The 68,299-nt window shown below is 48.0% G+C and overlaps 1 protein-coding gene across 1 annotated transcript; it reads left to right on the top strand.

Annotated features, from left to right (window-relative positions):
* Nucleotides 1–1,055: 1,055 nt before the first annotated feature.
* On the top strand, nucleotides 1,056–47,455 carry TMEM208 (transmembrane protein 208). The gene is made up of 6 exons (XM_069739673.1): nucleotides 1,056–1,302; nucleotides 8,038–8,133; nucleotides 8,320–8,379; nucleotides 9,667–9,803; nucleotides 11,398–11,482; nucleotides 47,147–47,455. Exons 1-6 carry the CDS (start codon nucleotides 1,297–1,299, stop codon nucleotides 47,285–47,287), a joined length of 525 nt encoding a protein of 174 aa, XP_069595774.1. The 5' UTR covers nucleotides 1,056–1,296; the 3' UTR covers nucleotides 47,288–47,455.
* Nucleotides 47,456–68,299: the final 20,844 nt, after the last annotated feature.

Here is a 68,299-nt window from a genome sequence, read left to right on the forward strand (position 1 = left end):
TATACCTACCCCCAAACCACACCCCTCGTCATACCTACCCCCAAACCACACCCCTCGTCATACCTACCCCCAAACCACACCCCTCGTCAGACCTACCCCCAAACCACACCCCTCGTTAGACATCCCCCCCAAACACACCCCTCGTTATACCTACCCCCAAACCACACCCCTCGTCATACCTACCCCCAAACCACACCCCTCGTCATACCTACCCCCAAACCACACCCCTCGTCAGACCTACCCCCAAACCACACCCCTCGTTATACCTACCCCCAAACCACACCCCTCGTTATACCTACCCCCAAACCACAACCCTCGTTATACCTACTCCCAAACCACACCCCTCGTTATACCAACCCCCAAACCACACCCCTCGTTATACCTACCCCCAAACCACACCCCTCGTTAGACCTACCCCCAAACCACACCCCTCGTTAGACCTACCCCCAAACCACACCCCTCGTTAGACCTACCCCCAAACCACACCCCTCGTTAGACCTACCCCCAAACCACACCCCTCGTTAGACCTACCCCCAAACCACACCCCTCGTTATACCTACCCCCAAACCACACCCCTCGTCATACCTACCCCCAAACCACACCCCTCGTCATACCTACCCCCAAACCACACCCCTCGTCAGACCTACCCCCAAACCACACCCCTCGTTAGACCTACCCCCAAACCACACCCCTCGTTAGACCTACCCCCAAACCACACCCCTCGTTAGACCTACCCCCAAACCACACCCCTCGTTAGACCTACCCCCAAACCACACCCCTCGTTATACCTACCCCCAAACCACACCCCTCGTCATACCTACCCCCAAACCACACCCCTCGTTATACCTACCCCCAAACCACACCCCTCGTCATACCTACCCCCAAACCACACCCCTCGTTATACCTTCCCCCAAACCACACCCCTCGTTATACCTTCCCCCAAACCACACCCCTCGTTATACCTTCCCCCAAACCACACCCCTCGTTATACCTTCCCCCAAACCACACCCCTCGTTATACAGCCCCAAACCACACCCCTCGTCATACCTACCCCCAAACCACACCCCTCGTTATACAGCCCTTGCCCGTCACTAATTTGTGCGGTGTCACCGGCAGTTCCTCATCACTGACTGCTCCGGGCGGAATCGCTACTAACACCGGCAGGAAAACGACGTCCGCTGCCAGGATCCCGTGATTCCCGTCCCCTCCAGTCCGGCGTCCTCTCCTCGGTCGCTGCTGACGTCATTCTCCGGCGACGGATGTGCGGCTGTGCTGAGCTGGAGATGTTCTGCAGTCATGGCGGTGAGAACCGGGGATTTATTACTAATGTACGGGGGGCATGGCCGAGGGTTCCTCCATAGCTGGGGCTCTGTGACCCGACCAGTACCCTGCCCACATCTGCCCCCACTGCTCCCAGTACCCTGCCCACATCTGCCCCCACTGCTCCCAGTACCCTGCCCACATCTGCCCCCACTGCTCCCAGTACCCTGCCCACATCTGCCCCCAGTATCCTGCCCACATCTGCCCCCCACTGCTCCCAGTACCCTTCCCACATCTGCCCCCCACTGCTCCCAGTACCCTTCCCACATCTGCCCCCCACTGCTCCCAGTACCCTGCCCACATCTGCCCCCACTGCTCCCAGTACCCTGCCCACATCTGCCCCCACTGCTCCCAGTACCCTTCCCACATCTGCCCCCCACTGCTCCCAGTACCCTGCCCACATCTGCCCCCACTGCTCCCAGTACCCTGCCCACATCTGCCCCCACTGCTCCCAGTACCCTGCCCACATCTGCCCCCACTGCTCCCAGTACCCTGCCCACATCTGCCCCCAGTATCCTGCCCACATCTGCCCCCCACTGCTCCCAGTACCCTTCCCACATCTGCCCCCCACTGCTCCCAGTACCCTTCCCACATCTGCCCCCCACTGCTCCCAGTACCCTGCCCACATCTGCCCCCACTGCTCCCAGTACCCTGCCCACATCTGCCCCCAGTATCCTGCCCACATCTGCCCCCCACTGCTCCCAGTACCCTGCCCACATCTGCTCCCACTGCTCCCAGTATCCTGCCCACATCTGCCCCCAGTATCCTGCCCACATCTGCCCCCCACTGCTCCCAGTACCCTGCCCACATCTGCCCCCAGTATCCTGCCCACATCTGCCCCCCACTGCTCCCAGTACCCTGCCCACATCTGCTCCCACTGCTCCCAGTATCCTGCCCACATCTGCCCCCAGTATCCTGCCCACATCTGCCCCCCACTGCTCTCAGTATCCTGCCCACATCTGCCCCCCACTGCTCCCAGTATCCTGCCCACATCTGCCCCCACTGCTCCCAGTACCCTGCCCACATCTGCCCCCACTGCTCCCAGTACCCTGCCCACATCTGCCCCCAGTATCCTGCCCACATCTGCCCCCCACTGCCCCCAGTGCCCTGCCCACATCTGCCCCCCACTGCTCCCAGTACCCTTCCCACATCTGCCCCCCACTGCTCCCAGTACCCTTCCCACATCTGCCCCCCACTGCTCCCAGTACCCTGCCCACATCTGCCCCCAGTATCCTGCCCACATCTGCCCCCCACTGCCCCCAGTGCCCTGCCCACATCTGCCCCCCACTGCTCCCAGTACCCTGCCCACATCTGCCCCCCACTGCTCCCAGTATCCTGCCCACATCTGCCCCCACTGCTCCCAGTACCCTGCCCACATCTGCCCCCACTGCTCCCAGTACCCTGCCCACATCTGCCCCCAGTATCCTGCCCACATCTGCCCCCCACTGCTCCCAGTACCCTGCCCACATCTGCCCCCACTGCTCTCAGTATCCTGCCCACATCTGCCCCCCACTGCCCCCAGTATTCTGCCCACATCTGCCCCCCACTGCCCCTAGTATCCTGCCCACATCTGCCCCCACTGCTCCCAGTACCCTGCCCACATCTGCCCCCAGTATCCTGCCCACATCTGCCCCCCACTGCTCCCAGTACCCTGCCCACATCTGCCCCCACTGCTCTCAGTATCCTGCCCACATCTGCCCCCCACTGCTCCCAGTATCCTGCCCACATCTGCCCCCCACTGCTCCCAGTATCCTGCCCACATCTGCCCCCCACTGCTCCCAGTATTCTGCCCACATCTGCCCCCCACTGCCCCCAGTGCCCTGCCCACATCTGCCCCCACTGCTCCCAGTACCCTGCCCACATCTGCCCCCCACTGCTCTCAGTATCCTGCCCACATCTGCCCCCCACTGCTCCCAGTATCCTGCCCACATCTGCCCCCACTGCTCCCAGTACCCTTCCCACATCTGCCCCCACTGCTCCCAGTACCCTGCCCACATCTGCCCCCACTGCTCCCAGTACCATTCCCACATCTGCCCCCACTGCTCCCAGTACCCTGCCCACATCTGCCCCCACTGCCCCCAGTATCCTGCCCACATCTGCCCCCACTGCTCCCAGTATTCTGCCCACATCTGCCCCCCACTGCTCCCAGTACCCTTCCCACATCTGCCCCCCACTGCTCCCAGTATCCTGCCCACATCTGCCCCCACTGCCCCAGTACCCTTCCCACATCTGCCCCCACTGCCCCCAGTACCCTTCCCACATCTGCCCCCACTGCCCCCAGTACCCTTCCCACATCTGCCCCCACTGCCCCCAGTATCCTGCCCACATCTGCTCCCACTGCCCCCAGTATCCTGCCCACATCTGCCCCCAGTACCCTGCCCACATCTGCCCCCACTGCCCCCAGTACCCTGCCCACATCTGCCCCCCACTGCCCCCAGTATCCTGCCCACATCTGCCCCCCACTGCTCCCAGTATCCTGCCCACATCTGCCCCCACTGCTCCCAGTATTCTGCCCACATCTGCCCCCCACTGCCCCCAGTATCCTGCCCACATCTGCCCCCCACTGCTCCCAGTATCCTGCCCACATCTGCCCCCACTGCTCCCAGTATTCTGCCCACATCTGCCCCCCACTGCCCCCAGTACCCTGCCCACATCTGCTCCCACTGCTCCCAGTATCCTGCCCACATCTGCCCCCACTGCTCCCAGTATCCTGCCCACATCTGCCCCCACTGCCCCCAGTATCCTGCCCACATCTGCCCCCACTGCTCCCAGTATCCTGCCCACATCTGCCCCCACTGCTCCCAGTATCCTGCCCACATCTGCCCCCACTGCTCCCAGTATCCTGCCCACATCTGCCCCCCACTGCCCCCAGTACCCTGCCCACATCTGCTCCCACTGCTCCCAGTACCCTGCCCACATCTGCCCCCACTGCTCCCAGTATCCTGCCCACATCTGCCCCCACTGCTCCCAGTATCCTGCCCACATCTGCCCCCACTGCTCCCAGTATCCTCCCCACATCTGCCCCCACTGCTCCCAGTACCCTGCCCACATCTGCCCCCACTGCCCCCAGTATCCTGCCCACATCTGCTCCCAGTATCCTGCCCACATCTGCCCCCACTGCTCCCAGTATCCTGCCCACATCTGCCCCCACTGCTCCCAGTATCCTCCCCACATCTGCCCCCACTGCTCCCAGTACCCTTCCCACATCTGCCCCCACTGCTCCCAGTATCCTGCCCACATCTGCCCCCACTGCTCCCAGTATCCTTCCCACATCTGCCCCCCACTGCTCCCAGTACCCTTCCCACATCTGCCCCCACTGCTCCCAGTATCCTACCCACATCTGCCCCCCACTGCTCCCAGTACCCTGCCCACATCTGCCCCCCACTGCTCCCAGTACCCTGCCCACATCTGCCCCCACTGCTCCCAGTACCCTGCCCACATCTGCCCCCACTGCTCCCAGTACCCTGCCCACATCTGCCCCCACTACTCTCCCAGAACCCTGCCCCACTACTCCCAGTACCCTGCCCACATCTGCCCCCCCACTGCTCCCAGTACCCTGCCCACATCTGCCCCCCACTGCTCCCAGTACCCTGCCCACATCTGCCCCCACTGCTCCCAGTACCCTGCCCACATCTGCCCCCACTGCTCCCAGTACCCTTCCCACATCTGCCCCCCCACTGCTCCCAGTACCCTGCCCACATCTGCCCCCACTGCTCCCAGTACCCTTCCCACATCTGCCCCCCACTGCTCCCAGTACCCTGCCCACATCTGCCCCCACTGCTCCCAGAACCCTGCCCCACTACTCCCAGTACCCTGCCCACATCTGCCCCCCACTACTCCCAGTACCCTGCCCACATCTGCCCCCACTGCTCCCAGTACCCTGCCCACATCTGCCCCCACTGCTCCCAGTACCCTTCCCACATCTGCCCCCACTGCTCCCAGTACCCTGCCCACATCTGCCCCCACTGCTCCCAGAACCCTGCCCCACTACTCCCAGTACCCTGCCCACATCTGCCCCCACTGCTCCCAGTACCCTGCCCACATCTGCCCCCACTGCTCCCAGTACCCTGCCCACATCTGCCCCCACTGCTCCCAGTACCCTGCCCACATCTGCCCCCACTGCTCCCAGTACCCTGCCCACATCTGCCCCCACTGCTCCCAGTACCCTGCCCACATCTGCCCCCACTGCTCCCAGTATCCTACCAACATCTGCCCCCACTGCTCCCAGTATCCTCCCAACATCTGCCCCCACTGCTCCCAGTATCCTCCCCACATCTGCCCCCACTGCTCCCAGTATCTTGCCCACATCTGCCACCACTGCTCCCAGTATCCTGCCCCCACTGCTCCCAGTATCCTCCCCACATCTGCCCCACTGCTCTCAGTATCCTGCCCCCACTGCTCCCAGTATCCTACCCACATCTGCCCCCACTGCTCCCAGTATCCTGCCCCCACTGCTCCCAGTATCCTACCAACATCTGCCCCCACTGCTCCCAGTATCCTCCCCACATCTGCCCCCACTGCTCTCAGTATCCTCCCAACATCTGCCCCCACTGCTCCCAGTATCCTCCCCACATCTGCCCCCACTGCTCCCAGTATCCTCCCCACATCTGCCCCCACTGCTCCCAGTATCTTGCCCACATCTGCCCCCACTGCTCCCAGTATCCTGCCCCCACTGCTCCCAGTATCCTACCCACATCTGCCCCCACTGCTCCCAGTATCCTGCCCCCACTGCTCCCAGTATCCTGCCCACATCTGCCCCCACTGCTCCCAGTATCCTCCCCACATCTGCCCCCCACTGCTCCCAGTACCCTTCCCACATCTGCCCCCACTGCTCCCAGTATCCTACCCACATCTGCCCCCCACTGCTCCCAGTACCCTGCCCACATCTGCCCCCCACTGCTCCCAGTACCCTGCCCACATCTGCCCCCACTGCTCCCAGTACCCTGCCCACATCTGCCCCCACTGCTCCCAGTACCCTGCCCACATCTGCCCCCACTGCTCCCAGAACCCTGCCCCACTACTCCCAGTACCCTGCCCACATCTGCCCCCCACTGCTCCCAGTACCCTGCCCACATCTGCCCCCCACTGCTCCCAGTACCCTGCCCACATCTGCCCCCACTGCTCCCAGTACCCTGCCCACATCTGCCCCCACTGCTCCCAGTACCCTTCCCACATCTGCCCCCCCACTGCTCCCAGTACCCTGCCCACATCTGCCCCCACTGCTCCCAGTACCCTGCCCACATCTGCCCCCACTGCTCCCAGTACCCTGCCCACATCTGCCCCCACTGCTCCCAGAACCCTGCCCCACTACTCCCAGTACCCTGCCCACATCTGCCCCCCACTACTCCCAGTACCCTGCCCACATCTGCCCCCCACTACTCCCAGTACCCTGCCCACATCTGCCCCCACTGCTCCCAGTACCCTGCCCACATCTGCCCCCACTGCTCCCAGTACCCTTCCCACATCTGCCCCCCACTACTCCCAGTACCCTGCCCACATCTGCCCCCACTGCTCCCAGTACCCTGCCCACATCTGCCCCCACTGCTCCCAGTACCCTGCCCACATCTGCCCCCACTGCTCCCAGTACCCTGCCCACATCTGCCCCCACTGCTCCCAGTACCCTGCCCACATCTGCCCCCACTGCTCCCAGTACCCTGCCCACATCTGCCCCCACTGCTCCCAGTACCCTGCCCACATCTGCCCCCACTGCTCCCAGTATCCTGCCCACATCTGCCCCCACTGCTCCCAGTATCCTACCAACATCTGCCCCCACTGCTCCCAGTATCCTCCCCACATCTGCCCCCACTGCTCTCAGTATCCTCCCAACATCTGCCCCCACTGCTCCCAGTATCCTCCCAACATCTGCCCCCACTGCTCCCAGTATCCTCCCCACATCTGCCCCCACTGCTCCCAGTATCTTGCCCACATCTGCCACCACTGCTCCCAGTATCCTTCCCACATCTGCCCCCACTGCTCCCAGTATCCTGCCCCCACTGCTCCCAGTATCCTCCCCACATCTGCCCCACTGCTCTCAGTATCCTGCCCCCACTGCTCCCAGTATCCTCCCCACATCTGCCCCCACTGCTCCCAGTATCCTCCCCACATCTGCCCCACTGCTCCCAGTATCCTGCTCCCAGTATCCTACCAACATCTGCCCCCACTGCTCCCAGTATCCTCCCCACATCTGCCCCACTGCTCCCAGTATCCTGCTCCCAGTATCCTACCAACATCTGCCCCCACTGCTCTCAGTATCCTCCCAACATCTGCCCCCACTGCTCCCAGTATCCTCCCCACATCTGCCCCCACTGCTCCCAGTATCTTGCCCACATCTGCCACCACTGCTCCCAGTATCCTGCCCCCACTGCTCCCAGTATCCTCCCCACATCTGCCCCACTGCTCTCAGTATCCTGCCCCCACTGCTCCCAGTATCTTGCCCACATCTGCCCCCACTGCTCCCAGTATCCTGCCCCCACTGCTCCCAGTATCCTACCCACATCTGCCCCCACTGCTCCCAGTATCCTGCCCCCACTGCTCCCAGTATCCTCCCCACATCTGCCCCCACTGCTCTCAGTATCCTGCCCACATCTGCCCCTCCACTGCTCCCACTTACCTGCCTCCACTGTTCCCAGTGACTTGAGGTCGCCCCGTGGGTCCTCTTCTCACGAGGCTGCACGGCGAGTCCCCTGGGCCTCCTAATGAATTATTATTTCTGTTCAGCCTAAAGGAAAGGTGGCCACTAAGGGAAAGAAGCAGATTCATGAAGAGAACAAGGAGACGCTAAGCTTCTATCTGCGCATCATTCTTGGGGCTTCGGTGAGTGCATCACATGACATGTTCCTGAGCTTCTGGTTGGATCTCTTGGTCACTCGTACAGTACTGCACCTCTTTGTATGGTGTTTTATTCGCTAGTCTCTGGGGCTCTCTGGTCCCTAGGTCCTCCGCAATGGTGCAATGTAAAATTTAGCACTATGATGTGATCTGTCCTCCCTGTGTCGTCAGGTGCTGTATGGAGCCATCACTCTGGGGATCTTCTACCATTCGTGTACGTTCTGGAGCTGGGTAAGTGTGCAGAAATTGGGGTCCACACCATATACCTGATATGTCTCTTACATATCCCGACACAGCCCACGTTATGGCTATATATACAAAGTTGTGAAGCAATTACTGATGGAAAGTCATGGATAACCCCATGGGTCCGGTGCTATCCCATCATGTGTATCTGCGACTAGGCTCTTGTAAAGGAACGTGCCTTATATTTTCTCATCATTTGGTCTTTTATCCAGTTGTTGGCCTATGTGATTTGTCCAGGTCTCTGAGGGCCGTGTTCGGCATCCCCGGGTCTCTGAAGGCCCGTTTCACATCCCCAGGCTCAAAGGGCTCCCCAGGTGTCTTCCTCGGCCGGCTCCCCAGGTGTCTTCCTTGGCCGGCTCCCCAGGTGTCTTCCTTGGCCGGCTCCCCAGGTGTCTTCCTTGGCCGGCTCCCCAGGTGTCTTCACCGGCCGGCTCCCCAGGTGTCTTCCCCGGCCCTAGGCCGGCTCCCCAGGTGTCTTCCTTGGCCCTAGGCCGGCTCCCCAGGTGTCTTCCCCGGCCGGCTCCCCAGGTGTCTTCCTTGGCCGGCTCCCCAGGTGTCTTCCCCGGCCGGCTCCCCATGTGTCTTCCCCGGCCCTTGGCCGGCTCCCCAGGTGTCTTCCTTGGCCGGCTCCCCAGGTGTCTTCTACGGCCCTCGGCCGGCTCCCCAGGTGTCTTCCCCGGCCCTTGGCCGGCTCCCCAGGTATCTTCCTTGGCCGGCTCTCCAGGTGTCTTCCTTGGCCGGCTCCCCAGGTGTCTTCCTTGGCCGGCTCCCCAGGTGTCTTCCTTGGCCGGCTCCCCAGGTGTCTTCCTTGGCCGGCTCCCCAGGTGTCTTCCTTGGCCGGCTCCCCAGGTGTCTTCCTTGGCCGGCTCCCCAGGTGTCTTCCTTGGCCGGCTCCCCAGGTGTCTTCCTTGGCCGGCTCCCCAGGTGTCTTCCTTGGCCGGCTCCCCAGGTGTCTTCCTTGGCCGGCTCCCCAGGTGTCTTCCTTGGCCGGCTCCCCAGGTGTCTTCCTTGGCCGGCTCCCCAGGTGTCTTCCTTGGCCGGCTCCCCAGGTGTCTTCCTTGGCCGGCTCCCCAGGTGTCTTCCTTGGCCGGCTCCCCAGGTGTCTTCCTTGGCCGGCTCCCCAGGTGTCTTCCTTGGCCGGCTCCCCAGGTGTCTTCCTTGGCCGGCTCCCCAGGTGTCTTCCCCGGCCCTCGGCCGGCTCCCCAGACGTCAGACTATAGATATGAGAAAATAAAGTGAATTCTAAGGCATTCTTGCCATTTTCTGTTTCCACAGGCTTCCCTGGTTTTCAGCGCTGTCATCTATGCGCTGGCATACCGCTCCATGCGTGGAATGGCTAAAGCAACCTTTTCTGAAGATGGAAGTCTTTTAGATGGTGGAATTGACCTGAACATGGAGCAAGGAATGGCAGAGTGAGCATGGGAGCCCTGTCAATGTCTTTTTGTGTTTCTGCTCCTGCCGGTGACCCTTGCTCTCTTCCTCAGAAGAATTGTGTGGATGGCTGCCATGGAAATGTCTCATTGTCCTGAGTTGCTGGTGCTTGGTGGGGAAGCTGTGCGGGTCCGCTGGTCCTTGGCAGGAAATTGTGCGGGGCGGCCGGTCCTGGGCAGGAAGCGGTGTGGGGCGGCCTGTCCTTGGCAGGAAGCGGTGTGGGGCGGCCCGTCTTGGGCAGGAAGCGGTGCGGGGTGGCCGGTGCTTGGCAGGAAGCGGTGCGGGGCGGCCGGTGCTTGGCAGGAAGCGGTGGGGGGTGGCCGGTGCTTGGCAGGAAGCGGTGCGGGGCGGCCGGTGCTTGGCAGGAAGCGGTGCGGGGCGGCCGGTGCTTGGCAGGAAGCGGTGTGGGGCGGCCGGTGCTTGGCAGGAAGCGGTGCGGGGTGGCCAGTCCTTGGCAGGAAGCGGTGTGGGGGGCCGGTCCTTGGCAGGAAGCGGTGCGGGGCGGCCGGTGCTTGGCAGGAAGCGGTGCGGGGTGGCCGGTCCTTGGCAGGAAGCGGTGCGGGGCGGCCGGTGCTTGACAGGAAGCGGTGTGGGGTGGCCGGTGCTTGGCAGGAAGCGGTGCGGGACGGCCGGTGCTTGGCAGGAAGCGGTGCGGGACGGCCGGTGCTTGGCAGGAAGCGGTGCGGGACGGCCGGTGCTTGGCAGGAAGCGGTGCGGGACGGCCGGTGCTTGGCAGGAAGCGGTGCGGGACGGCCGGTGCTTGGCAGGAAGCGGTGCGGGACGGCCGGTGCTTGGCAGGAAGCGGTGCGGGACGGCCGGTGCTTGGCAGGAAGCGGTGCGGGACGGCCGGTGCTTGGCAGGAAGCGGTGCGGGACGGCCGGTGCTTGGCAGGAAGCGGTGCGGGACGGCCGGTGCTTGGCAGGAAGCGGTGCGGGACGGCCGGTGCTTGGCAGGAAGCGGTGCGGGACGGCCGGTGCTTGGCAGGAAGCGGTGCGGGGTGGCCGGTGCTTGGCATGAAGCGGTGCGGGGTGGCCGGTGCTTGGCAGGAAGCGGTGCGGGGCGGCCGGTGCTTGGCAGGAAGCGGTGCGGGGTGGCCAGTGCTTGGCAGGAAGCGGTGCGGGGCGGCCGGTCCTGGGCAGGAAGCGGTGCGGGGAGGCCGGTCCTGGGCAGGAAGCGGTGCGGGGAGGCCGGTGCTTGGCAGGAAGCGGTGCGGGGTGGCCGGTGCTTGGCAGGAAGTGGTGCGGGGCGGCCGGTCCTTGGCAGGAAGCGGTGCGGGGCGGCCGGTGCTTGGCAGGAAGCGGTGCGGGGTGGCCAGTGCTTGGCAGGAAGCGGTGCGGGGCGGCCGGTCCTGGGCAGGAAGCGGTGCGGGGAGGCCGGTCCTGGGCAGGAAGCGGTGCGGGGAGGCCGGTGCTTGGCAGGAAGCGGTGTGGGGTGGCCGGTGCTTGGCAGGAAGCGGTGCGGGGCGGCCGGTCCTTGGCAGGAAGCGGTGCGGGGCGGCCGGTCCTGGGCAGGAAGCGGTGCAGAGTAGCCGGTGCTGGGATCTCTGATCTGGTTTTATTCCTCTTTTATTATTAGGCACCTAAAGGATGTGGTGTTGCTGACGGCCATCGTCCAGGTACTCAGCTGCTTTTCGCTCTACATCTGGTCCTTCTGGCTCCTGGTGAGTTCTCACATTTCAATTTTTGCCACTATTTTTATACATGGGCAGCGGTTTATGAAAGTAATTCCGCCATAAATTGCTTTAAAGAGTCTCAAAATTTTTGTGCAACTCAGAGATGAGCAAAAAAATTTAAAGTTGTGTAATTTTTATTCCAGTTCCTTCAGCTCTGCCAAAATGGATAAAGATGGGGCAGGACGGGCTGCGTGCATTCTTTTTTTTGTTTTTTTAAATCAGATCATTTTTATTGATGATTTGATTTTATGAACAATTACATTACAACAATGCATTATACAGTCTAGTACAAACACAATAAACTTAATAAACAAGTTTAACCCTTAAAGTTTATATAGTCCTATACCTGCCAAGGTATTCCATGCTAAAGTTATCAATTTTGTCCAAATGAAGATTTTCCCAAAGACTGGTGACACGTTATTAGATACAGGGATTATGCCAAAGCTAGTATTGGTGGTATGGTCACTAACAACATGTGTACGAGCAGAAAATAATTGGTCTCTATATGTCCTCAACATACAGTAAGCGAAATAGCCAGCCGGTCCAGTACGGCTATTCTGAGCAGGGTGACAGCCACCGGTCCATAGATTTATGCACTTTCTTGTTGAGTTCCTCTTAATGTAAGTACCTCTCTCCAGGCATAGGGTATTATTAAATTTCGCTTCCAATTCCTCCAATGTTGGGGGATTACGGTCTAGGCAGTGCAGTGTTAACAATTTCCTGGCCAGAAACCATATTCTCAGAATGGTGGTAGTCACAGGGGATCTTAAATCTCCCTCCACCCCCAGAAGGCCCATTATGTACCCCCTGGGATCACGTTGTATGTGTATAGCGAATACTTGGTTAATCAGGGAGGTCTCTCCCACCCAGTAGTGGTCGATATCCGCACATGCCCATATGATCAGATGGGCCCCATTCATACCACATCTGTGACAGGAGTCTTCAGTCCGAGCCCAATTGTAAACAATGTATTCGGTGTCTTATGTACCATGTGGACATTGTTTGGGACTCCGAGATAGTCTAGGTGTTGTTTCTAGCATTTCTTTCCATTGTTCTTCAGATATGGGGCCAACTTCTTGCATGGATGGTTTGTATGTGATGGAGCTGAGTGATCCCAGAGTGAATACTGACCTGTAAAGTCCACATGGCATCACTTAGACTCCTGTCGTGGAACATTAGAGGGTTGTGGAGTGCTGGGAAGCGGAATATGTATTCTCTCAGATACGCCAAGCGCAGATAATGACACTGTGTCCAGGAAGAATAAGCCTTGGATACAATGGCGGAAGCATGCTACACATGCGTCCTATTCCAGGGGAGTGGTTGTTATGGTGCACGGGTCGTTGAGATGGTCAGTGATAGATCTGGTGCCTTACATACTGCTCAATGTCTATACCTCCCGCGAAGACGGCGTACTCCACCAGGCCACCATTTTTGTATCACAATATCCTGATGCTAGGGGCGCGGCTCAGGCGCAGGTGATGTAGGTCGCAAAACATGTGAGCTCCTGAGGTAACCCTCTAACGCAACATATAACGCAATCTTTTTTGAAAATTTTTACTTTTACTTTTATTCAGAAATTTATTGTTCACATTTTGAGACATTTTTTGCCGTAATCGGATAATCCTAGGATTGTTTATCCTGTTTTGAAGATGAGACTTTAAAATGGCGTCATCAAACGGCTTGTCCCTGTGAGTGACTAAGTTTCTGAGGTAAAATAAACTACAGGACTACAATTTTTCTTTTTAAACATAGTTTTTTTTATTTTTGATATACATTTGTGTGGATTTATGATTTTTTATTTTTTTGGTTTTACCTTTTTTACCTGGTGTCTGTGAGGTTGCTATGGTTACCTCAGTAGCCTCTATTGCTCTGCTGAAGACATGATGTTAATGTCTATTAATAACACCCCTGGAGGTGTTTTTGGGGGCTGCCCCTGGCCATCTGGGGGGTTTTTACTCTTTTTTTCTATTGAATTTGTACCAGGTTCGTCATCTGTGAGGGCGCTGTCACGGCCTGTCATAAGTGCTGGTGGTCCGGCATTTTTTCTTTCAGTGATGTCACCGCTACTTGAGCGGTGTGACAGACTACCTAGAAAAGCCCCTACCCAACGGGTTTTTTTTTGCCTTTTGACTATGTTTGGACCTGGCACACTGGGGGTGAAGATTCTGTCAGGGACCGCTCCAGGCGCCATCTTCCTCCATCTCAGTGACGTCACCGTTAATCGGGCGGTGTCACAAACTACAACAGATCATCTTCCTTGGGTGTGCCCCTACCCTACCGGGGGGTCTCACCCCCTTTTAACTGTATTTGCACCTGGCACACCGGGGGTGAAGCTTCTACCACGGACCGCTCCAGGCGCCATCTTCCTCCTCTTCAGTGACGTCATCGCTGCCTGAGATATTCTTGTAAGTGCTCAAATTGCTTCGGATCCTCTTCAGAAAGCTTCCTTCGGGTTTCCCCTTGTGAACCGGGGGGTCTGGGATCTATTTTGCTTCTGTTTTCATTGGGCACATCGCCCGGGAAGATCCTGTCATGGACCGCTGTTTCCATCTGTTCCCTGGCTTCTCCTCCTCTGGTGGTGACGTCACTGCTGACTGCGGCCATTTTCTGGAGTTAAATTCCCAAATTCACACAATTGTAAATATTTATGCTCCTAATAAGGGTCAAATTAAATTTTAGATAAGTTGCTGAAAAAAATGGAACCATTTACAAAAGGCATTCTTTTACTTTTAGGAGACTTTAATTTGGTCCCTGATAATATACTTGATGCCTCATCTCAAATAGGCTTAACTTCCCCTCCTTAAATAATTGGCTTTTTACTCACGAACTTCAACATCTTTAGATGTTTAAACTCCACTTCAAGGGAATACATGTATTTTTCTGACTCCCATTTGTCAGCTTCTCGCATTGATCTGATATTATCAGATGTCTTCTCCCTCCCTAGATTTTCCTCTATATCCATTGGTAATAAATCCATTTCGGATCATGCCCCTGTCATTGCCAAATTGATTGATGGTCACTCTTTCAATAATCAACCATTGTGGAAGTGTAATGCTTCTATTTTTCAAAACCCTACATACCATGAGGACATTTCTAGATCTCTTAACCTTTATTTTTCTGAGAATGTGTATGGCCCTTCCAAGCCATTCCTCCAGTGGAACGCGCACAAGGCGGTTCTATGTGGCGCTCTCATTCATGTTTCCTCCCTTATTAAAAATTTTAACCGCCAAAAGATTAAACGTTTACAAGCCTTGATTAAAGAGAAGGAGTTGGAGCTGGCAGTGGCCAATAGCCCAACCCCTTGTTCCAAAACTTTGCCTGATTTATCCCATCTTAGGAATGAATAAGAGCCACAATTTTTTCATTTTATGACTGTGCGGTTAATTAAAAATCAATCACTATATGTCCCTTAACAAGCCCACTCGTTTTATGTTTAATAGAATTAAAAAGGTTAGAATACGTAACCGAATCGACAAGATCATTTCTCCTGAGGGCATTTCTCTCACAGGACATTGCAAGTGAATTTGCACAATATTTCAATCAATTATATAATTTGCGGTCTGATCCCTCTCTTCCCATTCCAGGTGCGAGATGTATTGATGACTTTTTGTCTTCTGTCAATCTTCCACAACTTGATCCCATGGATGCAGCCTTTATCGTCTGCTTCTTATACTGCAGAAGAGATTAGTGACACAATAAAACAACTGAAATCTTATAAGGCCCCTGGTCCTGATGGTTACAGCAATAATTATTAGAAATCATTCCGTGAAAATTTTCAATGCCGCTGCGTCCATTGGTTCTTTCCCTAGGGGAAATTTGGATGCCACATACTAGTCCTGATCAAATACTTAATTACCGTCCCATTTCATTAATACTGATCTCAAAATTTATTCCAAAGTCTTAGCTAACCACATTAACCTTATTTTGCCCAAATTAATTCCCGAAAAATTAACTCCACTTTAATTCCACTTGATGCAGAGAAAGCGTTTGATCGCTTAAATTGGACTTTTCTCAAATGTTCCCTACAAAAATTTGGCTTTGATTTGGACTTTATAAATAAAATGATGGCTTTATAATCCGATCCTCAGGCAAAAATGTATATTAATAATCACTTCTTTCCCCCATTTCCAATCTCTAATGGTTCTCGGCAGGGTTGCCCCCTTTCTCCACTGCTTTTTGCCCTTGCCATAGAGCCATTAGCCCAGCTCATTAGAGATAATCCCTCCATAGAGGGCGTTCACACGGATTGTAAGGAATTTAAAATCAGTTTCTATGCTGATGGTATTCTCCTGTCCCTTACCAATCCTTGTCGCTCTATTCCACATTTGCAAACCCTTCTTAAGAATTTTCATTTTTATTGTATTTTAAAATAAACGAGTCCAAGTCGAAAATTTTTCAATTTAACCTCACTGATTCTCAAATCCAGAGTATAAGGCTTTGTGCACACGTTGCGGATCTGCAGCTGCGGGTCCGCAGCAGCTTTCCATGTGTTTACAGTGCAAAGTAAACCTATGGAAAATGCTATCCGCAGTGCCCATGCTGCGGAAACACTGCGGGTTACATTCCGCAGCATGTCAATTCTGTGCGGATTCTGCAGCGGTTTACACATGCTCCATAATAGGAATCCGCATAAAATCCACAGGTAAAACGCAGTGCCTTTTACCTGCGGATTTCTCAAATCTGCTGCGGAAAAATCCACAGAGCTCCAAACTACGTGTGCACATACCCGAAAGGATATTTCGCCCTGGGGTTGGGCGGAGACGGATATTATTTGGGTGTGAGGTTTTCTAGAAACCTTACCTCCTTGATTCCCAGCAATTTGGATTCTCTTATTGCTTCCATTTCTAAAGAGCTTAGATTTTATGATGATAAAGTATCGTAGTGGGGAAAGTGCCTTATTGTAAAATCAATAATTCTTCCCAAGATCCTCTGTATCTTGAGGTCCCTTCCTTTACTTGTTTCTACTTCCTATTTGACCAGTTTGCAGGCACACCTCAATCTGTTTGGGGCAACCAGAGAGCTCGTATAGCCTCTAGTCTACTGTATAAAGATAAATTGCGTGGAGGTATGGGTCTTCCTAATGTTTCGGCCTATTATTGCTCTAATTTAATTAAGCAGAGTCTATATTGGTGGTCTGCAGATCATACACCTTCATAGGTGGAATTGGAATTATATTTTAATAGAAATTCTCCACCTTGTAATATTATTGTCAATTTATTCACTGCTAAGTCTTTGCTTCAGTCTGATCATCCGATATTTGTAGCTGTTCTTGTGGCATGGCGGAAATTTCTCAAAACTAAAAGTGGTTTCACTAGGATGGAACTTATGCTGAGACTTCCCCTTTTTTGGGAACTTTTTAGGGGAGACTTCCCCTAACCCTATTGTTTTCTCGCTTGATCTGCATTCAAGTTGGGCTGACTGGGGAATCTCTAAACTACATGACATCTTTGATGCTAACAAGATTGTGTCTTTTTGTCGCTTGCGGTTTGGCGCGGAAATGTAAAATGTAGTAATTTCTAGAGGCGTTTTTTTGCCGCAAAAAAGCGCATGCGTTCGATTGCGTCAAAAAAACCTATTGCTGTCTATGTAAACGCATGCGTTTTTGAACGCATGCGTTTTCATAGAGAAAAACAAGTCTAGACACTGATAAGCCACCCCCCACCATCAAGGGGATAAAGGGATCCTAACCCTAAGCCAAAATGGATCCAAACCCTAACACTAGCCCTAACTCTAACCCTAGCCCTAACCCTAACCCCACAGGGATCCTAACCCTAACCCCAAAGGGATCCAAACCCTAACCCTAATCCCAAAGGGATCCAAACCCTAACCCTAAGCCAAAAGGGATCCAAACCCTAACCCTAGCCCTAACTCTAACCCTAGCCCTAACCCTAAGCCAAAAGGGATCCAAACCCTAACCCTAACCCCAAAGGGATCCAAACCCTAACCCTAAGCCAAAAGGGATCCTAACCCTAGCCCTAAGCCAAAAGGGATCCTAACCCTAGCCCTAACCCTAACCCCAAAGGGATCCTAACCCTAACCCCAAAGGGATCCTAACCCTAGCCCTAACCCCAAAGGGATCCTAACCCTAGCCCTAACCCTAATGGGAAAATGGAAATAAATACATTTTTTTTTAATTTTTCCCTAACTAAGGAGTTGATGAAGGGGGTTTGATTTCTATTTAAAGGAGTTTTCTAGTGGATTTTTATGATTGGCAGTCGTCACACACTGAAAGACTCTTTTTATTCCCAAAAATATTTTTTGCGTTACCACATTTTGAGAGCTATAACTTTTCCATATTTTGGTCCACAGTCATGTGAGGTCTTGTTTTTTGCGGGACGAGTTGACATTTTTATTGGTAACATTTTAGGGGACAGGACATTTTTGATTGCTTTTTATTCCGATTTTTGTGAAGCGGAATGAACAAAAACCAGCTTGTGAAATTTCTCATCATGCGTACCAAAAGCGCAAACGCAGGAAAAAACGCATGCAAACCCAGCGTTTTTTTAACCGCATGCGAAAACGCATGCGTCTAAAAAACGCAGCGTTAGTACGCGTTTACATGCGCTTTTTTCACCACTTGCGGATGCGTTTAAAACGCTGCAGATTTAAACGCAAATGTGAAACCAGCCTTAAAGATAGGTTTGGTGTTCCCTCATCGGCTCTTATGCAGTTCACTATTTTAAAGGATTTTTTGAGGCCACTGGTGACTGGTCGCCCTCCTTTATCGGAGCCAACGATTAATATTTTATACAACTCCGGTCATAGCATATTTTGGTCTACTCAATATATCTACCAGTGGTTTAATAATGATTTCAAAATTATAATATCCCCATATATGAGCAAATGGGAATCTACTTTGGATCTTTCTGTAGCTGTAGATGATTGGGAACTGGCCATGTCCTTGACTTAATCTGCCACCATGTCCATGGCTCTTCACGAGTCTTATTTTAAGCTTATCTCTAGGTGGTATAGTTCACCTTCTCGCTTAGCATTTATTAATCCTTCCAATTCCCCTCTCTGCTGGAGGGATTGTGGACATTATGGTAGCCTTTCCCATTTGTTCTGGTTTTGTCCACGTATTAGACCTTTTTGGGATGAAATCTCTTCTCTTATTTCTATTATATTAAAACGTTTGGATTTTTCTGTCTCCTCCGTTGGCCCTGCTCTCGTTGAATGCAGATCAATTGACTCCACCTTTTAGGAAACTTGTTATACATCTGCTTTTAGTTTCTAAGAATGCTATTATTTTTTTTTGTTTTTTTTAAATCTTCTAAAATACCCTGTTCACAAGAAATTATTGACAAACTGGCTTTGCATAAAACCTATGAACAAAAATTGGCATTACTGAATGGCTGCTTTCCTTCCTTTCTGAAAAAATGTTCTCGCTGGCTGGAAATATTTCCATAAGAATTTACTGTATTTATTATTTTATTTTACTCTCTTTTTACTTTTATGCTTCATGAATGTTTCATGCCATTGCATTTGTTAACCTTGATCTCTCTATGTCTTGTTTGGTTGAAAATGTTAATAAAATTGTTTGGAAAAACAATATCCTGATGCTAAGATATTATGCCTGGGAGATTTTAATATGATTCTTAATCTTTATTTGGATAGAATGATCCTAGGCTCGGCAGCCAAGACACTACCGTGTTGGGTGCTGTGATAGCGGAGATGGGCTGGATTGATTTATGGAGACAGCAGCATCCTTTTTTTTTTTTTTTTTGATTCAAATAAATTTTTATTAAGAATAACGAGATAAATGACATGTTACATTCTCATTTTCAATACAAAGCTTTTTCCCCCCTTCAAACATTCCCCTTCAATCCCACCACCCCCCTTTCCCACCCAACAAAGCAGCTCACCTTGGTTAGCACTTCCATCATTAGACCAATATACTATCTAATCCCTCGGCCAATAATATAAGCCACATTTAACATTACCATTAATTAGGAACCTTAATTAACTCTCCCTCTATAATACCCTATCCCATAGCAATCCATGGAGACCACATTTTATTGAACATTTCGATTTTCCCTCTTTTTTTATAAAACCCCTTTTCCAGTGTCAGGCCCTGCTTCACATACTGGAGGAACTCTCCTCTTGACGGCGGTTCTTCCCTAATCCAGTTTCTAGCTATTACCTTCCTAGCCATGTATAGCAATCTGGCAATAGCTATCTTTAGGTTGTTATCCACTCCAATCTCATCCACACATCCCAACAAGCAGACAACTGGATCCCTTGGCACCGTGCATCCATACACACCTTCCATACGACTCAAAACTACCACCCAAAAAGCAGCCAACCTCGGACACGTCCACATCATATGGAGTATATCAGCATCTGCAGTTTTACACCTCGGGCATTCAGAATCATCACGCAGACCTGCCTTATATAGCACCATCGGTGACTTATAAACCCTGTGTATCACATAGAGCTGTGACAATCTATACGGTTCACTCAGTGACAATCGTGGGACCCATTCTAGCACCGACTCCCAAGTCTCATTCTCCATTGGACCCAGATCCCTCTCCCACTTAGCTCTCGCCATTATTGGAGACCCCAATAGGAAAGTGTGCAACAGATCTTTATACAAAGTAGATATGACTCCTCCAGTCGTCCCTTCATTACACACATACTCCAGTACTATATCCCTCTGAATTCCAATACCTCCGTTTCTACTCTGAGCTCCAAAAGCATGCCTCATCCGCAAATACTGAAATTCCCCCACAGTCCCAAGACCAAATTCCGCCTGTAATTGGGAAAATGATTTCAATTCACCTCGCTCAATTATTTGATACACGTACTGAATCCCTTTGCCCAGCCATTCTGTCAGTACCCCCAGTGCCTCAAACTCCTGTAAGTTGCTGTTATGCCATAGCGGTGAGAATCTAGTCAAATCCGTGACCCCCCGTATATGTCTCAGCCTACCCCACAGCCTGCGTATCAACAACACAGTCGGGTATAATTTCCCCAGAGCCCCCAGGGATCCATCCTCCAAACATTGTACCACTGGCCTTCTTTTTGTCACCACTTCCATTAGCCGCTGTACCGCCCCAGATGACCCTTCATGCGCCCAGCCTTTTAGATGCTGACTGTGGGCTGCAAGAAAATATATTTCAGGGTTAGGCAATGCCAGACCCCCATCTTCCTTGGGTCGCTGAAGTGTCTCCAGTCTGATACGCGGATGCTGTCTCCCCCATATCAAATTCCTGAACAGAGAGTTAATCTGTCTAAATCTCCCGCGTGGTATCCAAACTGGCGCATTATGAAGAATATACAGTATTTTTGGCATCAAAATCATTTTAATAAGATTCACCCTACCTACCACAGATAAATGCAGTTTAAGCCAAGCATCCGCTTTCGCTTTAAGAACACCTAAGATTGGAGTCAGATTCTCATGTATATACTCAGTGACCGGCATAGATACCCATATTCCAAGGTACTTAAATTGGCTAGTCACCTCCAGTCGCCCATCCTCCAGTGGCTCCCCACCATCATAGTAACATAGTAACATAGTTAGTAAGGCCGAAAAAAGACATTTGTCCATCCAGTTCAGCCTATATTCCATCATAATAAATACCCAGATCTACGTCATAGTAACATAGTAACATAGTAACATAGTTAGTAAGGCCGAAAAAAGACATTTGTCCATCCAGTTCAGCCTATATTCCATCATAATAAATACCCAGATCTACGTCCTTCTACAGAACCTAATAATTGTATGATACAATATTGTTCTGCTCCAGGAAGACATCCAGGCCTCTCTTGAACCCCTCGACTGAGTTCGCCATCACCACCTCCTCAGGCAAGCAATTCCAGATTCTCACTGCCCTAACAGTAAAGAATCCTCTTCTATGTTGGTGGAAAAACCTTCTCTCCTCCAGACGCAAAGAATGCCCCCTTGTGCCCGTCACCTTCCTTGGTATAAACAGATCCTCAGCGAGATATTTGTATTGTCCCCTTATATACTTATACATGGTTATTAGATCGCCCCTCAGTCGTCTTTTTTCTAGACTAAATAATCCTAATTTCGCTAATCTATCTGGGTATTGTAGTTCTCCCATCCCCTTTATTAATTTATTAATTAAGAAGGGAGGTAAGAACATTTCTAAAACAATCCACAGTGAGGAGATTGGAACAAAACAAAATCCTCTAAACTGCATGCTCGCAAACGCCAGAAGCCTGACAAACAAGATGGAAGAACTAGAAGCAGAAATATCTACAGGTAACTTTGACATAGTGGGAATAACCGAGACATGGTTAGATGAAAGCTATGACTGGGCAGTTAACTTACAGGGTTACAGTCTGTTTAGAAAGGATCGTAAAAATCGGAGAGGAGGAGGGGTTTGTCTCTATGTAAAGTCTTGTCTAAAGTCCACTTTAAGGGAGGATATTAGCGAAGGGAATGAGGATGTCGAGTCCATATGGGTTGAAATTCATGGAGGGAAAAATGGTAACAAAATTCTCATTGGGGTCTGTTACAAACCCCCAAATATAACAGAAAGCATGGAAAGTCTACTTCTAAAGCAGATAGATGAAGCTGCAACCCATAATGAGGTCCTGGTTATGGGGGACTTTAACTACCCGGATATTAACTGGGAAACAGAAACCTGTGAAACCCATAAAGGCAACAGGTTTCTGCTAATAACCAAGAAAAATTATCTTTCACAATTGGTGCAGAATCCAACCAGAGGAGCAGCACTTTTAGACCTAATACTATCTAATAGACCTGACAGAATAACAAATCTGCAGGTGGTTGGGCATTTAGGAAATAGCGACCACAATATTGTGCAGTTTCACCTGTCTTTCACTAGGGGGACTTGTCAGGGAGTCACAAAAACATTGAACTTTAGGAAGGCAAAGTTTGAACAGCTTAGAGATGCCCTTAATCTGGTAGACTGGGACAATATCCTCAGAAATGAGAATACAGATAATAAATGGGAAATGTTTAAGAACATCCTAAATAGGCAGTGTAAGCGGTTTATACCTTGTGGGAATAAAAGGACTAGAAATAGGAAAAACCCAATGTGGCTAAACAAAGAAGTAAGACAGGCAATTAACAGTAAAAAGAAAGCATTTGCACTACTAAAGCAGGATGGCACCATTGAAGCTCTAAAAAACTATAGGGAGAAAAATACTTTATCTAAAAAACTAATTAAAGCTGCCAAAAAGGAAACAGAGAAGCACATTGCTAAGGAGAGTAAAACTAATCCCAAACTGTTCTTCAACTATATCAATAGTAAAAGAATAAAAACTGAAAATGTAGGCCCCTTAAAAAATAGTGAGGAAAGAATGGTTGTAGATGACGAGGAAAAAGCTAACATATTAAACACCTTCTTCTCCACGGTATTCACGGTGGAAAATGAAATGCTAGGTGAAATCCCAAGAAACAATGAAAACCCTATATTAAGAGTCACCAATCTAACCCAAGAAGAGGTGCGAAACCGGCTAAATAAGATTAAAATAGATAAATCTCCGGGTCCGGATGGCATACACCCACGAGTACTAAGAGAACTAAGTAATGTAATAGATAAACCATTATTTCTTATTTTTAGTGACTCTATAGCGACAGGGTCTGTTCCGCAGGACTGGCGCATAGCAAATGTGGTGCCAATATTCAAAAAGGGCTCTAAAAGTGAACCTGGAAATTATAGGCCAGTAAGTCTAACCTCTATTGTTGGTAAAATATTTGAAGGGTTTCTGAGGGATGTTATTCTGGATTATCTCAATGAGAATAACTGTTTAACTCCATATCAGCATGGGTTTATGAGAAATCGCTCCTGTCAAACCAATCTAATCAGTTTTTATGAAGAGGTAAGCTATAGACTGGACCACGGTGAGTCATTGGACGTGGTATATCTCGATTTTTCCAAAGCGTTTGATACCGTGCCGCACAAGAGGTTGGTACACAAAATGAGAATGCTTGGTCTGGGGGAAAATGTGTGTAAATGGGTTAGTAACTGGCTTAGTGATAGAAAGCAGAGGGTGGTTATAAATGGTATAGTCTCTAACTGGGTCGCTGTGACCAGTGGGGTACCGCAGGGGTCAGTATTGGGACCTGTTCTCTTCAACATATTCATTAATGATCTGGTAGAAGGTTTACACAGTAAAATATCGATATTTGCAGATGATACAAAACTATGTAAAGCAGTTAATACAAGAGAAGATAGTATTCTGCTACAGATGGATCTGGATAAGTTGGAAACTTGGGCTGAAAGGTGGCAGATGAGGTTTAACAATGATAAATGTAAGGTTATACACATGGGAAGAGGGAATCAATATCACCATTACACACTGAACGGGAAACCACTGGGTAAATCTGACAGGGAGAAGGACTTGGGGATCCTAGTTAATGATAAACTTACCTGGAGCAGCCAGTGCCAGGCAGCAGCTGCCAAGGCAAACAGGATCATGGGGTGCATTAAAAGAGGTCTGGATACACATGATGAGAGCATTATACTGCCTCTGTACAAATCCCTAGTTAGACCGCACATGGAGTACTGTGTCCAGTTTTGGGCACCGGTGCTCAGGAAGGATATAATGGAACTAGAGAGAGTACAAAGGAGGGCAACAAAATTAGTAACATAGTAACATAGTAACATAGTTAGTAAGGCCGAAAAAAGACATTTGTCCATCCAGTTCAGCCTATATTCCATCATAATAAATCCCCAGATCTACGTCCTTCTACAGATCTACGTCCTTCTACAGTACCCAACGATCTTCTAGCTTAGGGAGACTTCGCTTCTCCCAGAAGGCACCTGGAATATGCAAATTAGCCTCCTGAAGCTTGAATCCCTGGTTTGGTGATGCTTTCGAAGCAGCTGGTCCCGGCTGTACCCAACGATCTTCTAGCTTAGGGAGACTTCGCTTCTCCCAGAAGGCACCTGGAATATGCAAATTAGCCTCCTGAAGCTTGAATCCCTGGTTTGGTGATGCTTTCGAAGCAGCTGGTCCCGGCTGTACCCAACGATCTTCTAGCTTAGGGAGACTTCGCTTCTCCCAGAAGGCACCTGGAATATGCAAATTAGCCTCCTGAAGCTTGAATCCCTGGTTTGGTGATGCTTTCGAAGCAGCTGGTCCCGGCTGTACCCAACGATCTTCTAGCTTAGGGAGACTTCGCTTCTCCCAGAAGGCACCTGGAATATGCAAATTAGCCTCCTGAAGCTTGAATCCCTGGTTTGGTGATGCTTTCGAAGCAGCTGGTCCCGGCTGTACCCAACGATCTTCTAGCTTAGGGAGACTTCGCTTCTCCCAGAAGGCACCTGGAATATGCAAATTAGCCTCCTGAAGCTTGAATCCCTGGTTTGGTGATGCTTTCGAAGCAGCTGGTCCCGGCTGTACCCAACGATCTTCTAGCTTAGGGAGACTTCGCTTCTCCCAGAAGGCACCTGGAATATGCAAATTAGCCTCCTGAAGCTTGAATCCCTGGTTTGGTGATGCTTTCGAAGCAGCTGGTCCCGGCTGTACCCAACGATCTTCTAGCTTAGGGAGACTTCGCTTCTCCCAGAAGGCACCTGGAATATGCAAATTAGCCTCCTGAAGCTTGAATCCCTGGTTTGGTGATGCTTTCGAAGCAGCTGGTCCCGGCTGTACCCAACGATCTTCTAGCTTAGGGAGACTTCGCTTCTCCCAGAAGGCACCTGGAATATGCAAATTAGCCTCCTGAAGCTTGAATCCCTGGTTTGGTGATGCTTTCGAAGCAGCTGGTCCCGGCTGTACCCAACGATCTTCTAGCTTAGGGAGACTTCGCTTCTCCCAGAAGGCACCTGGAATATGCAAATTAGCCTCCTGAAGCTTGAATCCCTGGTTTGGTGATGCTTTCGAAGCAGCTGGTCCCGGCTGTACCCAACGATCTTCTAGCTTAGGGAGACTTCGCTTCTCCCAGAAGGCACCTGGAATATGCAAATTAGCCTCCTGAAGCTTGAATCCCTGGTTTGGTGATGCTTTCGAAGCAGCTGGTCCCGGCTGTACCCAACGATCTTCTAGCTTAGGGAGACTTCGCTTCTCCCAGAAGGCACCTGGAATATGCAAATTAGCCTCCTGAAGCTTGAATCCCTGGTTTGGTGATGCTTTCGAAGCAGCTGGTCCCGGCTGTACCCAACGATCTTCTAGCTTAGGGAGACTTCGCTTCTCCCAGAAGGCACCTGGAATATGCAAATTAGCCTCCTGAAGCTTGAATCCCTGGTTTGGTGATGCTTTCGAAGCAGCTGGTCCCGGCTGTACCCAACGATCTTCTAGCTTAGGGAGACTTCGCTTCTCCCAGAAGGCACCTGGAATATGCAAATTAGCCTCCTGAAGCTTGAATCCCTGGTTTGGTGATGCTTTCGAAGCAGCTGGTCCCGGCTGTACCCAACGATCTTCTAGCTTAGGGAGACTTCGCTTCTCCCAGAAGGCACCTGGAATATGCAAATTAGCCTCCTGAAGCTTGAATCCCTGGTTTGGTGATGCTTTCGAAGCAGCTGGTCCCGGCTGTACCCAACGATCTTCTAGCTTAGGGAGACTTCGCTTCTCCCAGAAGGCACCTGGAATATGCAAATTAGCCTCCTGAAGCTTGAATCCCTGGTTTGGTGATGCTTTCGAAGCAGCTGGTCCCGGCTGTACCCAACGATCTTCTAGCTTAGGGAGACTTCGCTTCTCCCAGAAGGCACCTGGAATATGCAAATTAGCCTCCTGAAGCTTGAATCCCTGGTTTGGTGATGCTTTCGAAGCAGCTGGTCCCGGCTGTACCCAACGATCTTCTAGCTTAGGGAGACTTCGCTTCTCCCAGAAGGCACCTGGAATATGCAAATTAGCCTCCTGAAGCTTGAATCCCTGGTTTGGTGATGCTTTCGAAGCAGCTGGTCCCGGCTGTACCCAACGATCTTCTAGCTTAGGGAGACTTCGCTTCTCCCAGAAGGCACCTGGAATATGCAAATTAGCCTCCTGAAGCTTGAATCCCTGGTTTGGTGATGCTTTCGAAGCAGCTGGTCCCGGCTGTACCCAACGATCTTCTAGCTTAGGGAGACTTCGCTTCTCCCAGAAGGCACCTGGAATATGCAAATTAGCCTCCTGAAGCTTGAATCCCTGGTTTGGTGATGCTTTCGAAGCAGCTGGTCCCGGCTGTACCCAACGATCTTCTAGCTTAGGGAGACTTCGCTTCTCCCAGAAGGCACCTGGAATATGCAAATTAGCCTCCTGAAGCTTGAATCCCTGGTTTGGTGATGCTTTCGAAGCAGCTGGTCCCGGCTGTACCCAACGATCTTCTAGCTTAGGGAGACTTCGCTTCTCCCAGAAGGCACCTGGAATATGCAAATTAGCCTCCTGAAGCTTGAATCCCTGGTTTGGTGATGCTTTCGAAGCAGCTGGTCCCGGCTGTACCCAACGATCTTCTAGCTTAGGGAGACTTCGCTTCTCCCAGAAGGCACCTGGAATATGCAAATTAGCCTCCTGAAGCTTGAATCCCTGGTTTGGTGATGCTTTCGAAGCAGCTGGTCCCGGCTGTACCCAACGATCTTCTAGCTTAGGGAGACTTCGCTTCTCCCAGAAGGCACCTGGAATATGCAAATTAGCCTCCTGAAGCTTGAATCCCTGGTTTGGTGATGCTTTCGAAGCAGCTGGTCCCGGCTGTACCCAACGATCTTCTAGCTTAGGGAGACTTCGCTTCTCCCAGAAGGCACCTGGAATATGCAAATTAGCCTCCTGAAGCTTGAATCCCTGGTTTGGTGATGCTTTCGAAGCAGCTGGTCCCGGCTGTACCCAACGATCTTCTAGCTTAGGGAGACTTCGCTTCTCCCAGAAGGCACCTGGAATATGCAAATTAGCCTCCTGAAGCTTGAATCCCTGGTTTGGTGATGCTTTCGAAGCAGCTGGTCCCGGCTGTACCCAACGATCTTCTAGCTTAGGGAGACTTCGCTTCTCCCAGAAGGCACCTGGAATATGCAAATTAGCCTCCTGAAGCTTGAATCCCTGGTTTGGTGATGCTTTCGAAGCAGCTGGTCCCGGCTGTACCCAACGATCTTCTAGCTTAGGGAGACTTCGCTTCTCCCAGAAGGCACCTGGAATATGCAAATTAGCCTCCTGAAGCTTGAATCCCTGGTTTGGTGATGCTTTCGAAGCAGCTGGTCCCGGCTGTACCCAACGATCTTCTAGCTTAGGGAGACTTCGCTTCTCCCAGAAGGCACCTGGAATATGCAAATTAGCCTCCTGAAGCTTGAATCCCTGGTTTGGTGATGCTTTCGAAGCAGCTGGTCCCGGCTGTACCCAACGATCTTCTAGCTTAGGGAGACTTCGCTTCTCCCAGAAGGCACCTGGAATATGCAAATTAGCCTCCTGAAGCTTGAATCCCTGGTTTGGTGATGCTTTCGAAGCAGCTGGTCCCGGCTGTACCCAACGATCTTCTAGCTTAGGGAGACTTCGCTTCTCCCAGAAGGCACCTGGAATATGCAAATTAGCCTCCTGAAGCTTGAATCCCTGGTTTGGTGATGCTTTCGAAGCAGCTGGTCCCGGCTGTACCCAACGATCTTCTAGCTTAGGGAGACTTCGCTTCTCCCAGAAGGCACCTGGAATATGCAAATTAGCCTCCTGAAGCTTGAATCCCTGGTTTGGTGATGCTTTCGAAGCAGCTGGTCCCGGCTGTACCCAACGATCTTCTAGCTTAGGGAGACTTCGCTTCTCCCAGAAGGCACCTGGAATATGCAAATTAGCCTCCTGAAGCTTGAATCCCTGGTTTGGTGATGCTTTCGAAGCAGCTGGTCCCGGCTGTACCCAACGATCTTCTAGCTTAGGGAGACTTCGCTTCTCCCAGAAGGCACCTGGAATATGCAAATTAGCCTCCTGAAGCTTGAATCCCTTGTTTATCCACCTTAAACAAGACAGACTTACTCCAGTTTAACCTAAGTCCCGACACCGATCCGAAACGCTCAATAATCCCAATTTCTCCCTCCAAGGACGTAACCGGGTCAGCCAGAAATAGCAGAATGTCATCCGCATACAACGCCACCCTTTCTTCAATCACCCCATATTTAAACCCAGTCACCTCATCAGACCGTCGAAGCTTAGCAGCCAGTGGTTCCACAGCCAGAGCAAACAAAAGAGGAGAGAGCGGACACCCCTGTCTAGTCCCTCTAGCCAGTTGTATGGTCCGTGATAACTTCCCATTTACCCTAACCCTAGCCATCGGCATCGAGTACATCAGTCGAATCCAGGATATGAACTGCGGTCCAAACCCCATACTCCAGAGCACCTGCCAGAGATATCCCCACTCCACACTATCGAATGCCTTATGGGCGTCTAAAGATGCAATAACTCTCTGGCCACAGTTGTCGAATCTGAGTTGCAAATTCATATACAGCCTTCGTAAGTTGATCGCAGTGGACCGATCAGGCATAAAGCCGGACTGGTCTGAGTGTACCAGGCCGGAAATAACACTTGTCAACCTCATCGCCAACACCTTAGCCAGAAGTTTAACGTCTAGTAAGCAAGGAGATTGGCCGATATGAATCCGGCCGTGTCGGGTCCTTCCCCTCCTTAGGAATCACCGCTATTATGGCCTCCCGCATAGATGCCGGTAGACGACCGCCACTCCAAGCCTCCTCCAGAAGTACCCTTAATTTAGGGATCAGCACTTCCCCAAAGTTTTTATAAATTTCAGCAGGAAATCCATCTACGCCAGGTGCCTTCCCATTAGCCATAGACTGCAGTGCCCGACCCAACTCCTCCTCCGTGATGGGAGCTTCCAAATCTTCTCTATTTATGTCACTCAGCCTTGGGAGCTCCAATTCCTCAAGGAACGCCACCGTGTCCTCCACCGACCCATCTACCTGAGAGGAATATAGGTCCGCATAAAAATCCGCAAAAATGTCCAAAATCTCTGAAGTCTCAGAGACAGCCACACCGCTCCCCGATACCAAAGAATGAACAAAGGAAGTGTTTCTCTGGGCAGAAGCCACCATCGATAGCAAATGACCCACTGATTCGCCCTCCTGGTAAAAAGCCAGATTCATGAATTCCCTCTTCCTTTCAGCCTTACCGAGCAATACCTCCTCCAACTGACTCTGAGCTGCCTTTAGCCTCCTCCCAGCCTTGACAGCAGCATCCTTTTAAAAAATAATTCTCTTCTCGCTACACGTCGGGCGCTCGCGGTTTATCCAGAATTGATCATGCATTTGGAAATAGTGCCGTATTATCGGATGTACGTGAAATTGAGTACCTCCCTAGGGCAGTATCAGATCACTCTCCATTGATGCTGAGCCTTCATCTGGGAGGTCCTGGTGGACATCAGAGATTCCGTGTACATCCATTGTGGTTATCCCTTACTGGGGAGCAGGATAGAATAATAGACCAGCTGGATGTCTCTATAACAGACCGTGCTGATTTCCCTGATGGGTTAGTGTTGTGGGATACGCTTAAGGCATATTTGAGGGGATGTGTTAAATCCACAATTTCGTACATTAAAAGGAAGCACTAGCAGGACATTCGCTCCCCCGATCCTTTTATGATGCCACTATTGTGGTGATTCCAAAACCTGACCAGCCTGCTGAGGAGTGTGGTTCTTACCGTCCCATATCCTTGCTCAATACTGACTACAAAATTCTTACCAAACTTATTGCTAATAGACTGAAGGCAGTAATATTGGGATATTGGGCATTATACATGAGGACTAAACTGGTTTTATGCCAGGAAGATCTACCTCTAATATTAAAAGGGTGCAGGTTCTGTCGCAGATAGACCATAAATATATCAGACTTTGGGCGATAACCTCTTTAGAGGCCTTTGATTCTTGCAACGGGTGGTTCTGAAACTTGGTTTCTCTGTTAAATTTTGCAAATGGATTGGATTGTTATATCGCATGCTGAGAGCTAATATACTGGTAAATGGCGTGCTATCGGAGTATTTCAGTCTGAGTAGGGGGACCAGACAGGGCTGCCCACTATCCCCAATGCTCTTTGCACTGGCGATTGAACCAAATGCACTTAAAATTAGACCAGATCATTTTGTGGAGGGAATCTACATAAATTCTAGGGTGGATAAGGTAGGGTTATATGCTGATGACCTGGTGCCCGTCCTGGATAAGATTGGACAGTCCCTTCCTAGAGCGATTGACCTTATTAATTGCTTTGGAGAATTGTCGGGTCGTAAAATGAATTGGAGTAAATTGGTAGTCGTCAATAGTGGATAATATAACAGTACCCGTGTTGTTTGGTTTAAAAGTATTACAAAAATTTAAGTATTTGGGCTTTGTAATTAACCAAAATCCAATTAAAGATCTTGGAGATAATATATACCCCCTCGAGGATATGATGAAGAAAAAGTTTGGGATATGGTCTCGACTTCCCCTATCTGTAGCGGGCAAAATTGGACTAATTAACATAACCCTCCCAAAGTGTTTATACATGTTGGAACATACATCAATCAAAGTCCCTAAGGGTTTCTTTAAGAAAATGCATAGCTTAATGGCAGCATTTATATGGGGCTCCTCTAGGCCTAAAGGAAATATTGGTTCCTTGCAAAGGCCCAAAAGAGAGGGTGGGTATGTGGTACTATCTAGCTGGCCAACTACGATACTTAAAATATTGGCTAATCCATGATAAACCTAATAACGCAGAGGCCCATCTCATTCATTTTCTGGGGGGCATACACCATGGGCAATACTGGAGGGCTCATACAGACCACCTCAGGGCCTGCTGTTTGCACATAGTTTAGCAATACAGGTTTGGCGGGAAAGTAAGCGTATTTTAAAGTTTTCTGACCAGGTCGGGGAGACTTGGATATGGGATAATCCTGAATAGGGTTGAGCGACCTTGACTTTTTTAGAGTCGAGTCGGGTTTCGCAAAACCCGACTATCTCAATAGTCGGGTCGAGTGAAATCGGCCGATTATGACGTAAAGTCGGGATCGACCGAAACACGAAACCCAATGCAAGTCAATGGGGCAGCATAATCGGCAGTGAGTGGGGGCCAGGAAAACACCTAGAGTGCCCATTTTAATGCCAAAACCATGCATTCTTCTTAATGAAGCTTGTCAATCTTAATTTCCCTTATAATAATAGTTAAGGTAAGGTAAGTATTTAAACTTTGCAAGTGCTGTGATCCTGAGCAAGCAGGGAGGGCCCACTCGTTGGCATTGGCACTGGCACAGGGCCCCTTAGAAGTACGGCGGTGTGTTTGCACGGCGGGGGCGCCTCCCACCGGCAGCGACACTTTTGCGTACTATGAGGGGCCCTGTGCCAGTGACGTCGCCAACGAGTATTCCTCCCCCCACCTGATGAAGGAACCTGCACTTTCATCTGCACCTTCCTCTTTGTCCCCGTGTAAGGTGGTATGGTATGCGGGAAGAGGAACCTGACTTTCAGCAGGGTCACAATCTTGCTGTGTAGCGTGCACGGGGAATGTTGCGTTATGGATCAATGTACCAGCAGACTCATCTATCACTGGCTGGGCAATGGGCAGGATGAGGAGGAAACACAGATATAGGCCCAAAGAATAAAGTGGTTTAAATGCAGTTCAAAATTGGTAAGAGGACTAACCAGGGGGCATTGCTTTGTTCAGTGGAGGACAACTGTAATGAGAGGCTGACACAGAGAGTAGGCCCAAATCAGTAATTAGTCTAAATGCAGTTCGAAATTGGCAGCAGTAGTAAACAGGCGGCACAGCTTTGTTCAGTGGAGGAGAACAGCAAGGAGCGGCAGACACCAATAGTAGGCCCCAACCCAACTAGTAGGCCAAATGCAGTCTAACATTAACAACTACTTAACGAGAGCCTGAAAATGGAATTTCAGGACAGGAAACCAGGAGAACAGCAAGGAGCGGCAGACACTGTTAGTAGGCCCCAACCCAACTAGTAGGCCAAATGCAGTTATTGCATTTAACAACTATTTAACAAGAGCCTCAAGATTGAAGCAATGGAGAGGCAACCTGGGGAACACCTTGGAGTGGAACACACCGTCTCTACACCCCTGACCCAACTTGTAGGCCGCATGCAGTGTTGTTTTCAACAACTACTAAACGAGAGCCAGAAGATTGAAGCAATGGAGAGGCAACCTGGAGAACACCTTGGAGCGGCAGACACTGGTAGTAGGCCCCAACCCAAGTACTAGCCCCACTGCAGTTAGATTTACCAAAAAATACTAAACGAGAGCCTGAAGATCAAAGCTCAGAAAAGGCAACCCGGAGAACACCTTGGAGCGGCAGACACTGGTAGTAGGCACCAACCCAAGTACTAGCCCCACTGCAGTTAGATTTACCAAAAAATACTAAACGAGAGCCTGAAGATCAAAGCTCAGAAAAGGCAACCCGGAGAACACCTTGGAGCGGCAGACACTGGTAGTAGGCCCCAACCCAAGTACTAGCCCCACTGCAGTTAGATTTAAAAAAAATACTAAACGAGAGCCTGAAGATCAAAGCTCAGAAAAGGCAACCCGGAGAACACCTTGGAGCGGCAGACACTGGTAGTAGGCCCCAACCCACGTACTAGCCCCACTGCAGTTAGATTTAAAAAAAATACTAAACGAGAGCCTGAAGATCAAAGCTCAGAAAAGGCAACCCGGAGAGCACCTTGGAGCGGCAGACACTGGTAGTAGGCCTCAACCCAAGTACTAGCCCCACTGCAGTTAGATTTAAAAAAAATACTAAACGAGAGCCTGAAGATCAAAGCTCAGAAAAGGCAACCCGGAGAACACCTTGGAGCGGCAGACACTGGTAGTAGGCCCCAACCCAAGTATTAGCCCCACTGCAGTTAGATTTACCAAAAAATACTAAACGAGAGCCTGAAGATCAAAGCTCAGAAAAGGCAACCCGAAGAACACCTTGGAGCGGCAGACACTGGTAGTAGGCCCCAACCCAAGTACTAGCCCCACTGCAGTTAGATTTACCAAAAAATACTAAATGAGAGCCTGAAGATCAAAGCTCAGAAAAGGCAACCCGGAGAACACCTTGGAGCGGCAGACACTGGTAGTAGGCTTTAAACCCAAAATTTTGGTCAATGGAGTTTATAAAATGTTCCAGGGGTACACAGGCAGCATTGGTGTGGTAAGCGGAGGACAATTTCTATTTGGGACTGCAGACAGACTTAGTAGGCTGTCCCCTGTGGACCATGCATCCACAACATTAACCCAGTGCGCCGTAATGGACATGTAACCTTTTGTGGACATGCATCTGTTGTCAGGTGCACCTTTCTACTATTAGATAGCCTGAGAGCATGGACAATGCGGATTTTTACATGATGGTGGACGGCTGGGATGGCTTTTCTCGCAAAAGAAGTGACTGGGTAGCTCTTACCGTGGTACAGCGTAGTCCATCTGGGCTTTATAATTATAAATAAAAGAAAAAAAGTAGGCTGTATGCACTTTGAAATAGGTTCCAGGGGTACACGGGCGGCAGTGGACTGGTCACTGGAGGACTAGTGGAAGGAGGGAACGCAGACAGGCTTCGAAGGCCTAACATAAAAAAAATTGGGCTGTAGGCACTTTATAATTGGTTCCAGGGGTACACGGGCAGCAGTAGACAGGTCAGTGGAGGCCTAGTGGAAGGAGGGACCGCAGACAGGCTTCGAAGGCCTAACATAAAACAATTGGGCTGTAGGCACTTTATAATTGGTTCCAGGGGTACACGGGCAGCATTGGTCTGGTCAGTGGAGTAGTAGTAGAAAGAAGGGACCGCAGACAGGCTTCGAAGGCCTAACATAATAAAATTGGGATGTAGGCACTTTATAATTGGTTCCAGGGGTACATGGGCAGCAGTAGACAGGTCAGTGGAGGTCTAGTGGAAGGAGGGACCGCAGACAGGCTTCAAAGGCCTAACATAAAAAAAAATGGGCTGTAGGCACTTTTAAATTCGTTCCAGGGGTACACGGGCAGCAGTAGACAGGTCAGTGAAGGCCTAGTGGAAGGAGGGACCGCAGACAGGCTTCGAAGGCCTAACATAAAACAATTGGGCTGTAGGCACTTTATAATTGGTTCCAGGGGTACACAGGCAGCATTGGTCTGGTCAGTGGAGTAGTAGTAGAAAGAAGGGACCGCAGACAGGCTTCGAAGGCCTAACATAATAAAATTGGGCTGTAGGCACTTTATAATTGGTTCCAGGGGTACACGGGCAGCAGTAGACAGGTCAGTGGAGGCCTAGTGGAAGGAGGGACCGCAGACAGGCTTCAAAGGCCTAACATAAAAAAAAATTGTGCTGTAGGCACTTTTAAATTCGTTCCAGGGGTACACGGGCAGCAGTAGACAGGTCAGTGAAGGCCTAGTGGAAGGAGGGACCGCAGACAGGCTTCGAAGGCCTAACATAAAAAAAATTGGGCTGTAGGCACTTTTAAATTCGTTCCAGGGGTACACGGGCAGCAGTAGACAGGTCAGTGGAGGCCTAGTGGAAGGAGGGACCGCAGACAGGCTTCGAAGGCCTAACATAATAAAATTGGGCTGTAGGCACTTTATAATTGGTTCCAGGGGTACACGGGCAGCAGTAGACAGGTCAGTGGAGTAGTAGTAGAACGAAGGGACCGCAGACAGGCTTCGAAGGCCTAACATAATAAAATTGGGCTGTAGGCAATTTATAATTGGTTCCAGGGGTACACGGGCAGCATTGGTGTTGTCAGCGGAGGCCGATTGTAATGAGTGTCTGCCAGTTAGTAGTCCCAAACAATAAATACATGTTAATCTCTCGCAAGACAACAAAACGAAACCACCAAAGGGTGCAATCATTCGGTTCTGGGGTGGGCTCCTCTGCGCAGTTTCAGACCTAGTAATTTGGCACAAAGTATTTACTTTGGTAAATATAGGACACTGCCCCTGACTATGTTAAGTACCATCATACATGTCAACACAATGGTATTGTCAGTGGCAGGAATTTACGGATGTCAGCGCATAGACTAAACATTGGTGGAACTGTGAGAGATAACTGTGCAAGTGGTTTAGCAATGTTTGAGCTGGGGTGGGGGAACTCTCTTGTGGCCGGCGGTACAGGCCCAGGGCCCCTCATGTTACAACAGTGTGTCTGACGTTGGGTGCGCACCACCACCGCCAGAGACACTTTATTGTACTATGAGGGACCCAGTGGCAGTGCCGTCGACCAAAAGCTGGCACACCCACCTCTTCAGACAAACAGCACTCTCACGGGTGCTGGCGCCAAGTGGCGATACCACGGCCCCGTGTGGGGAGTTTGGCCATTTAGGGAGGTGTAAACGTGTCGTATGCTGGACAATCAGGTGCTGCAAATTACGAGATTGGAAAAGTCATTCAGAATAGCCCACAGGCAAGACCTTTTCATAGGAAAGCTAGGTGTCAGCCGGGCAAGGTGGGGCAAAAGAAATCGAAATCCAGTTGTGGTTCATTTTAATGAAGGTTAGATCATCTACATTTTGGGTAGCCAGACGAGTCCTTTTTTCGGTTAATATTGAACCTGCAGCACTGAATACTCTTTCGGATAGGACACTAGCTGCCGGGCAAGCAAGCTCCTGCAATGCATATTCTGCCAATTCTGGCCAGGTGTCTAATTTGGATGCCCAGTAATCAAATGGGAATGACGGTTGAGGGAGAACGTCGATAAGGGATGAAAAATAGTTAGTAACCATACTGGACAAATGTTGTCTCCTGTCACTTTGAATTGATGCTGCAGTACCTGTCCTGTCTGCGGTCATAGCAAAATCACTCCACAACCTGGTCAGAAAACCCCTCTGGCCAACGCCACTTCTGATTTCTGCCCCTCTAACTCCTCTGGTCTGCTGGCCCCTGCAGCTCGTGTGAGAACGATCACGGGCGCTGTGTGCAGGGAATGCCAGAAGCAAACGGTCAACAAGAGTTGATTGTTTGGTTGCTAATATTAGTTCCAAGTTCTCATGTGGCATTATATTTTGCAATTTGCCTTTATAGCGAGGATCAAGGAGGCAGGCCAACCAGTAATCGTCATCATTCATCATTTTAGTTATGCGTGTGTCCCTTTTGAGGATACGTAAGGCATAATCCGCCATGTGGGCCAAAGTTCCAGTTCTCAAATCTGCGGTTGTGCCTGGTTGAGGGGCAGTTTCAGGCAAATCCACGTCACTTGTGTCCCTCAAAAAACCAGAACCCGGCCTTGCCGCGCCAGCAATTTCCAGTGGCCCCGGAAAAGCTTCCTCATTAAAAATATCATCCCCATCATCCTCCTCATCCTCCTCCTCCTCTAAGCCCGCTACCTCGTCCTGTACACTGCCCTGGCCAGACAATGGCTGACTGTCATCAAGGCTTTACTCTTCCTCTGCTGCAGACGCCTGATCCTTTATGTGCGTCAAACTTTGCATCAGCAGACACATTAGGGGGATGCTCATGCTTATTATGGCGTTGTCTGCACTAACCAGCCGTGTGCATTCCTCAAAACACTGAAGGACTTGACACATGTCTTGTATCTTCGACCACTGCACACCTGACAACTCTATGTCTGCCATCCTACTGCCTGCCCGTGTATGTGTATCCTCCCACAAAAACATAACAGCCCGCCTCTGTTCGCACAGTCTCTGAAGCATGTGCAGTGTTGAGTTCCACCTTGTTGCAACGTCGATGATTAGGCGGTGCTGGGGAAGGTTCAAAGACCGCTGATGGTTCAGCATACGGCTGGAGTGTACGGGCGAACGGCGGATATGTGAGCAAAGTCCACGCACTTTGAGGAGCAGGTCGGATAACCCCGGATAACTTTTCAGGAAGCACTGCACCACCAGGTTTAAGGTGTGAGCCAGGCAAGGAATGTGTTTCAGTTGGGAAAGGGAGATGGCAGCCATGAAATTCCTTCCGTTATCACTCACTACCTTGCCTGCCTCAAGATCTACAGTGCCCAGCCACGACTGCGTTTCTTTCTTCAAGAACTCGGACAGAACTTCCGCAGTGTGTCTGTTGTCGCCCAAACACTTCATAGCCAATACAGCCTGCTGACGCTTGCCAGTAGCTGCCCCATAATGGGAGACCTGGTGTGCAACAGTGGCAGCTGCGGATGGAGTGGTTGTGCGACTGCGGTCTGTGGACGAACTCTCGCTTCTGCAGGAGGACGAGGAGGAGGGGGTGCGAACGGCTACAGCCAACTGTTTCCTAGACCGAGGGCTAGGCAGAACTGTCCCAAAATTGCTGTCCCCTGTGGACCCTGCATCCACAACATTCACCCAGTGTGCCGTGATGGACACGTAACGTCCCTGGCCATGCCTACTGGTCCATGCATCTGTTGTCAGGTGCACCTTTGTGCTCACAGATTGCCTGAGTGCATGGACGATGCGCTCTTTAACATGCTGGTGGAGGGCTGTGATGGCTTTTCTGGAAAAGAAGTGTCGACTGGGTAGCTCGTAGCGTGGTACAGCGTAGTCCATCAGGGCTTTGAAAGCTTCGCTTTCAACTAACCGGTAGGGCATCATCTCTAACGAGATTAGTCTAGCTATGTGGGCGTTCAAACCCTGTGTACGCGGATGCGAGGCTAAGTACTTCCTTTTTCTAACCATAGGGAGAATTTAGAAACCCAAAAAAAAAAAAATGATTTTTTAAGGAAGAATTTAGAAAACAAATTTAAAAAAAGTGATTTTTTTCAGAGAGAATTTAGAAACCAAACAAAAAAAACAAAAAAACAAATAGGCTTTCTATGGCACACTATCTGGGAGAGATGGCACACCCAGGAGTCAGGACTGGCACACAAGCAGAAAGGCCAATATTAATCTCCCACTGTTTTTTTTTTTTTTATTTTTTCAGGGAGAATTTAGAAAAAAAAAATAAAAATGATTTTTTAAGGAAGAATTTAGAAAACAAAATAAAAAGTGATTTTTTGAGAGAGGATTTAAAAACCAAATAAAAAAAAAAAAAAATAGGCTTTCTATGGCCCACTACGTGAGATGGCACACACAGGGATGGCACTCAAGCAGAAATGCCAATCTTAATCTCCCACAGCTTTTTTTTTTTAGGGAGAATTAAAAAAAAAAACAAAAAAAAAAAACACAGGGACTGTCCTACAATTACTATCTCCCTGCAGTAATCTCAGCCAGGTATGGCAGGCAGCAATAAGGAGTGGACTGCTGCACAAATGAAATCAAAAGTGTGGACAAACAAACAAGATAGCTGTGCAGAAAGGAAGGAACAAGAGGATTTGTGCTTTGAAAAAAGCAGTTGGTTTGCACAGCGGCGTACACACAGCAATGCAGCTATCAGGGAGCCTTCTAGGGCAGCCCAATGAGCTACAGCGCTGAGGAAAAAAAAAAAAAATGTAGCTTCCACTGTCCCTGCACACCGAAGGTGGTGTTGGGCAGTGGAAATCGCTACAGCACAAGCGGTTTGGTGGTTAATGGACCCTGCCTAACGCTATCCCTGCTTCTGACGAAGCGGCAGCAACCTCTCCCTAAGCTCAGATCAGCAGCAGTAAGATGGCGGTCGGCGGGAACGCCCCTTTATAGCCCCTGTGACGCCGCAGACAGCAAGCCAATCACTGCAATGCCCTTCTCTAAGATGGTGGGGACCAGGACCTATATCATCACGCTGCCCACACTCTGCGTTTACCTTCATTGGCTGAGAAATGGCGCTTTTCGCGTCATTGAAACGCGACTTTGGCGCGAAAGTCACGTACCGCATGGCCGACCCCGCACAGGGGTCGGGTTGGGTTTCATGAAACCCGACTTTGCCAAAAGTCGGCGACTTTTGAAAATGAACGATCCGTTTCGCTCAACCCTAATCCTGAATTTTCGCATCTCCAGAATTTACAAGACCCAGGTTTCTGGAAACAATATAATATAACAACACTCAATCAGATCTTTGAAAATCAAATTTTATTATCATTTGAACAATTTCATATAAAATATGTAATCCCTCATAGGGATATTTATAGATACCTACAGCTGACACATGCCATAACGTACCAATTCCCGCTTCCTAGAATGCGAATATCTAGATATCCACTAATAGGAATATTGTCAACCCAGGGACCTACAGGAGCGATTTCCTCTCTTTATACCTTCTTGTTAAATGTATGTATTCACAACTTTTGCTCAACAATAAACAAGATATTGCTCCCCCAAAACAGGGGGCAACTGGTACCATACACAGAACAGCTATCACAAAAGGTGTGATCAGAGAATGACACAATGATCTCACAATGGTACTATATAAAATATCAATTTTATTAAATATCTGTTAATAACATTAAAAACATATGAATCACTACATAAAGAAAGGTGCAAATCCTCAACAATAAGAGGAACTATATAGCCTGAGTTGGACACCACTATACCAGGCCAAACACACAGTTTAGACAATAAGTCGCATGATGCTATTAGATGTTAAGCGGGAGAATTAACCTATGTGGTCTATCATATCATATAGTCTCATGGAACCCACTAAGAGTCTCCATGTGATTACTGATAAATAATAGAGTATCCCCAATAGGGAAATACATGGACCCGTATCATGGTTTTTACCCCCTATCTTATACATGAAATTCTGACGACATGTAGAGACAGGTATATTACCTCTAAGTAGACCTGGTGTGTGCTCCTCGGCGTCCCTCTGACGTCACCGCTCTGCTTTCCGGCCGCTGTGCTCACAGTGAGTGCAGGAAAGCACAGCGCCGGGGACAGACAGCGGAAGGTAAGTATGAAGTGTTAGTTTTTTTTTACTTTTAGGATGGTAACCAGGGTAAACATCGGGTTACTAAGTGCGGCCCTGCGCTTAGTTACCCGATGTTTACCCTGGTTACCAGTGAAGACATCGCTGGATCGGTGTCACACACGCCGATCCAGCGATGTCAGCGGGAGTCCAGCGACGAAATAAAGTTCTGGACTTTCCTCAGCGACCAACGATCTCCCAGCAGGGGCCTGATTGTTGGTCGCTGTCACACAGAACGATTTCCTTAACTATATCGTTGCTACGTCACAAAAAGCAACGATATCGTTAACGATCTCGTTCAGTGTGACGGTACCTTAAGTGTGTTTTTTTTTTTTTACCTTGTCCCTTTGGTGTTTGTCACTTCCCCCTGTGTGTATTATCTGCAGAGGTGAGGCTAGTGCTCCTTGCCGTCCAGTGCACTAACCAGGGCAGTAATAGATGACCACTAGGGACAAGGTATCCTGAAGGCGACGGGAGGAAAGACCCTCATAGGGTGATAGGGGAGTGCAGCGACAGGCTCAGGTTTGAGCTCAAGTGGTGACCATCCCCATTCCTTACGGGTAGGGCCTTATCACCTTTTTAATCCCGTTGTTTGTGAGTTGTGCCTTCCGTTGACCGACCACCTGTTTGGTCGAGTCACTCAGTGACATTATCACCAACCATCACATTTTTTCCAGTGAGCCATGGCTCAAATTCAGGCCTTTGCCCAACTGATCCAGACCCTCACTAATGAGCTTAAGAAGCTGCGGGGTCAGGTAACGCAACAGCTTCAGCAGTTGACGGGGATCTGGGCTTCGGCTCAGTTGCAGGCGCAACCAGAACCCAAAATGTCTCTCCCTGACTGTTTCTCTGGAGGGAGAGATAAGTTTATAGTATTTAAAGAAGCCTGCAAGTTGTATTTCAGGCTTTGCCCTCGTTCTTCAGGGAATGAGGAACACCGTGTGGGGATAATAATCTCACTTCTCAAGGGTGATCCCCAATCCTGGGTCTTCTCCCTGCCGACCGGTTCACCATCTTTACAGTCGGTGGCGTTTTTTTGTAGCATTGACGCTGGTATATGGGGGTCCTGATGGCATCTCTCTGGCTGAGTCTCGACTCTGCAAAATCAAGCAGGGGGGCTGGCCGGCTGAGGAGTACTGCTCAGAGTTCAGGAGGTGGGCCACTGACACGCAGTGGAAAGACCTTGCTCTTAGGAGCCATTTTTGTCAGGGTCTGTCACCTAGGCTACAAGATACTCTGGTGCAGTAGACTGCTCCCAGGGCGTTGGAAGCCTCTATGTTCCTTGCTATCCGGGTGGATATATGCTTTGGGAGAGAGATATACCAAATCTGCCCTCTGTTGTCCTTTCTAGGGAGGATGACACAGCGGCGCAGACGGACGAACCTATGCAAGTGGGAGGAGTGTCATCTCAAACGGGGTTGCCTGCGGTTCACCGTGGTATGGGGGCATGTTTTTACTGTGGGCAGACTGGTCGTTTTATCATTGTCTGCCCAGCTTGTGCCAAAATACCATCACCATCTCAAAAGCCGCGTCCCCCTGATCGTGTGGAGGGAGGCGACCAGAGTGTATATTTCCTCCATCTTCTCGTCTGTTAGTGATGAGCGAATATACTCGTTACTCGAGATTTCTCGACCATACTCGGGGGTCCTCCGAGTATTTTTTAGTGCTCGGAGACTTAATGATTTACATCTGTTAGCCAGCATAAGTACATGTGGGGGTTGCCTGGTTAGGTTGATAATTACAGGTAGACCTGCTCACCGTATGAGGGTATGTGAGACATGACGCTATAGAGCTAGATGTGACATCTGCCATGAAACAGCAGACTGAGTTGCAGGATTGGACATGTTTCTGCTCTCTCCAGATACGACACAATTAATGGTATGATAATTGTAGGTTCATTGTCAACTTGTTTTAGAATCCCCCGACTCCTTCTACAGGACTGCCATATATAAATAACCCGGTAATATGGGCTTTATAAAATAGCAGATGGAAATACATATACCGTATATACTCGAGTATAAGCCGAGATTTTCAGCCCATTTTTGGGGGCTGAAAGTCCCCCTCTCGGCTTATACTCTAGTCATACCCAGGGGTCGGCAGGGGAGGGGGAGCGGGGGCTGTCTTCCCCGGCGCCCCAGCTTCTTCCTGTACTGAGCGGTCACATGGTACCGCTCATTACAGTAATGAATATGCGGCTCCACCTCCCATAGGGGTGGAGCCGCATATTCATTACTGTAATGAGCGGTAATGGTGACTGCTCAGTACAGGAAGAAGCTGTGGCGCCGGGGAAGCAGGGACTGCACCGCGCCAGGAGTAGGTAAGTATACGGGGAGGGGAGCTGCTGCATTTTCCACCCTAGGCTTATACTCGAGTCATTAAGATTTCCCAGTTTTTTTGTGGCAAAATTAGGGGGGTCGGCTTATACTCGAGTATATACGGTATTTAATTCTGCTGAAATTAAAAATAAAAAGTGTTTTAATTAGAGAAGAGCAAATATTTCAATCTTCGGTTCGGATTACGATTGCAAAAATTTGCAATATTTGCTGATTTATTCGTTGAATATTCGTCGAACATAGCCAAACGTCATTAAAGTCAATGGGAGGCAAAAACAGTCTCATACAGAACTCCTTTAAACGGTCCAAAAAGCTACCAAAACACATGAAATTGAGGGACAGACACCAGGAATGTGGCCTCAATTCATCCACAGTAGAAATTGTAGCATGGCACTGCAGCAATCAGCCAGACATGAGGTATCAGGGTCTGGAACAGCATTTACAGCTTTCAATTGAACGTCCCAGTAAGACGAGGTGGGTGAGGGATCGGTGTAGGCCTGCTCTGCTGGGAGCCCTGATACCACATGTAACACCTCTACCTGCTTTCATGCTCCGCCACGCTCAGGTGGCACAAATATCAGTTTCGTAAACTATTATTGTCAGAAAAATTTAAGGACAGTAACACGGGTAGTTGAGTCCAAGGAATTGGAGTCCTTGCGGAATCGGAGGTCTACTGCTACAGGCAACACACATGAAGGAGACCCAACCATGAGTGTTCACATTTTCAAAAGCTACTGGCAGACACCAACAAAATGGCATCAATTTCACCACAGTAGAAATAGTATAATGGGGATCGACATCTTTTCCACGACAGCCAACCCAGCAGATGGAGACACCCAACCAGGAATGTTCACATTTCAAGCAATTAATGGCAGACACCAACAAAATGGCATCAATTTCACCTAAGTAGAAATTGAATAGGGACCGACAGATCTTCCACTACAGTCAACCCAGCAGATGGATACCCAACCAGGAGTGTTCACATTTCCACAAATTTAACAGCAGCAGGCACAGAAGCCACGCTAAAGATATAACAGACTGCAATTTTCGCAAGATCAAGTGCAGCACATAAAAACTTCAACATCACCTAGTCTGTAGGGTCTGACATTGGGGTGCAAAAGTCCTTGGAGATTCCTGACTTGTTCATCTTGATGAAAGTTAGCCGGTCTACACTTTCAGGGGACAGCCGGCTGCGCTTATCCGTCAGGACACCACCAGCAGTGCTGAAGACACGTTCTGAGAGAATGCTGTCTGCTGGGCACGATAAAACCTCCAAGGCATGTGAGGCAAACTCAGGCCACTCATCCATTTTGGAAGACCAAGAGGTGAAAGGGTCCAAACTGTCCCTGATGGTATTGATATTCAGTTCTAGATACTCCTGCACCGTCCTCTCCATTCTTTCACTACTTGTAAGACTTGGACTCTGTTGTGCTGGTGGATGAGTTGGTCAAAAAAAGTGTCAAAGGACTCACAGAAATTTTCTTCCATTTCCACCTCTGCTGCTGATGCTGCTGCTGCTACTAATGTTTTGGCGTTGACAAATTGAGGTGCTGGGAGTTGGAAGTCTAGAGCTTCGATTTGAACTGTGTGCTTCACTGCTGTATTAGAGAAAAGCTCTCCTAAGGTTGTGTAAAAGCATGTTTTAATACTCCAGCATTCGCTGGTCCCTTTCAAGGGCAGGAAGCATCTGGCGAAATTTGATTTAATAACGTGGATCTAACAGTGGCAGCCCAGTAGTCAGCTGTATTCCTAATCATAACTATACGGGGATCTTGTGGCAGAAGAAGGCACTCATATGTCGGGCTGTACCATGAGGTCCAAGCCCATGATGTGTTGGTGGCTAGGTAACACTGATGCTTGTGTTTTCTGTCCCCTCTCGCCAACCACGAACAACAGAGAGGGATGATTATCCTCTTCATCTTCTGAAAGTTGTTCTCCCATCACCTCTTCCCCCTCCGTTTGTTCCTCGGATCTTGCACCTTCACTAACAGTTTGTCTGTTATCACCAGCCCCCCTCGATCGCAATAATCCACCATCCCTTGGCATCCACCTGTGTGACGACAGTCTTAAATTTAGAGACAATGTTATCCCTTTCGCATTCTTCTCTGCTTCCTCTTCTTCTTCTGGGACCACCATCTCCCGCAGGCAATTCAAAGTCTGCTGCAACATATGAATGACCGGAATAGTGATGCTGATAATGGAGTCGTCAGCGCTAATCATCTTAGTAGCCATTTCAAAACTGTGCAGAAGGGTGCAGAGGTCCTTAATCTGTGCCCACTCTGTAAACGTGATATTCGCCACCTCTGTACTGCATTGGCCAAGGCTATACAACATGACATACTGCGTCAGGGCTCGTTGCTGCTGCCACAGTCGATGCAACATGTGCAAAGTGGAATTCCACCGTGTCGGCACATCACATATCAACCTGTTAGCTGGCATGGACTAAGGCCTCTGTATCGATGCAAGTCAATGACCTGAGGGGTGCAAATGGCGGAAGTGAGCACACTGCTTTCGTGCCTTCTGAAACATCTCACCCAGGCCAGGATGGTGGTGGGGAAAACGTTGTACCACCAGGTTGAGGATGTGAACAATGGGTCAAGGTACGGGTGATGTCTGCGACATGCTATTGTAGCGCAGGCATAGCTTTCTTAGAAATATAATGGTGACTGGGCAACTGGTACTGGGAGACAGCAATGGCCATCAGATTTCGGAAACTGTCTGTATCTACCAGGCGGAAAGGCAGCGCATTTCCGTGGCCAACAGATTGGAGAAGGTGGAGTTCAACCTCTTAGCTTTGTCATGTGTAGGATGAAACAATCTTTTACGTGACCACAACTGCGGGACCGTGGGCTGGCTGCATTGCTGTGAGAGGGTGGAGTACGGTGAACCGGACAAACTGCTGGACTGTGAGAGAGGTGCAGGCGGCGATGTTATGATTGATTGAAAAAGTTGTGATGTGCTTGTTCTCCCAGACCAGCAGGCATGTGTCCTCTCCCATTACAGATTCATGTCTGTTACAGCACGCATGTCTGTTTACAAGGTTTTGGGGTCGGAGACATGCATCACAAAACTTTGCACTTTAACCAATAAGGAGGAAGAAGCAGCAGTTGCGATTGATTGAGCAGCTGATGGTTGTTGAGGTCCGCATTTTAGCGCAGTGGGATTCCCAGAGTAAAGCTCATGTCAAGGTTTATTCATGTAGTAGTCAAATTATTGCACTTTTTCCCCTCTACTCAATTTTTTTTTTTTGCAATGTTGGCAAATTATGTGATTTTGTCTCATCCTTTGCGGTGTCAAAAAAGGCCCAGTCTAGGCAACCCTTGCTGCCACTGTGAGCTGCAGACCTGCGGACGCTGCTGCCTCAGCCACAGTTGTGGCTGAGGATGCATTGCTCGTTGTGGCTGCATCGCTGCGTGTCTGCAACATACTGTGCAACGTAACCTCCATATCTTCCTCCTCCTCCACCTCAGAAGACCTACTCAGCTGCTTGCCTCTGTGTTCACGCCAACTGCACAATAGAAGCAGTGCACAACACACTTGTAGGGCAGGTGCCCTGCTGGCTTTGTCTGTGGACCTCAGTAATGGCAAAAATAAAATCTGCTGGAAGGTCGATTTCACAGCCATACAGGACACTACCTTTCTAAACTAACTGAGTAATAAACAACCGCCTAGCTAAAATCTAGCTGCTAACAGTGCTGGTGTCAGGAGCAGCCTCTCTGGCTGTTAGTGTCAAAATGGTTCTAAAACAAGATGTCCTCTATTTATATGGAGAGAGACTTATGGTTTTCGCAGCCAATGACACAAGCCGTTGTGTCAGGACATTGTGGATGTTTCCTGCGCCCTGATTGGCTAGCCGCAATCTGGACACATAAAGTTAAAAATAAAAAAGCATTTCCAAGAACGCAGCACCTCTAAGCTCAAAAACCCACCTCCCCTCATCAAACGCGAGCCAAGCGCTCAGGATACACCACCGTTATCGTAGCCAAAGTGTTCACAATACTTAAGTAGCAACTCAAATATTTTCCCGCACTTGTTAACAAATATTTCCAATTTTTAGAAAACTTTCCTTGTGTTTCCGATCACAAATCCGGATGAGCCATATTCTTTATGATTTTATGTTTGGCGATCGTTTTTCAAACAAATTGGCTCATCACTAGTTATGATAACGTGGAGATCCATATAGTGTTTTACAGTCATGTGCTTGAGGAGGTACGATCCCCACAACATGGTTTTAGTTATCTATTTTTTTTATCCCCCTTCCTTTTTTACACTAAGGATTTTTATGAACTAACAAATTTATATATATTTGTTAGCTGCCCCATTATTAAGTCTCTAGGGTCACTTTCAGCAGGTCACTAGTTTACTGCAGTAAAAATCACCAGCCGACTAATTCTTTGCTTTCAAACTCTTCAGTTCTTGGCGCCTGTTTTATTTTTTTCTGTATTATTATTATACCATGTACGCCTGTATTACCTTGTTTATATATGGTGGTCCTGAAGGAGTCGGTGGACACCTTGACAATAAACCTACAGTATTATCATACCACTTGTTGTGTCGTATTCCAGAAAGCGCACAAACACGTTCAATCCTGCTACTCAAAGAAAGTGCACATAAGTGTGTGTCATGTCTTGTGTTATTCCGCAGAGGATTATTAGCACCAGATTTATGTACAATGTATTACTATGTGTGATGGGCAGTATGGCTGCCATCGGTGGCAGTGGTGACCATTGACTTCTTTCCTTCCTTCCGCAGGCTCCTGGACGTGCTCTGTATTTGCTTTGGGTAAATGTTCTTGGCCCTTGGTTCTCAGCAGATTCATCCTCAGCCGCTCCACAAGAACAGAATGAAAAACGACAGCGACGGCAGGAAAGGCGGCAGATGAAGCGCTTCTAAACCCAGCAATGTGCAGACTGGAAAAGGACAATGTCTCGTTCTGCTCTTCATGTCTGATATGTGGAGGCTTTTCTATGCAAGACTTCCAGTGGTTCCTGGGCAAGGCGTGTACCTATAGCGCGTCGGGCTTGTCCAATGCTGCTAATAATAAAGTTTTCACAGCACAGAGCTCCAGTCACTGGTATCTTTCATCTCTTACCTGCACATTTCCAGAGAAGTGACACATCATCCTGGAACTATTATGTTGGGAGTGTCATAAAAAGCATGGAGCATGCCCAGTTCCTGGCACTGACCTATCATTAGTATGGGACCTAAGAGAACGTTAGAGGCTTGTACTCCTTCGTGGCCACCACCCGATATACTGACCGTTCAGCAGGTGACGTGTGATCCCTTGTGGCCACAACCGATAGTGATCGTTTATCGGGTTATGTGTGATTTATACAGCTATAAACCTAAGCTACATAATGCTATTTATATGTTTATCAGAGATGTGTTAACGAAGTACCTTGTGATGTCTCCGTGCACTATTGCTGTTTGTTTACTGCAGGGTATTTGCTCACTTTGTATTAGGTTTTGGAGGATCCGTCAAAGCCTTGGACACGTATGGGTGGTGGACCATTTCAGCAAGATGGGTCACTTGTTTCCTCTACTAAAATTGCCTACAGCTAAGCGTTCAGTTCCATTGTTTCTCTCAAATCATGTAGTTACATGGTCATTTGTAAAAACATTATTTCTGGGAGAGGGTTCGGTTTATGGTTGGCGTTTGGCGTAGTTTTTGCTCCAGCTTAGGAATTAAGCTTTTATTCTCTTCAGGTTATCATCTTGAGACTAATGGTCATATGGAGAGAATGAACCATCTATTGAAGAAGACTGGTTGGATTTTCGTTCTCTGGCTGCGTTCACTCTCAATAACCGCACCTCTACTGCTGACCGTGCCTCTCTTTTTTTTTTTTGTGTGTGGGGGTCTTCATCCAGTTTTTGTAAAATTGTCTATGTTGCAATCTATGCGCCCAGAGAAGGAAACATATTATTCTTGTTTGATTAAGGTCTGGAGAGAAGTAGAAAAAGGTCTTTTGATAACTTGCGATTGCAGACGTAGGAGGATTCCTCTCTTTAATCCCCTACTGACCTCAGGCAGAATAGTAAGTCCCATGGCAGTATCCCCGCTTTGATGTGGGCTCCGGCGGTGAGCCCGCATCAAAGCCGGGACATGTCTGCTGTTTTGAACAGCTGACATGTGCCTGCAATAGGCACAGGCGGAATCGCGATCCGTCCGCACCTATTAACTAGTTAAATGCCGCTGTCAAACGCTGACTGCAGCATTTCACAAGCCCTTCCGGCCATTGGGCCAGAAATGCGCACACCGACGTGATCGGGGGTCAGCGGTGCATCAGCATGACAACCAGAGGTCTCCTGACGACCTCTATGGTTGTTGATGCCAGATTGCTGTGAGCGCCACCCTGTGGTTGGCGCTCATAGGAATGCAGCAATTCTACTACATAGGGGCAATCTGAGCATCGCTCCTATGTAGCAGAGCCGATCAGGCTATGCCAGCTTCTAGCTTCCCATGGAGGCTATTGAAGCATGGCAAAAGTAAAAAAAAAAAAAAAAAAAATTTGTTAAAAATTTGAAACAAAAAAAAATAAAAGTTGAAATTGCCCCTTTTTCGCTTCATTCAAAATAAAACAATGAAAAAAAATCAAACCTACATATTTGGTATCGCCACATTCAGAATCGCCGATCTATCAACAAAAAACAAATTAACCTGATTGATAAACAGCGTAGCGAGAAAAAAGTAGAAACCCCAGAATTACTTCTTTTGCTCGCTGCGACCTTGCATTAAAATGCAATAACGGGCGATCAAAAGCACGTATCTGCACCAGAATGGTATTAAAAACGTCAGCTCGGCACCCAAAAAAATAAGCCCTCAACCGACCCCAGATCACGAAAAATGGAGACGCTACGGGTATCGGAAAATGGTGCCATTTTTTTATTTACAAAGTTTTGAATTTTTTTTCACCACTTAGATAACTAATAACCTAGACATGTTTGGTGTCTATGAACTCGTAATGACCTGAAGAATCATAATGGGAGGTCAGTGTGGGATTGCACTTTTTTTGCAATTTCACTGCACTTGGAATTTTTTTCCTGTTTTCTAGTACATGACATGCTAAAACCAATGATGTTGTTCAAAAGTACTACTCGTCCTGCAAAAAAATAAGCTCTCACATGGCCATATTGATGGAAAATAAAAAAGTTATGGCTCTGGGAAGGAGGGGAGCGAAAAACCCTAAACCAAAAAAAAACTCTGGGGGTTAAGGTTTATATTAACCCCTTAACGACCGCCAATACGCCTTTTAACGGTGGCATATAAGGGTACTTAAACCACAGCGCCGTTAATTAACGGGGCTGTGTAAAAAGTGTATAGCGCCCGCCAGAGTCGGATTTTCTATGGGGTCTCGGTTGCTGGGGGTAGCCGAGACCCCATAGAACATGATTCGGGTCAGTTTTTACGAACGCCGGTAATTAACCGTTTACTGGAGGCCGCAAAAAAAGAAAAACACAATTTCCCATTTAATTTCTCTGTCCTCCGATGTGACCGCACATCAGAGAACAGAGAAATAGGGTCCCCGATCGCCCCTGATACTCATCTCCCCCGATGCTCTTTGTGGTTCCTGATGGGCGCCACCATCTTTTTCCAGCGCCCGCCGGCACCCGACAGATCTTTGGAGTCTCGGCTGCCCGGGGTAGCCCAGACCCCAAAGAACATGATCAGGGTCGGTTTTTACCGACCCCTGTTTTGCGATTGCCGGTAATTAACCGTTTATCGGCGACTGCAAAAAAAGCGGTGTGTCATTCTCTGTCCTCTGATGTGATCGCACATCAGAGGACAGAGAAATAGGGGGATCAGGGACCCTGTTATTCTTACCAGTGTCCCTGGATCTTCCTGCGTCCCCGTGATCTGCCAGCCGGCAGAGGAAGATTCTTCCTCTTGTTTTATTTTGGCAACTGTGAGATCCTATCACAGTGATAAAAATTAAAAAAATAGTAAATAACCCCCCCCCCCCTTTATCACCCCCTTAGTTAGGAAAAAACAATAACATAATAACAAATGTATGTGTTTCCATTTTCCAATTAGGGTTAGGGTTGGTGCTAAAGTTAGGGTTGGGGCTAAAGTTAGGGTTAGGGTTGGGACTAAATTTAGGGTTAGAGTTTGGATTAGGGTTAAGGTTGGGATTAGGGTTTGTATTAGGGTTGGTGCTAAAGTTAGGGTTAGGGTTGGGGCTAAAGTTAGGGTTAGAGTTGGGGTTAGGGTTGGCAGTAGGGTTACATTTGGTTAGGGGTGTATTGGGGTTAGGGTTGAGATTATGATTAGGGGTGTGTTGGATTTAGGGATTTGGTTGGGGTTAGGGGTGTTTTGGCGATAGGGTTGTGATTAGGGTTAGGGGTGTCTTGGGGTTAGGGTTTTGATTAGGGTTATGGATTAGGGTTAGGGGTGTGCTGGGGTTAGGGTTGGAGTTAGAATTGGGGGGTTTCCACTGTTTAGGTACATCAGGGGGTCTCCAAACGTGACAGCCAATTTTGCGCTCAAAAAGTCAAATGGTGCTCCCTCCATTATGAGCTCTGCCGTGCGCCCAAATAGTGGTTTACCCCCACATATGGGGTATTGGCGTATTCAGGACTAATTGGACAAGAACTTTTGGGGTCCAGTTTCTCCTATTACCCTTTCAAAAATAAAAAAAAAATGGGGGGCTAAAAAATGATTTTTGTGGGAAAAAAATGATTTTTTATTTTCACGGCTCTGCACCAAACTTCTGTGAAGCACTTGGGCGTTCAAAATGCTCACCACATATCTAGATAAGTTCCTTGGGGGGGGCTAGTCTACAAAATATGGTTACTTATGGGGGGTTTCTACTGTTTAGGTACATCAGGGGCTCTGCAAAAGCAACATAATTCCCGCAGACCATTCTATCAGTCTGCATTTCAAATCGGTGCTCCTTTCCTTCCAAGCTCTGCCATGCGCCCAAACAGTGGTCCTCCCCACATATGGGGTATCGGCGTACTCAGCATAAATTGCACAATAAATTAATTTTGGGGTCCAATTTCTCTTGTTACCCTTGTGAAAGTAAAAATTTTGGAGTGAAAAGATCATTTTTGTGAAAAAAAAAAAAGATTTTTTATTTTCATGGCTCTACATTATAAACTTCTGTGAAGCAGTTGGGGGTTCATAGTGCTCACGACACATCTAGATAAGCTCTTTGGGGGGTCTAGTTTCCAAAATGTGCTCACTTGTGGGGGGGTTCTACTGTTTAGGCACATTGCAAATGCAACATGACGCCCGAAGACCATTCCATCAAAGTCTGAATTTTAAAACGTCACTACTTCCCACTACTTGCCCAAACAGTGGTCCCCCCCCCCCCTCCACATATGGGGTATCAGCATACTCAGGACAAACCTGGACAACAAATTTAGGGGTCCAAATTTTCCTGTTACCCTTGAGAAAATAAAAAATTGCGAGCTAAAAAATCATTTTTGAGGATTTTTTTATTTTCACGGCTCTACGTTATAAATTTCTGTGAAGCACTTGGGGGTTCAAAGTGCTCACCACACATCTAGATAAGTTCCTTGGGGGGGGGGTCTAGTTCCCAAAATGGTGTCACTTGTGGGGTGGTTTCCACTGTTTAGGCACATCAGGGGCTCTCCAAACGCGACATGGCATCCGATCTCAATTCCAGCCAATTCTGCATTGAAAAAGACAAACCGAACTCCTTCTCTTCCAAGCTCTGCCGTGCGCCCAAACAGTGGTTTACCCCCACATATGGGGTATCGAAGTATTCAGGAGAAATTGCACAACAACGTTTGACGTCTAATTTCTCCTGTTACCCTTGTAAAAATAAAAATTTGGGGGTGAAAAGATCATTTTTGTAGGAAAAAATGCAATTTTTATTTTCACAGCTCTACGTTATAAACTTCTGTGAAGCACCTGGGAGTTTAACCCCTTTATCCCCAAGGGTGGTTTGCATGTTAATGACCAGGCCAATTCTTACAATTCTGACCACTGTCCCTTTATGAGGTTATAACTCTGGAACGCTTCAACGGATCCCGGTGATTCTGACATTGTTTTCTCGTGGCATATTGTACTTCATGATAGTGGTAAAATTTCTTTGATATTACCTGCGTTTATTTGTGAAAAAACGTCAAATTGGCGAAAATGTTGAAAATTTAGCAATTTCCAAATTTTAATTTTTATGCAATTAAATCACAGAGATATGTCACAGAAAATACTTAAGTAACATTTCCCACATGTCTACTTTACATCAGCACAATTTTGGAACCAAATTTTTTTTTTGTTAGGGAGTTATAAGGGTTAAAAGTTGACCAGCAATTTCTCATTTTTACAACACCATTTTTTTTAGGGACCACATCTCATTTGAAGTCATTTTGAGGGGTCTATATGATAGAAAATAACCAAGTGTGACACCATTCTAAAAACTGCACCCCTCAAGGTTCTCAAAACCACATTCAAGAAGTTTATTAACTCTTCAGGTGTTTCACAGGAATTTTTAGAATGTTTAAATAAAAATTAACATTTAATTTTTTTCACAAAAAATTTACTTCAGCTCCAATTTGTTTTATTTTACTAAGGGTAACAGGAGAAAATGGACCCCAAAAGTTGTACAATTTGTCCTGAGTATGCCGATACCCCATATGTGGGGGTAAACCACTGTTTGGGCGCATGGCAGAGCTCGGAAAGGAAGGAGTGCCATTTGACTTCTCAATGCAAAATTGACTGGAATTGAGATGGGACACCATGTTGTGTTTAAAGAGCCCCTGATGTGCCTAAACATTGAAACCCCCCACAAGTGACACCATTTTGGAAAGTAGACCCCCTAAGGAACTTATCTAGATGTGTGGTGAGCACTTTGACCCATTAAGTGATTCACAGAAGTTTAATGCAGAGCCGTAAAAATAAAAAAATCATATTTTTTCACAAAAATTATCTTTTTGCCCCCAATTTTTTATTTTCCCAAGGGTAAGAGAAGAAATTGGACCCCAAAAGTTGTACAATTTGTCCTTAGTACACTGATACCCCGTATGTGGGAGTAAACCACTGTTTGGGCGCATGGGAGAGCTCAGAAGGGAAGGAGCGCCGTTTGACTTTTCAATGCAAAATTGACTGGAATTGAGATGGGACGCCATGTTGCGTTTGGAGAGCCCCTGATGTGCCAAAACATTGAAACCCCCCACAAGTGACACCATTGTGGAAAGTAGACCCCCTAAGGAACTCATCTAGATGTGTTGTGAGAGCTTTGAACCCCCAACCGTTTCACTACAGTTTATAACGCAGAGCCATGAAAATAAAAAATCTTTTTTTTTCCACAAAAATTATTTTTTAGCCCCCAGTTTTGTATTTTCTCAAGGGTACCAGGAGAAATTGGACCCCAAAAGTTGTTGTCCAATGTGTCCTGAGTACGCTGTACCCAATATGTGGGGGGGGCACCATCGTTTGAGCTCATGGCACGGCAGAGCTCGGAAGGGAAGGAGCATGATTTGGAATGCAGACTTAGATGGATTGGTCTGCAGGCGTCACATTGCAGAGCCCCTAATGTACCTAAACAGTAGAAACCCCCCCAAAAGTGACCCCATATTGGAAACTAGACCCCCCAAGGAACTTGTTTAGATGTGTGGTGAGAACTTTGAGCCCCCAAGTGTTTCACTACAGTTAATAACACAGAGCCGTGAAAATAAAAAATCATTTTTTTCCACAAAATATATTTTTTAGCCCCCAGTTTTGTATTTTCCCAAGGGTAACAGGAGAAATTGGACCCCAAAGGTGTTGTCCAATGTGTCCTGAGTACGCTGATACCCCATATGTTGGGGTAAACCCCTGTTTGGGCACACGGGAGAGCTCGGAAGGGAAGGAGCACTGTTTTACTTTTTCAATGCAGAATTGGCTGGAATTGAGATCGGAGGCCATGTCGCATTTGGAGAGCCCCTGATGTGCCTAAACAGTGGAAACCCCCCAATTATAACCGAAACCCTAATCCAAACACATCCCTAAGCCTAATCCCAACGGTAACCCTAACCACACCCCCTAACCCTGACACACCCCTAACCCTAATCCCAACCAGACCCCTAACCCCAACTCACCCCTAACCCTGTTATGAACTGGTGTTTTAGGAGCAACATGGGACGAGCTCTGAAGGAGGTGGTACCTGTACTGACCGCTGTCCCTAAGCACAACACTAGAAGTAGCCGTGGGATGCTCCTATCACTCCCTAGGCACCTCGTCACAGCCTGAGAACTAACTACCCCTAAAGATAGAAACAGGAAAACTATCTTGCCTCAGAGAAAATCCCCAAAGGATAGATAGCCCCCCACAAGTAATGACTGTGAGTGGAGAGGGAAAAGACATACACAGAAAGAAATCAGGATGCAGCACAGGAGGCCAGTCTAGCTAAATAGATAGGACAGGAAAGAATACTGTGCGGTCAGTATTAAAAACTGCAAAAATCCACACAGAGTTTACAAAAATCTCCACACCTGACTAAAGGTGTGGAGGGTAAATCTGCTTCCCAGAGCTTCCAGCTTAACTGTATTAATCCATACAGACAAGCTGGACAAAAACATAGAAAGCACAGAACGAAAAAGTCCAAAACCCGTGGAGAGAAAAGAGCAAGCAAGGACTTAACTTTGCTGAACTGGTCAGGATATCAGGGAAATCCAAGAGAGATGTGAATCCAACCAGGAACCATTTACAAGTGGCACTGGCTGAAGAGAGAGCCAGGCATAAATAGCCGAGCAGAAAGACAATCAGTGGAGCAGCTGCAGACTGCTAAATCCAAGGAGCAGCCATACCACTTAAAACCACCGGAGGGAGCCCAAGAGCAGAACTCACAACAGTACCCCCCCCCCCTTGAGGAGGGGTCACCGAACCCTCACCAGAGCCCCCAGGCCGATCAGGACGAGCCAAGTGAAAAGCACGAACCAAATCGGCGGCATGGACATCGGAGGCAACAACCCAAGAATTATCCTCCTGGCCACAACCCTTCCACTTGACAAGATACTGGAGCCTCCGCCTCGAAAAGACGAGAATCCAAAATTTTCTCAAGCTCATATTCCAACTCTCCCTCAACCAACACCGGGGCAGGAGGATCAACCGAGGGAACAACGGGCACCACAAATCTCCGCAACAAAGATCTATGGAAAACATTATGAATGGCAAAAAAGGCTGGAAGAGCCAAACGAAAAGACACCGAATTGATAATTTCAGAAATCTTATAAGGACCAATAAACCGAGGCTTAAACTTAGGAGAAGAAACCTTCATAGGAACATGACGAGAAGACAACCAAACCAAATCCCCCACACGAAGCCGGGGACCAACACACCGACGGCGATTAGCAAAACATTGAGCCTTTTCCTGAGACCACGTCAAATTGTCCACCACTTGAGTCCAAATCTGCTGCAGCCTGTCCACCACAGAATCCACACCAGGACAATCAGAAGGCTCAACCTGCCCCGAAGAAAAACGAGGATGAAAACCAAAATTACAAAAGAAAGGTGAAACCAAAGTAGCCGAACTAGCCCGATTATTAAGGGCAAACTCGGCCAACGGCAAGAAAGCCACCCAATCATCCTGATCAGCAGACACAAAGCATCTCAAATAGGTTTCCAAAGTCTGATTAGTTCGCTCAGTTTGGCCATTAGTCTGAGGATGAAACGCCGAAGAAAAAGACAAATCAATGCCCATCCTAGCACAAAAGGCCTGCCAAAATCTAGAGACAAACTAAGAACCTCTGTCAGACACAATATTCTCCGGAATGCCATGCAAACGAACCACATGCTGAAAAAATAATGGAACCAGATCTGAGGAGGAAGGCAACTTAGGCAAAGGTACCAGATGGACCATTTTAGAGAATCTGTCACAAACAACCCAGATAACAGACATCTTCTGGGAAACGGGAAGATCCGAAATAAAATTCATGGAAATATGCGTCCAGGGCCTCTCAGGGACCGGCAAAGGCAAAAGCAACCCACTAGCGCGGGAAGAGCAAGGCTTGGCCCGGGCGCAAATCCCACAGGACTGCACAAAGGCACGCACATCGTGCGACAAGGAAGGCCACCAAATGGACCTAGCAAGCAAATCTCTGGTACCAAAAATCCCAGGATGACCAGCCAACACTGAACAATGAACCTCAGAAATTACCTTACTTGTCCATCTATCAGGAACAAGCAGCTTCCCCACAGGACAGCGGTCAGGTTTATCAGCCTGAAATTCCCGATACACCCGCCGCAAATCAGGTGAGATGGCAGAAAGAATCACCCCTTCCTTAAGAATGCCAACTGGCTCAAGGACTCCAGGAGAATCAGGCAAAAAACTCCTATAGAGGGCATCAGCCTTAACATTCTTAGATCCCGGAAGATACGAGACCACAAAATCAAAACGGGAGAAAAACAGGGACCATCGAGCCTGTCTAGGATTCAGCCGCTTGGCCGACTCGAGGTAAATCAGATTCTTATGATCAGTGAAGACCACAACGCGGTGCTTAGCTCCCTCAAGCCAATGTCACCACTCCTCAAACGCCCATCGCCACCGTGTCTGGAGGCAGTGCCCCTCACCCCGAACACCAGCGCTTTCAGCTTGTGGGTGCTACATCCTGATGTGCGGCCATTGCCCCACCATTACAGCACTCTAACTAGGCTCTATTTTACCTCCATTCTCTATAACGCAAGCTGTGGCGGCGCTTTTTGCACATTCTGTGCATCCCTGCTCTTTCTGAACCCAGCCCTACGGGCTTCTAACGGCACGTGACTGATGAAAGTCCTTATGGACTGAAACGTTTCAAGTGCTACAAACAAATCAAATCTTTCGCCGCTTAAGTTGAGTGCTAGACTTCTTTCTATTTTTCTTAGGGAACTTACAACCTGGAATCAAGTTAATAGCACAATCACAGTCCCTATGTGGAGGAAGGGAACTGGACTTGGGCTCATCAAATACATCCTGGAAGTCCGACAAAAACTCAGGGACCTCAGAAGAGGGGGAAGAGGAAATTGACATCAAAGGAACGTCTCTATGTACCCCTTGACAACCCCAACTAGTCACAGACCTAGTTTTCCAATCCAGCACCGGATTATGTTCCTGTAACCATGGAAAACCCAGTACAACAACATCATGCAGGTTATGCAACACCAGAAAACGGCAATTTTCCTGATGTGCAGGAGCCATGTACATGATCATCTGCGTCCAGTACTGAGGTTTATTCTTGGCCAATAGTGTAGCATCAATGCCCCTCAAAGGAATAGGGCTTTGCAAAGGCTCCAAGGAAAAACCACAGCGCCTGGCGAATTCTAAGTCCATTAAGTTCAGGGCAGCGCCTGAATCCACAAATGCCATGACAGAAAAGGACGACAATGAGCAAATCAGGGTCACAGATAAAAGAAATTTAGGCTGTACAGTACTGATGGTAACAGACCTAGCGACCCTCCTAGTACGCTTAGGGCAATCAGAAATAACATGAGCAGAATCACCACAGTAAAAACACAGCCTATTCTGACGTCTGAATTCCAGCCGTTCTGTTCTAGTCAAAATCCTATCACATTGCATAGGCTCAGGACTCTGCTCAGAGGACACTGCCATATGGTGCACAGCTTTGCGCTCGCGCAGACGCCGATCAATCTGAATGGCTAGAGACATAGATTCGCTCAAACCAGTAGGCGTAGGGAAGCCCACCATAACATCTTTAAGGGCTTCAGAAAGACCTTTTTCTGAAAATAGCAGCCAGCGCATCCTCATTCCATTTAGTGAGCACAGATCATTTCCTAAATTTCTGGCAGTATAATTCTGCCGCTTCCTGACCTTGACACAGGGCCAACAGGGTTTTTTCTGCATGATCCACAGAATTAGGTTCGTCATACAATAATCCGAGCGCTTGAAAAAATGCGTCGACATTCAATGCCGGATCCCCTGATTCAAGGGAGAATGCCCAGTCCTGAGGGTCACCACGCAGCAAGGATATGATGATATTAACTTGCTGAATGGGATCACCAGAAGAACGGGGTTTCAAAGCAAAAAACAATTTGCAGTTATTTTTAAAGTTCAAAAACTTGGATCTGTCCCCAAAAAACAAATCAGGAGTAGGAATTCTATGCTCCAAAGCCGGAGTCTGGACAACATAATCTTGGATACTCTGTACTCTTGCAGCAAGTTGATCCACACGAGAAAACAAACCCTGAACATCCATGCCAGAGCATAAATCCTGAACCACCCAGAGATCAAGAGGAAAAAAAAAAGACTAAACAGAGCACAGAAAAAAAAATAGCTCAGAATTTTTTTTTCCTTCTTTTGAGATGCATTTAATTCATTTTTGGCCACTTGTACTGTTATGAACTGGTGGTTTAGGAGCAACATGGGACGAGCTCTGAAGGAGGTGGTACCTGTACTGACTGCAGTCCCTAAGCTCAACACTAGAAGTAGCCGTGGGATGCTCCTATCACTCCCTAGGCACCTCGTCACAGCCTGAGAACTAACTACCCCTAAAGATAGAAACAGGAAAACTATCTTGCCTCAGAGAAAATCCCCAAAGGATAGGTAGCCCCCCACAAGTAATGACTGTGAGTGGAGAGGGAAAAGACATACACAGAATGAAACCAGGATGCAGCACAGGAGGCCAGTCTAGCTAAATAGATAGGACAGGAAAGAATACTGTGCAGTCAGTATTAAAAACTACAAAAATCCACACAGAGTTTACAAAAATCTCCACACCTGACTAAAGGTGTGGAGGGTAAATCTGCTTCCCAGAGCTTCCAGCTTAACTGAATTAATCCATACAGACAAGCTGGACAAAAACATAGAAAGCACAGAACGAAAAAGTCCAAAACCCGTGGAGAGAAAAGAGCAAGCAAGGACTTAACTTTGCTGAACTGGTCAGGATAACAGGGAAATCCAAAGAGATGTGAATCCAACCAGGAACCATTGACAAGTGGCACTGGCTGAAGAGAGAGCCAGGCATAAATAGCCGAGCAGAAAGACAATCAGTGGAAGCAGCTGCAGACTGCTAAATCCAAGGAGCAGCCATACCACTTAAAACCACCGGAGGGAGCCCAAGAGCAGAACTAACAAAAGTGCCACTTACAACCACCGGAGGGAGCCCAAGAGCGGAATTCACAACATAACCCTAATCCCAACCCTATTCCCAATCGTAAATGTAATCCAAACCCTAGCTTTAGCCCCAACCCTGTTATGATCCGGTGACCTTGGAGCAACATGAAAACTATCACTGGAGTAGGTGGTAACTATACTGACCGCAAATCCTGATCTTAACACCGCAACTAGAAGTAGCCGTGGGGTGTACCTAACAAGCCCTAGACACCTCTTCACAACCGGAGGACTAAATACCCCTAAAGATGGAAATAGGAATACTACCTTGCCTCAGAGCAGAACCCCAAAGGATAGGCAGCCCCCCACAAATATTGGCTGTGAGTAGGAGAGGAAAGACACAGTCAGAAAACAGGATTTAGCACAAGAGGCCACTCTAGCTAAAATAGGAAAGGATAGGACAGAGTTCTGTGCGATCAGTATTAAAACCATTCCAAAAATATCCACAGCACATTATACAAAAAATTCCTCCATCTAACTAAAGACGTGGAACGTATATCTGCAACTCCAGAGACTACTAAACTCAGAGCAGGAATACAATCAAAAAACAAGCACACAGCTTGTGTGCCATAGAAAAAGAAACAGACACTTATCTTTGCTGAATTGGCAGCTAAGCAGGAGAAGCCAGACAGAGATCCAACACTTCCCAAGAAGCATTGACAACTTGCAAGGACTAATGAGTCCTTCAAACCTAAATACCCCAGTCAGAACTGCAATCAGCAGATACACCTGTCCAGAACTGCAGCCCAGAGACAACTGCATTACCACCTACAACCACCGGAGGGAGCCCAAAAGCAGAATTCACAACACAACTCTAACTTTAGCCCCAACCCTAACCCTAGCCCTAACCCTCGTCCTAAGCCTAATGGGAAAATGGAAATAAATATTTTTTAAAATTTTTTCCCTAACTAAGGGGGTGATGAAGGGGGGTTTGATTTACTTTTTTAGCGGATTTTTATGATTGGCAGCCGTCACACACTGTGAAAAAGGCTTTTTATTGCAAAAAATATTTTTTGCGTTACCACATTTTGAGAGCTATAATTTTTCCATATTTTGGTCCACAGAGTCATGTGAGGTCTTGTTTTTTGCGGGACGAGTTGACGTTTTTATTGGTAACTTTTTTCGGGCACGTGACATTTTTTTTATCGCTGTTTATTCTGATTTTTGTGAGGCAGAATGACCAAAAACCAACTATTCATGAATTTCTTTTGGGGGAGGCGTTTATACCGTTCCGCATTTGGTAAAATTGATAAAGCAGTTTTAATCTTCGGGTCAGTACGATTACAGCGATACCTCATTTATCATTTTTTTATGTTTTGGCGCTTTTATACGATAAAAACTATTTAATAGAAAAAATAATTATTTTTGCATCGCTTTATTCTGAGGACTATAACTTTTTTATTTTTTTGCTGCTGATGCTGTATGGCGGCTCGTTTTTTACGGGACAAGATGACTTTTTTAGCGGTACCATGGTTATTTATATCCGTCTTTTTGATCGCGTGTTATTCCACTTTTTGTTCGGCGGTATGATAATGAAGTGTTGTTTTTTGCTTCGTTTTTTTTTTTACGGTGTTCACTGAAGGGGTTAACTAGTGGGACAGTTTTACAGGTCGGGTCGTTACGGACGCGGCAATACTAAATATGTGTACCTTTATTGTTTTTTTTTTATTTAGATAAAGAAATGTATTTATAGGAACAATATATATATATATATATATATATATATATATATATTTTAGGAATTTTCATTTTTACACGTGAATATATATATTTTTTTTACACTATAAAATTGCCCTGGGGGGGGGGGGGGTGTTCATCATGTTATGGTGTAAGTTCACTGATCTGACACTTTGCTGTGCACTGTGTCAGATCAGCGATCTGACGTGCACTTCTCTTGGCTTCCCGGCGCCTGCTCTGAGCAGGCGCTGTGAAGTCACCTCCCTGCAGGACCCGGATGCCGTGGCCATTTTGGATCCGGGCCTGCTGCAGGGAGGAGGAGATAAGAGACCCTCGGAACAACTCCGGGGGTCTCAGGGAAGCATGCAGGGAGCCCCCTCCCTGTGCGATGCTTCCCTATACCGCGGGAACACTGCGATCATGTTTGATCGCAGTGTGCCGAGGGTTAATGTGCCAGGGGCAGTCCGTGACCGCTCCTGGCACATAGTGTCGGATGTCAGCTGCGATAGCTGACACCCGGCCACGATCGGCCGCGCTCCCCCCTTGAGCGTGGCCGATCGCATATGACGTACTATCCCGTCGGTGGTCATACGGGCCCACCCCACCTCGACTGGATAATATGTCTAATGTCAGAAAGGGGTTAAAGTGCTTACCACACATCTAGACAAGTTCCTTAAAGGGTCTAGTTTCCAAAATGGTGTCACTTGGGGGGGGTTTCCACTGTTTAGGCACATCAGGTGCTCTCCAAACGCGACATGGCGTCCAATCTCAATTCCAGATAATTCTGCATATTGAAAAAGTCAAACGGCGCTCCTTTTCTTCCAAGCCCTGCTGTTCGCCCAAACAGTGGTTTGCCCCCACATATGGGGTATCTGCGTACTCAGGAGAAATTGCACAACAAATTTTATGGTTCATTTTCTCTTTTTACACTTTTGGTACTGAAGTAAAATGTTTGCAAAAAAAAGTTAAATGTTCATTTTTTCCATTCACATTGTTTCAGTTTTTATGAAGCATGTAAAGGGTTAATAAACTTCTTGAATGTGGTTTTGAGCACCTTGAGGGGTGTAGTTTTTAGAATGGTGTCACTTTTGGGTATTTTCAGCCACACAGACCCCTCAAAGTGACTTTAAATGTGAGATGGTCCTAAAAAAAAAATGGTTTCGTAAATTTTGTTGTAAAAATGAGAGATCGCTGGTCAACTTTTAAGCCTTATAATTTCCTAACAAAAAAAAATATTTTGTTTCCAAAATTGTGCTGATGTAAAGTAGACATGTGGGAAATATAACTTATTAAGTATTTTGTGTGACATATCGCTCTGATTTAAGGGCATAAAAATTCAAAGTTTGAAAAATTGCAAAATTTTTAAAATTTTCGTCATATTTCTGTTTTTGTTAAATAAATATTCACAAGTAATATCGGAGAAATGTTACCACTATCATGAAGTACAATATGTCACGAAAAAACAGTCTCAGAATCAGCGGGATTTGTTAAAGCGTTCCAGAGTTATAACCTCATAAAGTGACAGTGGTCAGAATTGTAAAAATTGGCTTGGTCAATACCAAATTGGCTCTGTCACTAAGGGGTTGACACTAAGTTATGTTTTACTAGTGTCTTTCCATGCTGCAATACTTTTTTTTTTTTTATTTTTTTTTTTTTTTTATAACCTAGCCCTGCTTTCCTCGTATCACATAAAATCCCAATGAAATACATTAAAAGAAGTTGTCCACCACTTGGCCAACTTCTCCTACCCCTCTCTTATACCCGCCTCCCGTGCTGATGCCGTTCCCGCTGTGTCGGCACTCGTGGTACTGGGGCTCTTGTGAACCTTCGGACAAATCAAATATGAAGGGATGTCCAAGAACAAATGCAGCCCGGACTTCCTCTTCATATTTGATTTATCTGAACATAGAGACAGTGACGCCGGCTCCGATGGGGCGACAGCATCACGTGTTACAACACCAGAGAGATCTGAGGCCAACACCGCGGGAACGGCGCCAGCACGGGAGGTGAGTATAGGCTTTATTATGTTTTCGGGGCCAAACATTTTGACCAAGAATATGTTCTCCTAGTAGTGGGCAACCCTTTAAGTTTGTGGCTGTATCATGAAAATGTGGTCACGGGGGATGAAGTCTTTTTCAAGGCACTGTAGTTTTGTAATAAAGATTCTGTATATCCCGTGTTTTCATAATTTAGTCCTCTGCTCTTTCTGGGATCTTCGGTCATGTGGGTGGTCCGATCAGTGACTGACCTCTACCTCTGCATGCACGTATACAAAGAAAGCTGGCAATCACTGCCATGACCGCCTACTGGACCAAAAAGAATATAGGATTAAATTAGTAAGGTGCAGGTTACACTGAATTTTGTCTCCCTAAACTGTCTGCTCCGCTCCCCTGGTCCATAACATGTTGCCGGCAGACTGGATGGCATTTTCATGGTGATGGAAGACCGCAGGTTGATGGAAGTCAGTCCATGTAAGCAGCCCCTAGGCTCATCAGTGTTGTTTGTTGGTGCCAGCAGCACTTGAAAACAATATTAATATTTATATCAAATCTTCATAAAAAAGATAAAAAATAAGCAGAAGAGGCCAAAAAAAGCGCTCGTCTGCATTCCTGTCAATGTAACCTCTGAAATGGGTGGAGGAAGATGGGCACAGATGGAAGTTGTAGGCAATAGCTGCTAGGTGCAATATATATCCAGGGAAGATAAGGAAGGCATATGGTATGTGCGCAGATAGTCCAGGGCTGTAAAACATTACAACACAATTACAACACAATTACACTAAATGCATAAGAATAAAGAGCTTATGGCTGAATGTTAAATCCACAAAGGCGAGTCTGTGTCCCTTGTGTGACTGCTGCTCTGGATTCCCCACTGGCTCCATGTAAAATCATATAAAGTTTTCAGAAAATCCGGTGCTTCACAAAATCAATTTATTAATTTTAAAAAAATGTAAATAAGTTCATGTCATACATGTTTCCAGCATCACCCACCTTAATATTAGAGAGAATGCAGGGCTCCTCTGAACGTTTTCTCCGCCTGAGGGACAGCGATTTTCTGACGGATCCAGTTCACGATGGATGGCCATCCGTCACAATCCGTCTCCAATACAAGTCTATGGGAAAAAACAGGATCCAGCAGAAAAATTTGCTGGATCTTGTTTTTTTTTAAATTGTCGGATTTTGACGGGAGCTCAAAGACAGAAGTGTGAAAGAGGCCTAAGACACTACGTCCTATGTAAATTGTGTTTGGAAATATCTTCCATAACAATAACAAGAGCCAGGTATTAACTTAACAATTTCAGTTAGGGTCACTGGGCCAAAACCAAGCTTGACTCATTAACTGTAAATCCTAAATGATTTTACTAAGAAAAAATGATAATAGTATGAATGGAAGGGAAAGGAGGACAGGAAGAGGGGAAAAAGAGAGAGGGAGGAAAAAGAAAGTGGGGGGAGAGGTTGTGCAGCTGATGCCACCTACTAATAGTCTTGATCAGGTAAATAATGATGGGAAGTTTGGAGAATCCCTAAATAGGATCCAGGGGCGCCAGACTTGGATACATTTGTTGTGGTCTCCGGATGCTTCTGCGGATAAGTCCTCCATGTAGCATATGTGTGACCGCTCTTGCTGCCATTCAGACATAGATGGAGTTGCTATTGATCGCCAGTGTCTGGGAATCACCGAGCGTGCTGCCTTCAGGAAAAAACCTAGGAGAATGTGCTTCTATGATCTAATGGATCCTGGCAGTACTGGAAGGAGGGCTATCTGGGGTACAGGGGATCTTCTCTCCTGTGATCTTAAGATAGGCTGAATACACCCCCTCCCAAAAAGGCTTTATTTTGTCGCAGTTCCACCATATATGGAGCATTGTTCCTCTCTCTATTCCGCAGCGCCAGCATGGATCAGGCACAGTTGGAAACATTGTATTCAGCTTTGTTGGGTTGTGATACCACCGTGACAGAGTCTTGGAATTTATTTCTTGGGCATCACCTGCCCCTGACATTTTATGGGTAAATAGATATGCTTCTTGTTTGTCTTCTTCTGACAAGGTAATGTGTAATTTGTTTCCCATGCTTGGAGAAAGCTAGGGTCCATAGAGGAGGATGATTGGTTTAGGAAACTTCAAAGGGAATCCATGTGAGCGGTAGAGCGCCGTCCCGTCCTCCTCCATAAGGTTATAAAAGATGTCATCTGGTCATATTCCAGCCAGGAGAGGCTGTGGCGGGTCTATGTTTTGTAATTCCTCTGAGGAGGGAATGTTGGATCCTCTCAATATATGACAAAGGTGAATGTTCGAGCGTGCGCAGCAGCATAGGAATTTTGTTTTCAGATTCCCTGCTGAATACTCTGGTTTGGAAAATATGGGGGTGAGCGGACTATAGGGTCTGACTAATGTCTTTTGCTTTATTTGGTCCCAGACCCTCCAAGCATCTCTTACCAGGAGCCCCTGAGGTGCGATCTGTATATTATCTTTGGACTTCATCCATGGGAGGTGCTTCAGAGGGGTGGGCGGAGAACCCCTGTTCCAGCGTTACCCACAGATTTCATTTTGAATAATATAGCAGGCACGTTACTGATTAAGCAATGTGCCTCCCACTGCGGAGCACATAGGGTTAAAGATAGAAGTAAACTCTGTGTTGTGCCAAATTCCCCTTCCCACTTTTCCCCCAGGTGATGCCATAATTGGGACGCCCAACTGACCAACCGGAAGAAAAAGGAAGGGGCGTCCGGCCACACCCTCAGAGGTTAAATTCAGGTGCCCGGCATCAGCGCCTTCATCTTTCTCCCTGGCTGACCCTTGGAAGCTGTTGTACCACCCTCCCTCCATTATATACTCCTGAATGTGCTGCGCTACTATTATTAAAATGTTAAAAAAATATATATTGTTATTCTGTTATTACGTCACAGCCGTAGTGTAGAGGGGGCCAAAGGTTCGTAACCACTCATCGGCTTGCTCGCCTGGCGGTCACAGACGGGGCCTTCAGCGATGAGCCCGTTGTGAAATGTAATTGCCCTTCTCTGCTTATCAAATTAATAAACTGTGACCGACCCGTTCAACCCATACAGGCCTGTCGGTGTTTTCATTACGGGACTGGTGGGAAGGGGAAGGCACTATTTGACACACAGGTCTCTGCAGTCTTGCCAATCGAATAATCGAACTATCAAGGAGGCCTGATGGTATGTGTGAAAGTCTGGTAGGCCAGCTCCCCTGATGCTTTGGAGCGGGTAAGGATCCGATACTTTATTCTAGCGTTATTTTGTTTCCATACGAATCTAATTATGGCGGACTTAAGTGTTTTGATAAAGTTTGCTGGTAGTAAAATGGGAACTGTTTGAATAATGTATGGAAATCTGGGAAAAAATAACCATTTTAACCCCTTTCTGACATATGACGTACTATCTCGTCGACGTGGGGTGGGCCCGTATGCCCACCGACGGGATAGTATATCATACGCAATCGGCAGCGCTCACGGGGGAAGCGCGGCCGGGTGTCAGCTGCCTATCGCAGCTGACATCCGGCACTAACATGATCGCGGTGTGCCGGCGGTGCAGGGAAGCATCGTGCACGGAGGGGGCTCCCTGCGGGCTTCCCTGAGACCCCCGCAGCAACGCGATGTGATCGCGTTGCTGCGAGGGTCTCCTACCTCCCTCCCTGTAGCAGACCCGGATCCAAAATGGCAGCGGCATCCGGGTCCTGCAGGGAGGGAGGTGGCTTACCAAGTGCCTGCTCAGAGCAGGCTCTTGGTAAGCCTGCAGCACTGCAAGTCAGATCATTGATCTGACAGAGTGCTGTGCAAACTGTCAGATCAACGATCTGTGATGTCTCCCCCGGGACAAAGTAAAAAAGTTTAAAAAAAATTTCCAAATGTGTAAAAAAAATATATATATATATATATATATATATATATATATATATATATTATTCCCATAAATACATTTCTTTATCTCAATAAAAAAAAAAACAATAAAAGTACACATATTTAGTATCGCCGCGTCCGTAACGACCCGACCTATACAACTGTCCCACTAGTTAACCCCTTCAGTAAACACCGTAAGGGGGGAAAAAAAAAAACCGAGGCAAAAAACAACACTTTATTATCACACCGCCAAACAAAAAGTGGAATAACACGCGATCTAAAAGACGGATATAAATAACCCTGGTACCGCTGAAAACGTCATCTTGTCCCGCAAAAAACGAGCCGCCATACAGCATCATCAGCAAAAAAATAAAAAAGTTACAGTCCTGAGAATAAAGCGATGCAAAAATAATTATTTTTTCTATAAAATACTTTTAATCATATAAAAGCGCCAAAACATAAAAAAATGATATAAATGAGGTATCGCTGTAATCATACTGACCCGAAGAATAAAACTGCTTTATCAATTTTACCAAACGCGGAACAGTATAAACGCCTCCTCCAAAAGAAATTCATGAATAGCTGGTTTTTGGTCATTCTGCGTCACAAAAATCGGAATAAAAGTGATCAAAAATGTCACGTGCCCGAAAATGTTACCAATAAAAACGTCAACTTGTCCCGCAAAAAACAAGACCTCACATGACTCTGTGGACCAAAATATGGAAAAATTATAGCTCTCAAAATGTGGCAACGCAAAAAATTATTTTACAATAATAAGCGTCTTTCAGTGTGACGGCTGCCAATCATAAAAATCCGCTATAAAACCCGCTATAAAAGTAAATCAAACCCCCGTTCATCACCCCATTAGTTAGGGAAAAATTAAAAAAAAAGTATTTATTTCCATTTTCCCATTAGGGCTAGGGTTAGGGCTATTGCTAGGGTTAGGGTTGGGGCTAGGGTTAAGGCTACAGTTAGGGCTAGGGCTACAGTTTGGGTTGGGGCTAAAGTTACAGTTAGGGTTTAGATTACATTTACGGTTGGGAATAGGGTTGGGATTAGGGTTAGGGGTGTGTCAGGGTTAGAGGTGTGATTAGGGTTACTGTTGGGATTAAGGTCAGGGGTGTGTTTGGATTAGGGTTTCAGTTATAATTGGGGGGTTTCAATGTTTAGGTACATCAGGGGCTCTCCAAACGCGACATGGCGTCCGATCTCAATTCCAGCCAATTCTGCGTTGAAAAAGTAAAACAGCGCTCCTTCCCTTCCGAGCTCTCTCGTGTGCCCAAACAGGGGTTTACCCCAACATATGGGGTATCAGCGTACTC

This window comes from Ranitomeya imitator, chromosome 9 (genome assembly GCF_032444005.1).
Source record: "Ranitomeya imitator isolate aRanImi1 chromosome 9, aRanImi1.pri, whole genome shotgun sequence".
NCBI classification, from domain to species: domain Eukaryota; kingdom Metazoa; phylum Chordata; class Amphibia; order Anura; family Dendrobatidae; genus Ranitomeya; species Ranitomeya imitator.

Coding starts and splice junctions, on each gene's coding strand:
- TMEM208 (XM_069739673.1), top strand. Junction 9,804..11,397: donor ATGGAGCAAGGAATGGCAGA/GTGAGCATGGGA, acceptor TTTTATTATTAG/GCACCTAAAGGATGTGGTGT. Junction 11,483..47,146: donor TCTGGTCCTTCTGGCTCCTG/GTGAGTTCTCAC, acceptor TTCCTTCCGCAG/GCTCCTGGACGTGCTCTGTA.